Genomic DNA, 72,089 nt, shown 5'->3' on the forward strand with positions numbered 1-72,089 from the left:
GTGGTCACTCCTTGGCCACAAGGGAGATTCTTCAGACTTCAGCTCAGGTGAATGTCGAAGGGTCCAGAGTTTCGTTTCAAGTCGATATCAGGATAAATCTAAAGTCTCCTAGGTCAGCTCCTACCTTTATACAACTAAAGGGGGCTGGTTTACTCACTAGGTCCCTCCTATGGGTGGGACCAGTAAGGGGGGTGGTTACACCCCCTTTCCTTTGTCCAGTTTCGCACCAGAGCTGAGGCTGGAGTGCCCCAGCAACCGGTGTGAACTGGGGTATGCATGAAGCACCTAGTGTGCCTCAGGCAGTGCCTCAATCTATTCAGCCCTCCCTGTCCCAATACACAAAGTCCTGTCTAGGGTGGTGCTCGCACCTCTCCAGGCAGGAAACCTAGGGCCTCATTTATGAAAAGTGACGCATCGCTGCGTGAAAACAGCGATGCGTCACTTTTCATTGCGCCCTCCTTGCGACACCAATGATGCGTCATATTTACAGTATGACGCATCATGTCGCAAGGAGTTACAGATACGACAGTATTTCTGACGTATCTGTAAGCTCAAAAGTCACGCATTGCTGGAATGTGTCACAAAAGTGACGCAACTCCAGCAATGTGTCCTTTCACATGGGGAAAGCCCCATGTGAAAGGGCTTGCGTCAGTCTTACGCCTGCTGTGAGGCAGGCGCAAGATTTTGACGCAACAGGGTCCTAAAAGTGATGTAGTGAAATCTCATAGATTTTACTGCGTCACTATTACGAGGCTTTTTGCGGGGGAACGCCCCCTCTGCATACATTATACCTGACGCAGGTATAATGTAGCGCAGGGGTTTACAAAGTGACGCATCTGCTTAGATGTGTCATTTTGTAAATGTGGTGCAACAAGGCACATTTTTTACTCCACTGGTGCGTCACTAAAAGTGACGCACCAGCGGCGTAAAAGTGACGCAAGGGCTCATAAATGAGGCCCCTATTGTCCAAACCTCCGTGACTGGAAGGACTCCCAGCAGCAGGAGGTCAGACTTGTGTCTGTGGCAGCAGCGCCCATTTTGTGACGCTGGGGCTCTGGTTAACTTTAACCGGGATAGTCAGAACTAACATGTCTTCTCCCTCTAAAAGGGTGGAATGCTACCCCGTCGCCTGAATTGGCGAGGGAGTAGTATTCCAAAGAAAATGACACCTTACACGATATGTTTAGATAAAGCCAAACCAAAGTTAGCATTCAACCGCGAGGATTATAATGCACGTAAGAGTATATGGTATGGCGATATCATAGAACAGCTATGAGGACATGGTTCCGCAAGCTGCAGACAGGCTCAGCTCATGCTAGAGCACCATCTCACACATAACCAAGCACTCTGCCTCCAGGATTGTTAAGGCCTGCCATAGGAGTGACTTATAGGTTACTGTGTGTCTATATTTAAGGGTAGATATAGGAATACTATACCTAAACAAGGGGTGATTACACGACCTTGCCCCAGCTGAGTGATCAGCCAGTTGTGTCAGTTTGAGTGGCCAGCCAGGGGTGGCATAATACATGCTGCAGCCCCTGGTAGGCCTTGGTTACACCTATGCCCTGAGTACCTAGGGTACACTTCTACAGGGGCTGATAAGGTGAACCAATTCCCAATTTTGAATGTACCTAGAGTACATGGTGTGAATTTACAGAGAGTGCATCTGGGCTGTGGGTCTGATTAGCAGGCCCACAGCCACATCTAAGACGAAAACCAGTAAAGCAAAAGCAAAAAGTGGGGTTGACCATAGGAAGCAGACCCTACTCTCCTACACAACCCCCCCCCAAACTTAGGGACATTAAACTAACCTTGACCAGTTGAGTCTTCATGTTCTAAGTAGAAATATCGGGGGAGTCCATCTACATTGGCATGGTCAGTCCCAGGTCTATGTTCCACTGTAAAGTCCATCCCCTGTAGGGAAATGGACCACCTAAGAAGTTTGGGATTTTCACCCTTCATCTGATTTAACCATACGCGGGGCTTGTGGTCTGTCTGAATCTTGAAGTGAGTGCTAAACAAGTATGGCCTCAGCTTCTTCAGGGCCCAAACCACAGCAAAGGCCTCCCACTCTATAGCTGACCACCGTTTCTCTCTAGGGGTCTGCCTTCTGCATATGAAAGCAATGGGCTGGTCTTGACCATCTATATTCAGTTGTGAAAGTACAGCTCCCACACCCAACTCCGAAGCATCTGTTTGGGCTATGAACTCTTTGGAGTAATCTGGACTTTTCAGAATAGGTGCAGTACACATGGCCTGCTTCAGGTCATCAAATGCCTTTTGACAGCTAACTGTCCACTGAACTTTCTTTGGCATCTTTTTGGAAGTGAGGTCATAATGGACCCATAGTTTTTCACAAACTTCCTGTAGTATCCAGACAGGCCCAAGAAACTCTGACGGTGTCTGGGTGATTGGAGGAGTCCAGTCTCTGATGGTCTGGACCTTACTCTCCAGTGGTTGAACCTGACCCCCACCTAGCAGGTGGCCCAGGTACACAACCTTGCTCTGCCCTATCTGGCACTTTGTAGCCTTGATAGTGAGGCCTGCCTTTTGCAGAACCTCTAAAACATTCCTCAGGTGTGCCAGGTGATCCTCCCAGGTGGAGCTAAAGACAGCAATATCATCTAGATAAGCTGCACAACAGTCATCCAGTCCTGAGAGAACTTGATTCACCAACCTTTGGAAAGTGGCAGGTGCATTTTTCAAACCAAAGTGCATTACCACAAATTGATAATATCCTCCTGGGGTCGAAAATGCGGTCTTGGCTTTTGCATCCTCAGCTAGTCTGATTTGCCAGTAGCCTGCTGTCAGGTCAAATGTGCTCAAGAACGTGGCAGAAGCCAATCTATCAATGAGCTCATCTGCCCTGGGGATGGGGTGGGCATCTGTCCTAGTGACAGCATTGAGACCTCTGTAGTCCACACAAAACCTCATCTCTCTCTTACCATCTTGGGTGTGAGGTTTTGGCACCAGGACTACTGGACTGGCCCAAGGGCTCTCTGAGGGCTCAATAACTCCCAGCTCCAACATATTTTGGACCACTGTCCTAATGCAGTCCCTGACATGGTCAGGTTGCCTGTAGATTTTACTCTTGACAGGCAGACTGTCACCAGTGTCCACCTCATGGGTGCACCAGCTTGTCTGACTTGGGGTCAGGGAAAACAGATGTCTGAAGGACTGAAGAACTTGTCTGCAGTCCTGTTGCTGTTGTTCAGAGAGGCTGTCTGCAAAGACCACACCATCCACTGACCCATCATCAGGGTTCTGAGTAAGCAGGTCTGGGAGAGGGTCACTCTCTTCCTCCTGCCCCTCATCTGTAGCCATGAGCAAGCCCATGTCTGCCCTGTCGACAAATGCTTTTAGTCTGTTGACATGAAGCACCCTGTGGGGGCTTCTGGGAGTCCCAAGGTCCACCAAGTAGGTGACATCTCCCTTCTGTTCAACTATTGTATGGGGTCCAGACCATTTGTCCTGGAGGGCTGCTGGGGCCACTGGCTACACTTTCTGTCCTGTCTGGTACACAGTCAGCACAGCCTTTTGGTCATGCCAAGCTTTCTGAAGTTCTTGGCTGGCCTCAAGGTTTTTGGATGTCTTCTCCATATACTTAGCCATCCTGGAGCGGAGACCAAGTACATAGTCCACTATGTCAAGCTTAGGCTTTTTGAGAGGTAACTCCCATCCTTCCTTCACAAGACATAGGGGTCCCCTTACAGGATGCCCAAACAAAAGCTCAAAAGGGCTGTAGCCAACCCCCTTTTGTGGGACCTCACTGTAAGCAAACAGAAGGCAGGGTAAAAGGATGTCCCATCTTCGCCTCAGCTTTTCAGGTAACCCTTTTATCATCCCTTTGAGGGTCTTGCTGAATGTTTCCACATGCCCATTGCACTGTGGGTGATAGGGGGTGGTGAACTTATAGTTGACACCACACTCCTTCCACATTGCAGTCAAATATCCTGACATGAAGTTTGCACCTCTGTCAGAGACAACCTCCTTTGTAAACCCAACTCTGGAGAAAACTCCAAGTAGGGCCCTAGCCACAACAGGAGATGTTGTGGTCCTCAGGGGAATAGCTTCTGGATACCTGGTGGCATGATCCACTACCACCAGTATAAATCTGTGCCCAGATGCTGCTTGGGGGTCCATTGGTCCTACAATGTCTATCCCCACTCTTTCAAAGGGTACCCCCACCACAGGTAGTGGTATGAGGGGGCCTTTGTTGTGCCACCTGATTTGCCACTGTCTTGGCAGGTAATACAGGAGCAACACAACTACTTGGTATCTTCTGACATATGGGGCCAGTGAAAGTGAGGGACAAGCCTGTCCCAAGTCTTGTTCTGGCCCAGGTGTCCTGCTAAGGGAATATCATGGGCCAAGGTAAGAAGGAAGCCCCTAAATTGCAGAGGTATAACCAACCTCCTGGAAGCACCAAGCTTGGGGTCTCTAGCCTTTGAATAAAGGAGCCCATCACCCCAATACACTTTATGGGTACCTTGAGCATTCCCAGCAGCCTCAGCAGCAGCCTGCTGTCTGAGCAGTTCAAGAGAGGAACAATCTAATTGAGCCTGCCTCAGATCTGCCCTTGAGGGTCCCCCTGTCCCAAGAAACTCAACCTGATCAGGCTCAAGCTCTTCTAGGACAGTTCCCTCTTGGATCTCAGAATCATCCTCCTGGGAGGGCTGATCCTCAACCTGAGGCAGGGGGGAAGGCACTGCCTTAACCCTCTTGCTCTTTCTCTTGGTTGTCTGGTCTATTGTTTCAAGATCCAGCACCTGTTCAGCTAAGCACTTTTTGGCCTGTGACCTGGTCACAGCAAGTACATGTGCTGAAATTCCCAGAATTTCTGCATGGGTCCTATACTCCACCTCAGATCAAACTGAGCTTTCAAGATCATTACCTAACAGACACTCTACTGCAGAGCTTTCCAAAGTTTGTGTCGCGACACGGTACTGTGTCGCCTGACATGTGCGGGTGTGTTGCGCGATGACGCGCAGTCTATTGATTGTTAGTGATGCAGTACAGCCGTGGAGAAAGGAGAGGGAAGAGTAGAGGAGAGGGAGACTGTTAGCCGAGCGTGTGTGCGCGCGGCCTCGTTCACTTTGCATGCACAGTCCGGTCTGCAGAGTAAAGTATGTTAGCGGCGGATTGTTCCAAAAGGCAGAGGTAACGTCAGCCAAATTAATGCTCCTTTGCTGAGCGATAACGTCTACACAATGCAATACACATCGACCACTAGATGGCAGCCTAACGGCGATGAGTGCATTGATTGAAGACTGCCTTCTCTGATCGCTGCAGGTTGGAAAATTGCAGCACGTTTAGGAAGAACGGTGATGAGCAGCCAGGAGGCTAGCAGTAAGAATGGAGTAGTAGTTGTTAGTATCCCCTCGGATTATCAGTACGGCGAGAATCACTTGTAAACCAAGCTCACATCCGTTCCGGGTCTGATTCCTCCGGCCCTCGCAGCTTCCTTCGAGACCGCCGCACTGCTATAGGCTCTCTCTTTCTATAGCCCGGACTATAAATTCGAGCGCCGCCTCAGTTTCTTCATCCCCCCAGGGCCCAGGTTGCCTTGAATCACCTCTCAGTCCTCTGCGAGGCCCACTACTTTCAAGAGCCAGCAGCACCCGTAATTCCAGGCAGCAGCACACATGAGATCCATCCCCCAGCCCCAGATAATAATTTTGCAAAGAAAGGTAGAACTTCTTTATTGCCTCTAGTTTAGTCCAAAATTGAGTTGTAGCCAAAAAGGTCAAAAAGGTTACAACTGTGGATGCACATGTTACATACAAGTAAGAAATGTGGCTAGGAATTATTTTTTACATGCAAAGAACCCAAGTAAAGTCTTTCCAACTCGCAGCAAAGGAATGAGCACTTGCTGTAGAGGCATTGTCTAATTTTGGTTTGGATTTTTTAAAATGCCAATGAACCAATAAAGGTCTCCTCACCTCAAAAACGAACCAACGTTAGAGGGTAAGTAGCAATGATAAGATGTGCCCCACCCGGTCCACAAGTAAACCAGCTGGTGACTGGACTGTCCAAGAGCCATAGGCTGCTACCGCTATTGAAAAAAAGCCTGTAAGAGCCCTGCTGCCTCTGTGGTGTTGCGGGGGAGTCCTGCCCCCCACAGCTCTCTCTCACTAAAACAGATCATGAGGTAATCCACCCCTCGCGATGTCATAATGTGGGTGGGGGCAGATTCCATCAATTACGTGGGCGAGCTCCATTGGCCACTGTGTGCTCATGGATCCATACACTGACATACATGCCTTTGGTTTCGAAATGGACATGTTGCCTCCAAGTAACACACAATATATTGTTTGTGTTCTGGGAATGAAGAGGGGCACGCTTTGAGGGCTCTGTGCGCCATGAATGGCGTGTTGTGTGTGTAATGTACTGACTGGGCGGTACTGGATGGAAGGTGTGCCTGAGCACTTAAATCACTGGCACTGCCAAGGTCATGGGTCAGTTGACGTCAACCCATTTGGAAGACTTGCTCATCACTTCCCATGGACATATTTATCTGGTACAATATTGATAGAACAAGATTTAGTTTTCCCTCAGTGTGGTATTACCTCCAAGTTCCAAAGGACAGAATGGGGGGAAACGCTGTAACACTGCATGTTTTCCCTTTTCAATGCTTACAATCTTAGAATATTTTGGTTTTTTGCAACACTAATTTTGCCCAGTTTTAATTTACGTGGTCGACTTTGTGCAGGAAAACAAAACATGCCTGTCATTACTTCTACAAGACTGCCCCTCGTCCACTCCTAGCAGAGATACCCCTTCTGTCATAATCAACCTCTCCTGCCCATCTTTCTGCCCCACCCCTGTCTATAATGAGGCCTGGATCTCTGACCCATCCCTCCAGTTACTGCCCTGGTCAGCCAGCCTCCTCCTGTTAGTCACATTCATGACCCCCTCGTGTCAGTCAAACTCCTCCTGTCAGTCCCTCCTACTTTAAAAATCCCTCACCCCCTCCTGTCATTCCTTCCTGCCACATCCCTGATTGCACCCCTTCTGTCAGTGCTCCTGGCTAGCAGCCTCCTCCTGTCAGTCCCTCATGTCTGCCGAATTCCTGACCCCCTCTCCTGTCAGTACTCATGCCTGACAGACTGACCCCATCCTTGCCTGACAGGATCTGCTTCCTCTCCTCCCTTTCATCAAGTCATGACAGGCATACTCTTCCTTCCGTTCCTTGCTCTCTTTCTTCCGTCCTTTCCTATCTGCTTGTTGCTACAGCTTGTCTTTCACACAGTGGCTCACTTGGTTCAGTTTCTCTTGCCCAACTATGCCTCCTGTCTGACGGCCTCTGCCACCTGTCAGACTGCCTTTCCTATTGCCCTGCAGAATCTGCGCCCTCTCCTGTCTTTCATTGAGCTGTAGTAGGCAGATTCTGCTTCCCTACTTTTCTCCTTCTTCCTGGCAGAGTCTGCTGCACTCCCACCTGGACAGTTTTGCCAGTCACTGTCTTTGTTAGAACAGATTCCCAATTGCTTTATTAACCTTCCTGCTTTCTCAAATTTGCTTGAAAATGCACCATTTGCCCACTCTTTTTATAAAAATTTCTTGGGGTGGTTCGAGCTCACTCGCTACACTCGCTCACTTGCTACACTGCATTACCGTGTCGCGAAATGATGCATGTTGAAAAAGTGTGTCACCAACATGAAAAACTTGGAAAGCTGTGCTCTACTGGAAGGTCTGAACTCACAACAACTCTTTTGAGGCCAGTTACCCCTCCCCAGGAGAAGTTAACAACTGCCATACTATGGGAGGTAGTGCCATTGCTAGCGTTGGTCACTAGGTAGGTTTCACCTAGTATGATCTGTTCAGGGTCCACAAAGTGAGGTGTCACCATGGTGACACTGACACAAGTGTCCCTGTAGGCCTGAGCCATCTTATTATTAATAAAAGTTGTCTGTCTGTACTTGCTCAGATTACTGGGACTTACAGTAGAGGACATTGCTATGTCCCCATCACAGACAAGAACAGCCTGACTTGGTACTCTGACTAGGCCCGAGTCCACCTCAGTTCCCAGGGTCAACCCTACTACACCCTTTTGCTGGGAACCACCACTAACAGCTGGACTAGGGGGAACAGTTGCCTTAGGGGCAATGGTGGTTGGTGCTGTGCCCTTCTTGGTGCACTCACTAATCCAATGAGAGACTGATTTACAGTATACACACCAGGGCTTCTTTGGACCTTCTTGTTTTTGTTTGTTCTTTTCGGAGCCACCCTCCCCCTGTGCCTTTTGGGGGCCTGGTGAAGACTTCTGGTCTTTTTGTTTCTGCTCATTACCCTTCTGGTCTGCCTTTTTCTGATCAACCCCTTGATTCTGTTTTTTCTGCTTAATCCTGGTTCTGACCCATTTGTCTGCCTTCTTTCCCAATTCTTGGGCAGAGGTCAGATCAGAGGCAATCAGGTACTGATGCACTAGTTGGTTTTGACAGTTGCTAAGGATTTGCTCTCTCATGATCAAATTATACAATCCTGTATAGTCCCTAACTTGACTTCCCAAAAACCAGCCTTCCAGAGCCTTAGTGGCACAATCAACAAAATCAGTCCAGTCCTGAGTCTGTGTCTTCTGGATATCTCTGAACATCAACCTATACTGTTCAGTGGTTAGGCCAAACCCATCAATCAGAGCACTCAGTTCAGTTCAAAATCTTTTATTCGATTGATCGTTTTGATAATCATAAAAAGTACATCATAAAAGTTATATACATCAGCATAAAATCACATTATTACATTACAAGTTAAAAATATTAAAAAGATTTATCTTTTAAATCCATGTTCAAATTAATACAGTTAAATCCATATACAAGATTAATACAGTTATTCGAGGATTCAGTTAGGCGTTGTTCCTATAGCTTTACGGATTGTTAGACAGGATTTCAGAAACATCGCTACATTCTTTGCCACATATTGTGTTTCTAGTTGTTGAAGTGCTAGGAATGCCGGGCGACAGGTCCTCAACCCCATCTGGCGCAACAGTGGAATAATCCAACGTTTGCGCGTTTGATCATAATAACGACAAAACAACACAGCATGAATAGTCGTTTGGGGGGAGACCTGATCACAAGGACATTTTACTAGGTCGTGAGACCAATTTAACACTGATGGAAATGTGACCAAACGGAAAAACAAATTAAAACGAAACCTAGTTAGTAGGTATTTTTCATGATTTGATATATAAAATGTGAGGTAGGGCTGAATACCTCGGGACACTTGGATCATCATTACTTGAACATTTGATTGTTTAGCTACTTAGCCAGAGAGACGCAGTTCTCTTAAATGATTGAGACATTGATGTTTCAAAGCTTTTCTGCTTATCTCTGTTATTGAGGTTGGCTCAGTAAAGTAAAGAGCAAGATCCAGGTCCTTCAAGAAATTGGCAACATACTTTAACCATGGGATTCTTTCCCAAGATGTCAATTCTAAACATTCTGAAATCAGGGCACGTGTTAAATGGCATTGTGGCTTGGTCCAAATACGGTGCCATAGGAGAATTGGTTGACATTTAATATTATCTACAAGATAGTCAATACCAAGCTCAATATGGCATCCGTATGTAGGGGCGCTCTGTGGGAGTGCCAATAGATATTTTACGAAGCTATTTTGGATTTTTTGCAGGTCATTGGTGTTTGCGTAGCCCCATACACCTGCTCCATATGTTGCAATGCTGTGACATTTTGCTAGATAAATTTTAAGTAACACGGTTGGAGATGGTTTGCCCAATTTCCTGGAGAAAGAAACGAGGCCAGAAGTTGCTCTCTGATAAAGCAGTTTTCTGGACACCATCGCCCTCTTCCAGGTTAGCTGGTCATCAATTAAAATACCTAAATAAGGATATTCCCTAACTCGTTCAAGCTTGATTTGCTCAATAACTAGATGTTTGGAATTTTTTATCTTTGGCCCTGTATACATGACGAAGGTCTTACTCTTATTCACTTTTAGCCCCAGCGAGAGCATAAAGTTACAATATTTATCCAACTGTTTTTGTAGCTGAACTAGGGTTCTGGCAAGAATGACGGAGTCGTCAGCATAAAGTAGTGCTGGAATAGGGCGGTGGTTGATGGTAGGTAAGTCCTGGCTCCCTTCTAACATAGCTACTTCCAAGCCATTGGTATATAGGTTAAACAGGAAGGGAGCCAGGACACAGCCCTGTCTGACTCCTCGAGTTATGGGGAAAGAGGGTGTTAATTCACCGCCCATCCCGTATCTAACGCAAGCCGAGGCATCAGAATAAAGCTCACGCAGAAACTTGATGAGCGGAGGATCAACACCCAACTCCTCCAAAATGGACCACAGCTTGGCGTGGATCACACAATCGAACGCCGCACTGAGGTCAACATAAACCAGGAATAGATTACCCCGTTTGGCTCCCACGTACTTTCCTATTAAAAGGGTTAAGTTTAAGGCCTGTTCCACTGTACCCAGTCCCTCCCGGAAACCGTACTGGAGGTCGGTAAGGATGTTCTTCTCTGTCGCCCAATCCTGAAGGCGTTCCAGGATTAGGCGACCCGCGACCTTTCCCAGTGAATCCAGGAGGGAAATGGGCCTGTAGCAGGCGGGGTTGTTTCTTTCACCCTTTTTGAAAACGGGGAGGAGTACAGAGGAGGACCATGAGTCCAAAAGGCCAATACTTAAAACTGCCGCCATCACCTGGGTGACAATTGGGGACCATAGGTCGATATTAGTGAGGAATATATCAAGTGGAACTCCATCTGGACCAGGAGCCTTTCCGGTTTTAGAGGCGGATAAAGCACTTATGACCTCGCCAAGAGAAAAATGGAGATCTATTGGATATACCTCTTTTTTAGGGGAGACAGTTGTTATGTTGGCCTGTGAAACACAGATCGGGCGGGAGTCACTAAAGATTTTTGAAAAGTGGGTCACCCACTCGTCTGCGGTCACAGCCACATCCAAGTGCTGGTGAGAATTTGCCTCAACCAGGAATGGGGATTTAACTACCTGCCAAAACTGGGCGCTGTCCTTGCTATGGCAGCTCTCATGTAATTGAGCCCACAGTTTATTTTTATGGTCCTTTTTGCAGTTAATTTTGGCCTGTTTATACTCAGATCTTAGTTTAGCTACTCTGTTCTTATCTCTAGTTGGATTATGTAATGCTTTCTTTAGGGCAGTTAGCACTTTTCGACATGCCGTGTCAAACCATCTTGGCTCAGGCTGGTTACCTACTTGCTACACTGCATTACCGTGTCGCGAAATGATGCATGTTGAAAAAGTGTGTCACCAACATGAAAAACTTGGAAAGCTGTGCTCTACTGGAAGGTCTGAACTCACAACAACTCTTTTGAGGCCAGTTACCCCTCCCCAGGAGAAGTTAACAACTGCCATACTATGGGAGGTAGTGCCATTGCTAGCGTTGGTCACTAGGTAGGTTTCACCTAGTATGATCTGTTCAGGATCCACAAAGTTAGGTGTCACCATGGTGACACTGACACAAGTGTCCCTGTAGGCCTGAGCCATCTTATTATTAATAAAAGTTGCCTGTCTGTACTTGCTCAGATTACTGGGACTTACAGTAGAGGACATTGCTATGTCCCCATCACAGACAAGAACAGCCTGACTTGGTACTCTGACTAGGCCCGAGTCCACCTCAGTTCCCAGGGTCAACCCTACTACACCCTTTTGCTGGGAACCACCACTAACAGCTGGACTAGGGGGAACAGTTGCCTTAGGGGCAATGGTGGTTGGTGCTATGCCCTTCTTGGTGCACTCACTAATCCAATGAGAGACTGATTTACAGTATACACACCAGGGCTTCTTTGGACCTTCTTGTTTTTGTTTGTTCTTTTCGGAGCCACCCTCCCCCTGTGCCTTTTGGGGGCCTGGTGAAGACTTCTGGTCTTTTTGTTTCTGCTCATTACCCTTCTGGTCTGCCTTTTTCTGATCAACCCCTTGATTCTGTTTTTTTCTGCTTAATCCTGGTTCTGACCCATTTGTCTGCCTTCTTTCCCAATTCTTGGGCAGAGGTCAGATCAGAGGCAATCAGGTACTGATGCAGTAGTTGGTTTTGACAGTTGCTAAGGATTTGCTCTCTCATGATCAAATTATACAATCCTGTATAGTCCCTAACTTGACTTCCCAAAAACCAGCCTTCCAGAGCCTTAGTGGCACAATCAACAAAATCAGTCCAGTCCTGAGTCTGTGTCTTCTGGATATCTCTGAACATCAACCTATACTGTTCAGTGGTTAGGCAAACCCATCAATCAGAGCACTCTTCAGGACAGAGTAGTTGTTAGCATCCCCATCACTAACTGTGAGGAGCTTATCTCTACCTTTTTCAGAAAAGGAGAGCCATAAGATTGCTGCCCACTGACATTGGGGTACCTGCTGCACTTTGCAGGCCCTCTCCAAAGCAGTAATCCATTTGTGGATGTCATCCCCTTCTTTATAGGGGGGCACAATCTTGCTTAGGTGCCTATTTTCATAGGACCTATCTTTATCCTTAGGGATATTGTTGCCACCAGTGGGTTCTAACCCACTCTCTCTATGCTCTCTCACACGAGCAAGCTTCTCTTTGGCCAGGGCAACCTCAAGTTCCTGTCTTTCAATCCTAAGAGCAGCTTCTCTCATCTTTGCCTCATGTTCCTTTCTCTGAGGGGAAACCATCCCTCTTTGAGCATGGACATGAGAGCTATTTGAAGCATGAGAGTGGAGAGATTACCTGGAGTGGGATCTTCCTCTTCTCTGTCTCTGGTTAAGCCCACTTGGGGGTCTGTATGAGGGCTGCCCATACTGACTCCCATGTATGCTTAAGTTAGCCTGACTAAGTCTTCTGACTAGGACCTGGCTATTTGTCTCAAGATCAGAATCATCTCCTTCTACCCCCTCATCTTCTTCCTCTTCTGGTACTGGAGTATCAGCATTGTCATCTGTGGAGGGGAGGTCTTCATCTGCACTACCTGTGCCACCTGTCTTAGGTGGCTGTCGAGCATCATACTCTTCTAAGAGCTCGACCAGGAATTTGAGGGTAGGGGTTGAACCCTGTTTTAGCCTTCTAGAAGTACACAACTGTCTCAATTCTTGGAAGGCTAAGGTGTCATATCTCGAAGCAGTCCCTAAGGGATCCAATTCTGCAGGCAGAGAACTACTGAGGTTCACTGGATGAGACATGGGGCCCGATTCACAGAACTAACTTAAGACAAAATCCTAAACTTACTACCATTTTCGTATTCACAGAAGGCACTTACTCATTTTGGTATTCACAGAAGACACTTACTCATTTCGGTATTCACAGAAGTTAGGAGTCCTAACTTTAAGACTCCTAAATGCCTTCTGTGAATACCGAAACTCTTAAAATTAGGATTTTCCTCAATTTAGTAGTAGTAAAGTTAGGACTCCTAACTTTAGGACTTCTAAATCCCTTCTGTGAATACCGAAAGTCTTAAAATTAGGATTTGTCTCAATTTAGTAGTAGTAAAGTTAGGACTCCTAACTTTAGGACTTCTAAATACCTTCTGTGAATACCAAAAGTCTTAAAATTAGGATTTTTCTCAATTTAGTAGTAGTAAAGTTAAGAGTCCTAACTTTAGGACTCCTAAACTGAGAAAATCCTAATTTTAAGACTTTAGGTATTCACAGAAGGCATTTAGGAGTCCTAAAGTTAGGAGTCCTAACTTTACTACTACTAAATTGAGAAAAATCCTAATTTTAAGACTTTAGGTATTCACAGAAGGCATTTAGGAGTCCTAAAGTTAGGAGTCCTAACTTTACTACTACTAAACTGAGAAAAATCCTAATTTTAAGACTTGCGGTATTCACAGAAGGCATTTAGGTGTCCTAAAGTTAGGACTCTTAACTTCTGTGAATACCAAAATGAGTAAGTGCCTTCTGTGAATACCAAAATGGTAGTAAGTTTAGGATTTTGTCTTAAGTTAGTTCTGTGAATCGGGCCCAACGTTTCTAGTGAGGTGGGGTGTTGCACCTACCTACACTATGTGTTTTCCTACAGAATCTGTCTAGGAGTTGTAGTCAGGGTGTGCTAGGCCCAGGCTCTACAACAGCTAAGTTCAGTAGAACTTAAGTATACTAAGACTTGTTTTTATATGTACCTACAGGTACCTATGTGATCTTTCAAATGATATCTCAAGATTACAAGTGGTAAAACAACAGCAAGCTCTAATGCCAACCGCTGCACACCAATGTGAGAAGTTGGCCTGGTATATGATGTTCACTCTTCTAGTGAACACCTTGCACCAGTCCAAACAACCCTTATGGTGATGGTTGTAAGTCAACCTTATAGACCAGCTATCCTAGTGGTTGCGTGGACAGAACACTCTTAGGCTGAAAGACTCTTGAGGGCGTGTAAAGCTAGCTGTTTTACCATATGCAACCCCTTGAATATCAAATGAAAGGACACCACACAGGATATATATAAAATATATAGGTATTTATTTACTAAAACACTCCTCTGAACTCTTTATGAGGTCAGAGGCCAAAGCACATAACAAGTTACTCTTAGAAATACTTTAAATAACACAATTTACAGTTAGGCCCTAGGGGCGTGTAAAAGCATATACTAAGTAAGTGGTATAAGAACCACGACTCTGGAAAAGGATAGGCCTAGGGCCTAGAGAATCGCTGGGGCTACACTATCTGACCCTTAGGTTAGGAGTAGGAGGCCCACAGGCGGCACGTGCAGTGTCAGTACACTCACATGAGAGTCAATGTTAAGTCAATGGGACCTTAGAAGGGAAGTAATTGAAGATTCAGGACACTTCCGGTCTAACTAGGAATACACAACTAAGAAAACTAGACACTAGGATAGTCAATCCCTACAGGAGCACCGAAGTACTCGCGTTACCTCACCTACGGGCTGCGGGTGCATAGGTGTCAAAGGGTGTCGGGTTTTCTCGTTGTTTCCAATGGAGCCTTGGAAGAAGATGCTGCAGGCGACCAGGAGGAAGATGTCCGGATGGATCCAAGGGTGGATCGAAGATGAAGGAGACCTGAAAGTAGAGTAGACAGAGTCTTGGTCACTAGCCAGTGACCGGGTGGAACCAGGAAGGACCCAGACGTTGCCGAGGACCAATCAGGTGCTGTCGTGAAGCTTGTCGTTGCAGCCACACGGACCAGGAGGCGTCGAGGATGACCAGGTGCTGGAGAGGAGCTGTCCCACGAAGGTTCTCGCAGATGGAGGGGTCAACTTCCGGATTGGAGCCAACAAGCCTAAGCAAAGGCAACCCATGCAGGATACACAAAAGGCTTCTGGTGCAGACCAGGAGGGTCTGAGGTACTTCACCTTTTCAGGGAAGCAAGTGCCTGTCTGGAGCAACCAGATCAGCGATGGATTTTCAAAGGATCATCGTCACAGGGCTACTTAGCCAACTGGCCAGCAACCGGGACAATGCGTCGAGCAGAACACAAGCAGAAGGGCCCCACGCAGATCTCGTGGAGTGTGGAGGGCTGGTCTTCGGTGCAGGTGGAGCTCGGTGTCGGGGTGTCTCAGTCCCCAGTGCACAGCTTCGAGGATGCCTCAGTAGGCTACGCTGTTTAGCTAGTTGAAGACTTTCCAAGTTGCCGTGTTCCACGGGTTCCGACGCTTTCCACAGGGCTCAGATGTGCTAGAGTCATGCAGTGGGGTTAGAAAGGTCCGGGAGTTGAGGTCTTGTCAGGCTCTGTGCTCGGGTTCTGGTGGGAACGGGGACAAAGCAAGCCGTCGAGTTGCTGGATGGTGCCTGGTTGCCCAGGGTGGTCACTCCTTGGCCACAAGGGAGATTCTTCAGTCTTCGTCTCAGGTAATTGTCGAAGGGTCCAGAGTTTCGTTTCAAGTCGATATCAGGAAAAATCTAAAGTCTCCTGGGTCAGCTCCTACCTTTATACAACTGAAGGGGGCTGGTTTACTCACTAGGTCCCTCCTATGGATGGGACCAGGAAGGGGAGTTGTTACACCCCCTTTCCTTTGTCCAGTTTCATGCCAGAGCTGGGGCTGGAGTGCCCCAGCAACTGGTTTGAACTGGGGTATGTATGAATCACCTAGTGTGCCTCAGGCAGTGTCTCAATCTATTCAGCCCTCCCTATCCCAATACACAAAGTCCTGTCTGGGGTGGTGCTCGCACCACTCCAGGCAGGAAACCTATTGTCCAAACCTCCATGACTGGAAGGACTCCCAGCAGCAGGAGGTCAGACTTGTGTCTGTGGCAGCAGCGCCCATTTTGTGACACTGGGGCTCTGGTTAACTCTAACCAAGATAGTCAGAACTAACATGTCTTCTCCCTCTAAAAGGGTGGAATGCTACCCCGTCGCCAGAGTTGGCGAGGGGGTAGTATTCCAAAGCATATGACACCTTACACGACATGTTTAGATAAAGCCAAACCAAAGTTAGCATTCAACCGCGAGGATTATAATGCACTTAAGAGTATATGGTATGGCGATATCATAGAACAGCTATAAGGACATGGTTCCGCAAGCTGCAGACAGGCTCAGCTCATGCTAGAGCACCATCTCACACATAACCAAGCACTCTGCCTCCAGGATTGTTAAGGCCTGCCTTAGGAGTGACTTATAGGTTACTGTGTGTCTATATTTAAGGGTAGATATAGGAATATTATACCTAAGCAAGGGGTGATTACACGACCTTGCCCCAGCTGAGTGATCATCCAGTTGTGTCAGTTTGAGTGGCTAGCCAGGGGTGGCATAATACATGCTGCAGCCGCTGGTAGGCCTTGGTTACACCTATGCCCTGAGTACCTAGGGTACACTTCTACAGGGGCTGATAAGGTGAACCAATTCCCAATTTTGAATGTACCTAGAGTACATGGTGTGAATTTAGAGAGAGTGCATCTAGGCTGTGGGTCAGATTAGCAGGCCCACAGCCACATCTAAGTCAAAAACCAGTAAAGCAAAAGCAAAAAGTGGGGGTGAGCATAGGAAGCAGACCGTACTCTCCTACATGCTGTATATACGTTTTAGATCTTTTTCATGTTACCTTTGTTATTCACATGCTTTCACTTTCCAACATATATTTTAAATACATGCATATGCTAACATATTTACCATGGCATGCCATAGCCCTTAACCAAACACGAAATGAGCCTAAACTTCATCACATAATAAAAATGTTGTAGAAAATATTATGACCATTTGAAATTAGTGAATAACATGTCATTCAGAAAGGAAGAGTAATTGAAAAGGGCATCAAAAAAGTAAATCCGCCCCTGACTCATTGAATTGAACCTGTAATACAATGACCATCCACCCTTGGGTAGTATGTCCAGGTCAGAAGATGAAAGATCCCACACTTGTATTGAATTTCTTGCTGAACAATCGAATTGCACTCAAATACATTGTAAATTCACCAAAGTTCCTAGAAGTCGTTTTAATGTTGTGTCAATCTGAAATATATCAATAATGAAAATATCATCTTCCTTATTGGTCCCTGTTTGTGTACTTTTTCATGCACTTTGGACTTCCCCATTTGGAAATAAAAGACAGATCTCCTATGTTCAGGAATAAAAGCTAGATGACAGCAGGTGTCACATAATGAAACGCCTGAGAATAAAGATCATCATTGCATTACATTGCTTTGGCCATCTACAACATCAATTTTTTTGTTTTTTAATAAATTGTGTACCAGTAAATTTCACATTGTAATTTTCTTTCCCAGGTGACGTACATATCTTAATATGTATCATGATTTCTAATTAATTAATTTTAATTTTCCAATCACCTTCCAATCATAAAATCTTTAGGAGTTGCTTTCCCATTTCCAGCATTACTATAGTTTTGGTGCTTGATATCTGTGAAGTTTTCCCATATCAGTGACCAATTGATGGATTGTCTCCCATGCAGAACTGCGCCTATTTTTAAACCTGTTCTGTAGTTTTATTTATCTCAAATCAGTTTTCACAACTAAGTAACACCAGATAGATGTTACCCATATACTCTTTGACGCATGTGAATTCTCTCTCATCCTGACCTAATTTATTCCATCTATACATTCCGTACTCTTACATGGTTCTTTCACCATGTCCTTTCATTTCTAATAGTTGTCATGCACAGACTCATCTTCGATGCTGTCTCTTTAAATTTGGATGATTCAGAAAAGGGGGTGGTGATGAACAGAGTGCCTGAATTAAGCAGACCACTCTTACCCAGTCCAAAGATCAGGGCTTGATCCATCACCGTTTTTTAGCTCACTGCACCATCCCAGCTCAGAACTTGGCTATATGCAAATTAGTCTGTTCCTGTCCCAGTGCATGATGGGAACAGGGCAAACCAAACTACCAAGCCAATTCCTATACTGGGAAGGAAACAAGCTTCCGGGGACCGGTTTCTGCCATTTCAGGCGTCGTCGGCCCGGCTTGCTTGAATCCTGATGGTGCAATGAGCAAGGGACTCACATCTGAGTATACCCTTCCACGCTTATGGTGGACAAAATGATTCAGAAAGGGGGTGGTGATGAACAGAGTGCCTGAATTAAGCAGACCACTCTTACCCAGTCCAAAGATCAGGGCTTGATCCATCACCGTTTTTTAGCTCACTGCAGCATCCCAGCTCAGAACTTGGCTATATGCAAATTAGTCTGTTCCTGTCCCAGTGCATGATGGGAACAGGGCAAACCAAACTACCAAGCCAATTCTTATACTGGGAAGGAAACAAGCTTCCGGGGACCGGTTTCTGCCATTTCAGGCGTCGTCGGCCCGGCTTGCTTGAATCTTGATGGTGCAATGAGCAAGGGACTCACATCTGAGTATACCCTTCCACGCTTATGGTGGACAAAATGATTCAGAAAAGGGGGTGGTGATGAACAGAGTGCCTGAATTAAGCAGACCACTCTTACCCAGTCCAAAGATCAGGGCTTGATCCATCACTGTTTTTTAGCTCACTGCACCATCCCAGCTCAGAACTTGGCTATATGCAAATTAGTCTGTTCCTGTCCCAGTGCATGATGGGAACAGGGCAAACCAAACTACCAAGCCAATTCTTATACTGGGAAGGAAACAAGCTTCCGGGGACCGGTTTCTGCCATTTCAGGCGTCGTCGGCCCGGCTTGCTTGAATCCTGATGGTGCAATGAGCAAGGGACTCACATCTGAGTATACCCTTCCACGCTTATGGTGGACAAAATGATTCAGAAAAGGGGGTGGTGATGAACAGAGTGCCTGAATTAAGCAGACCACTCTTACCCAGTCCAAAGATCAGGGCTTGATCCATCACCGTTTTTTAGCTCACTGCACCATCCCAGCTCAGAACTTGGCTATATGCAAATTAGGCTGTTCCTGTCCCAGTGCATGATGGGAACAGGGCAAACCAAACTACCAAGCCAATTCTTATACTGGGAAGGAAACAAGCTTCCGGGGACCGGTTTCTGCCATTTCAGGCGTCGTCGGCCCGGCTTGCTTGAATCCTGATGGTGCAATGAGCAAGGGACTCACATCTGAGTATACCCTTCCACGCTTATGGTGGACAAAATGATTCAGAAAAGGGGGTGGTGATGAACAGGGTGCCTGAATTAAGCAGACCACTCTTACCCAGTCCAAAGATCAGGGCTTGATCCATCACCGTTTTTTAGCTCACTGCACCATCCCAGCTCAGAACTTGGCTATATGCAAATTAGTCTGTTCCTGTCCCAGTGCATGATGGGAACAGGGCAAACCAAACTACCAAGCCAATTCTTATACTGGGAAGGAAACAAGCTTCCGGGGACCGGTTTCTGCCATTTCAGGCGTCGTCGGCCCGGCTTGCTTGAATCCTGATGGTGCAATGAGCAAGGGACTCACATCTGAGTATACCCTTCCACGCTTATGGTGGACAAAATGATTCAGAAAAGTGGGTGGTGATGAACAGAGTGCCTGAATTAAGCAGACCACTCTTACCCAGTCCAAAGATCAGGGCTTCATCACCACCCCCTTTTCTGAATCGTTTTTGGCCACTATAGGTGTGGCAGGGTATACTCAGACATGAGTCCCTTGCTCACTGCTCCATCAGGATTCAAGCAAGCCGGGCCGACGAGGCTGAAATGCCAGAAACCGGTCCCCAGTAGCTTGTCTCCTTTCTGGTGAAGAATTGGCTTGGTAGTTTGGTCTGCCCTGTTCCCATGATGCACTGGGCCAGGGACAGACTAATTTGCATATAGCCAGGTTCTGAGCTGGGATGGGGCAGTGAGCTAAATAACGGTGATGGATCAAGCCCTGATCTTTGGACTGGGTAAGAGTGGTCTGCTTAATTCAGACACTCTCTTCATCACCACCCCCTTTTCTGAATCGTTTTTGGCCACTATAGGTGTGGCAGGGCATACTCAGACATGAGTCCCTTGCTCACTGCTCCATCAGGATTCAAGCAAGCCGGGCCGACGAGTCTGAAATGCCAGAAACCGGTCCCCGGTAGCTTGTCTCCTTTCTGGTGAAGAATTGGCTTGGTAGTTTGGTCTGCCCTGTTCCCATGATGCACTGGGCCAGGGACAGACTAATTTGCATATAGCCAGGTTCTGAGCTGGGATGGGGCAGTGAGCTAAATAACGGTGATGGATCAAGCCCTGATCTTTGGACTGGGTAAGAGTGGTCTGCTTAATACAGACACTCTGTTCATCACCACCCCCTTTTCTGAATCGTTTTTGGCCACTATAGGTGTGGCAGGGTATACTCAGACATGAGTCCCTTGCTCACTGCTCCATCAGGATTCAAGCAAGCCGGGCCGACGAGGCTGAAATGCCAGAAACCGTTCCCCGGTAGCTTGTCTCCTTTCTGGTGAAGAATTGGCTTAGTAGTTTGGTCTGCCCTGTTCCCATGATGCACTGGGCCAGGGACAGACTAATTTGCATATAGCCAGGTTCTGAGCTGGGATGGGGCAGTGAGCTAAATAACGGTGATGGATCAAGCCCTGATCTTTGGACTGGGTAAGAGTGGTCTGCTTAATTCAGACACTCTGTTCATCACCACCCCCTTTTCTGAATCGTTTTTGGCCACTATAGGTGTGGCAGGGTATACTCAGACATGAGTCCCTTGCTCACTGCTCCATCAGGATTCAAGCAAGCCGGGCCGATGAGGCTGAAATGCCAGAAACCGGTCCCCGGTAGCTTGTCTCCTTTCTGGTGAAGAATTGGCTTGGTAGTTTGGTCTGCCCTGTTCCCATGATGCACTGGGCCAGGGACAGACTAATTTGCATATAGCCAGGTTCTGAGCTGGGATGGGGCAGTGAGCTAAATAACGGTGATGGATCAAGCCCTGATCTTTGGACTGGGTAAGAGTGGTCTGCTTAATTCAGACACTCTGTTCATCACCACCCCCTTTTCTGAATCGTTTTTGGCCACTATAGGTGTGGCAGGGTATACTCAGACATGAGTCCCTTGCTCACTGCTCCATCAGGATTCAAGCAAGCCGGGCCGACGAGGCTGAAATGCCAGAAACCGGTCCCCGGTAGCTTGTCTCCTTTCTGGTGAAGAATTGGCTTGGTAGTTTGGTCTGCCCTGTTCCCATGATGCACTGGGCCAGGGACAGACTAATTTGCATATAGCCAGGTTCTGAGCTGGGATGGGGCAGTGAGCTAAATAACGGTGATGGATCAAGCCCTGATCTTTGGACTGGGTAAGAGTGGTCTGCTTAATTCAGACACTCTGTTCATCACCACCCCCTTTTCTGAATCGTTTTTGGCCACTATAGGTGTGGCAGGGTATACTCAGACATGAGTCCCTTGCTCACTGCTCCATCAGGATTCAAGCAAGCCGGGCCGACGAGGCTGAAATGCCAGAAACCGGTCCCTGGTAGCTTGTCTCCTTTCTGGTGAAGAATTGGCTTGGTAGTTTGGTCTGCCCTGTTCCCATGATGCACTGGGCCAGGGACAGACTAATTTGCATATAGCCAGGTTCTGAGCTGGGATGGGGCAGTGAGCTAAATAACAGTGATGGATCAAGCCCTGATCTTTGGACTGGGTAAGAGTGGTCTGCTTAGTTCAGACACTCTGTTCATCACCACCCCCTTTTCTGAATCGTTTTTGGCCACCATGGGTGTGGCAGGGTATACTCAGACATGAGTCCCTTGCTCACTGCTCCATCAGGATTCAAGCAAGCCGGGCCGACGAGGCTGAAATGCCAGAAACCGGTCCCCGGTAGCTTGTCTCCTTTCTGGTGAAGAATTGGCTTGGTAGTTTGGTCTGCCCTGTTCCCATGATGCACTGGGCCAGGGACAGACTAATTTGCATATAGCCAGGTTCTGAGCTGGGATGGGGCAGTGAGCTAAATAACGGTGATGGATCAAGCCCTGATCTTTGGACCGGGTAAGAGTGGTCTGCTTAATTCAGACACTCTGTTCATCACCACCCCCTTTTCTGAATCGTCTCTTTAAATTTGAACAGTGCATATTTCCCTGGAAGTAGGTTTTTTGCTTGAGAAGCTTTTAGCAAAAAATCTTACAAATGTTAAAATATTATTGAATATTAGAATGTTATCAGTTTTCGAATAAATATTGTGCCTGCACAGTGGAGAAATTTGTGTACTTGTCTGTCCAATCTATTATCATCAGTCATTTGCGACTAATCTGCTTCAAAGTTTTGTTATCATAATAAGAAATTAAGGAGGAATATTAGATTCAAACAGAACAAGAGGAAATGTATAGGGCAATCCTTAGTAACTAATTTACATATGAGGATTGTGGGATAATTTCTTCAACAAATTCATCCAATTGCAAAGTAATACCGATACTTATTATTTTCATGAGTCACTGTTAAAAACACAAATACTTCGGAACTCTTTCATCTTCCACTTATAAAACTTTGTATTTCTCACCCTATTAAACACAATACTTTAATTTTGATACTATAAATATGGGGTAACTTTCCCAATGTTTTTGGATGTGAGGGAATCTTTTTGTGACATCTATAATTGCCCCATTGATCACTAGATTAAACTCAGCTGATCTGGTTAAGTATTTGGGTGTCCCCTTCCTTTCTCTCTGTGGCAATCTTTTGTGATGCACTGCGCTCAGTAGTGAGGATTACTGCCATAGTACTGCTCATTAGCAATGGGCTGTAACTAACTGCTTCCCCTGCTAGTTCTTCCAAAGATTACTGTAAGGGCCATTTTTAGTAGAGTGTTGAAGCTCCACAACATCAGACACATCCAAATTAGGCACTGCATGTGGCAGTCTGCCTTACTTTTGTCATTTCAATATTCGTGACCACTCTGAACCTGTATCGAGGAAACAGTGATGCCTTTAAGGCCAGACAAGGACTACTAGGAAGGAGAGGAAATGAGCCATTGTCAGAAATCCACAAACATTTCCAGTGTTTCTTCTCGATTGCTGCACTTGTTGCAGCTTTCTTGGTGTAATACTGGGATTGCAATCTTACGTGTGCTACTTCATCAGTGCAATTCTGAACACACTATACAACTCCATATTAGCAAAATCTAGGCAGGTTTAAAAATAACTTTCCTTCTCTTTTGTTCTCCACTCAAATAGCGTGTTTCCTGGGAAGAAGCTCTGCTCCTTCCATACCAATAAATTGTGGACCAATCAGATCCTAATCCCACCATGGGAACAGAGTGGTGTGATTCTGTTGCTTTTTGTAAATCTGTGGCCATTTCTATAGAAGGAAAGGTCAGAATAAGGTTTAGAATGGCAACAAACTCACTCGTTTATATGCTTTCATGTACTCTCAAGTCCTTTTTGCCTTGCTTTTCAAATTCTCAGCATCTTCGATGTGGTATACTACTCATTACTGAGCACTGATGTAACATACAATCATATATTAATAAAACATTTCAGTTTGACTAATATTTTTTGAATACCTGACAGGCTGAAAAGGAGTTGTTTTTAGCAAAAGATGTATTCATCAATGCAAATAATTTTCTAATATGGAATCACCAACTCTTTGCATTTTGAAAAGAAAGAATCCATTTGTGTGAAGTTTATTTCTTACCCCGTTGATAAAGTATGCTGTATGTACGTTTTAGATCTTTTTCATGTTTCCTTTCTTGTTCACATGCTTTCACTTTCCAAAATATATTTTAAATACATGCATATGCTAACATATTTACCATGGCATGCCATAGCCCTTAACCAAACACTTTGTTGGCAGGAAACGGAATGAGCCTAAACTTCATCACATAATAACAACGTTGGAGAAAATATTATGATCATTTGAAATTAGTGAATAACATGTAATTCAGAAAGGAAGAGTAATTGAAAAGAGCATCAAAAAAGTAAATGCGCCACTGACTCATTGAATTGAACCTTAATACCATGACCATCCACCCTTGGGTAGTATTTCCAGGTCAGAAGATGAAAGATCCCACACTTGTTTTGAAACTCTTGTTGAACAATCGAATTGCACTCAAATAACTTGTAAATTCACCAAAGTTCTTCGAAGTCGTTTTAATGTTGTGTCAATTTGAAATATATCAATAATGAAAATATCATCTTCCTAATTGGTCCCTGTTTGTGTACTTTTTCATGCTCTTTGGAATTCCCCATTTGGAAATAAAAGACAGATCTCCTATGTTCGAGAATAAAAGCTGGATGACAGCAGGTGTCACATAATGAAACGCACTGAGAATAAAGATCATCATTGCATTACATTGCTTTGGCCATCTACAACATCAATTTTATTTGTTTTTTAATAAATTGTGTACCAGTAAATTTCACATCGTAATTTTCTTTCCCAGGTGACGTACATATCTTAATATGTATCATGATTTCTAATTAATTAATTTTTATTTTCCAATCACCTTCCCATCATACAATCTTTAGGAGTTGCTTTCCCATTTAGAGCATTACTTCAGTTTTGGTGCTTGATATCTGTGAAGTTTTCCCATCTCAGTGACCAATTGATGGATTGTCTCCCATGCAGAACAGCGCATATTTTTAAACCTGTTCTGTAGTTTTATTTTGTTTTCTATTACTGACAATCGCCAATCTCAAATCAGTTTTCACAAATAAGTAACACCAGATAGATGTTACCCATATACTCTTTGATGCATGTGAATTCTCTCTCATCCTGAACTAATTTACTCCATCTATACATTCCGTACTCTTACATGGTTCTTTCACCATGTCCCCTCATTTCTAATAGTTGTCATGCATGGACTCATCTTCGATGCTGTCTCTTTAAATTTGAAGAGTGCATATTTCCATGGAAGTAGGTTTTTTGCTTGAGAAGCTTTTAGCAAAAAATCTTACAAATGTTAAAATATTATTGAATATTAGAATGTTATCAGTTTTCGAATAAATATTGTGCCTGCACAATGAAGCAATTTGTGTACTTGTCTGTCCAATCTATTATCATCAGTCATTTGCGACTAATCTGCTTCAAAGTTTTGTTATCATAATAAGAAATTAAGGAGGAATATTAGATTCAAACAGAGCAAGAGGAAATGAATAGGGCAATCCTTAGTAACTAATTTACATATGAGGATTGTGGGATCATTTCTTCAACAAATTCATCCAATTGCAAAGTAATAACTATACTTATTATTTTCATGAGTCACTGTTAAAAAACACAAATACTTCAGAACTCTTTAATCTTCCACTTATCAAACTTTATATTTCTCACCCTATTAAAAACAATACTTTAATTTTGATGCTATAAATAAGGGGTAACTTTTCCAATGTTTTTGGATGTGAGGAAATCTGGTTGTGACATCTATAATTGCCCCATTGATCACTAGATTAAACTCAGCTGATCTGGTTAAGTATTTGGGTGTCCCCTTCCTTTCTCTCTGTGGCAATCTTTTGTGATGCACTGCGCTCAGTAGAGAGGATTACTGCCATAGTACTGCTCATTAGCAATGGGCTGTAACTAACTGCTTCCCCTTCTAGTTCTTCCAAAGATTACTCTAAGGCCCATTTCTAGTAGAGTGTTGAAGCTCCACAACATCAGACACATCCAAATTAGGCACTGCATGTGGCAGTCTGCCTTACTTTTGTCATTTCAATATTCGTGACCACTCTGAACCTGTATCGAAGAAACAGTGATGCCTTTAAGGCCAGACAGGGACTACTAGGAAGGAGAGGAAATGAGCCATTGTCAGAAATCCACAAACATTTCCAGTGTTTCTTCTCGATTGTTGCACTTGTTGCAGCTTTCTTGGTGTAATACTGGGATTGCAATCTTACGTGTGCTATTTCATCAGTGCAATTCTGGACACAATATACAACTCCATATTAGCAAAATGTAGGCAGGTTTGCAAAATAACTTTCCTTCTCTTTTGTTCTCCACTCAAAAAGCGTGTTTCCTGTGAAGAAGCCCTGCTCCTTCTATACCAATAAATTGTGGACCAATCAGATCCTATTCCCACCATGGGAACAGAGTGGTGTGATTCTGTTGCTTTTTGTAAATCTGTGGCCATTTCTATGGAAGGAAAGGTCAGAAGAAGGTTTAGAATGGCAACAAACTCACTCGTTTATATGCTTTCTTGTACTCTCAAGTCCTTTTTGCCTAGCTTATCACATTCTCAGCATCTTGGATGTGGTATACTACTCATTACTGAGCACTGATGTAACATACAATCATATAATAATAAAACATTTCAGTTTGACTAATCTTTTTTGAATGCCTGACAGGCTGAAAAGGAGCTGTTTTTAGCAAAAGATGTATTCATCACTGCAAATGACTTTCTAATTTGGAATCACCAACTCTTTGCATTTTGAAAAGAAAGAATCCATTTGTGTGAAGATTATTTCCTACCCCGTTTATAAAGGATGCTGTATGTACGTTTTAGATCTTTTTCATGTTTACTTTGTTGTTCACATACTTTCGCTTTCCGACATATATTTTAAATACATGCATATGCTAACATATTTACCATAATTTCAAAAAGGGGGTGGTGATGGACAGAGTATCTGAGTTAATCAGAACACTCCTACCCAGTCAACAGATCAGGGCTTGATCCATCACCGTTTTTTAGCTCACTGCACCATCCCAGTTCAGAACCTGGCTATATGCAAATTAGTCTGTCCCTGGCCCAGTGCATCATGGGAACAGGGCAGACCAAACTACCAATCCAATTCTTCACTGGAAAGGAAACAAGCTTCCGGGGACCGGTTTCTGGCATTACAGCCGTCTTCGGCCCGGCTTGCTTGAGTCCTGATGGTGCAGTGAGCAAGGGACTCATGTCTGAGCATACCCTTCCACACTCATGGTGGCCAAAATTATTTCAAAAAGGGGGTGGTGATGGACAGAGTATCTGAGTTAATCAGAACACTCCTACCCAGTCAACAGATCAGGGCTTGATCCATCACCGTTTTCTAGCTCACTGCACCATCCCAGTTCAGAACCTGGCTATATGCAAATTAGTCTGTCCCTGGCCCAGTGCATCATGGGAACAGGGCAGACCAAACTACCAAGCCAATTCTTCACTGGAAAGGAAACAAGCTTCCGGGGACCGGTTTCTGGCATTACAGCCGTCTTCGGCCCGGCTTGCTTGAATCTTGATGGTGCAGTGAGCAAGGGACTCATGTCTGAGCATACCCTTCCACACTCATGGTGGCCAAAATAATTTCAAAAAGGGGGTGGTGATGGACAGAGTATCTGAGTTAATCAGAACACTCCTACCCAGTCAACAGATCAGGGCTTGATCCATCACCGTTTTTTAGCTCACTGCACCATCCCAGTTCAGAACCTGGCTATATGCAAATTAGTCTGTCCCTGGCCCAGTGCATCATGGGAACAGGGCAGACCAAACTACCAAGCCAATTCTTCACTGGAAAGGAAACAAGCTTCCGGGGACCGGTTTCTGGCATTACAGCCGTCTTCGGCCCGGCTTGCTTGAATCCTGATGGTGCAGTGAGCAAGGGACTCATGTCTGAGCATACCCTTCCACACTCATGGTGGCCAAAATAATTTCAAAAAGGGGGTGGTGATGGACAGAGTATCTAAGTTAATCAGAACACTCCTACCCAGTCAACAGATCAGGACTTGATCCATCACCGTTTTTTAGCTCACTGCACCATCCCAGTTCAGAACCTGGCTATATGCAAATTAGTCTGTGCCTGGCCCAGTGCATCATGGGAACAGGGCAGACCAAACTACCAAGCCAATTCTTCACTGGAAAGGAAACAAGCTTCCGGGGACCGGTTTCTGGCATTACAGCCCTCTTCGGCCCGGCTTGCTTGAATCCTGATGGTGCAGTGAGCAAGGGACTCATGTCTGAGCATACCCTTCCACACTCATGGTGGCCAAAATAATTTCAAAAAGGGGGTGGTGATGGACAGAGTATCTGAGTTAATCAGAACACTCCTACCCAGTCAACAGATCAGGGCTTGATACATCACCGTTTTTTAGCTCACTGCACCATCCCAGTTCAGAACCTGGCTATATGCAAATTAGTCTGTCCCTGGCCCAGTGCATCATGGGAACAGGGCAGACCAAACTACCAAGCCAATTCTTCACTGGAAAGGAAACAAGCTTCCGGGGACCGGTTTCTGGCATTACAGCCGTCTTCGGCCCGGCTTGCTTGAATCCTGATGGTGCAGTGAGCAAGGGACTCATGTCTGAGCATACCCTTCCACACTCATGGTGGCCAAAATAATTTCAAAAAGGGGGTGGTGATGGACAGAGTATCTGAGTTAATCAGAACACTCCTACCCAGTCAACAAATCAGGGCTTGATCCATCACCGTTTTTTAGCTCACTGCACCATCCCAGTTCAGAACCTGGCTATATGCAAATTAGTCTGTCCCTGGCCCACTGCATCATGGGAACAGGGCAGACCAAACTACCAAGCCAATTCTTCACTGGAAAGGAAACAAGCTTCCGGGGACCGGTTTCTGGCATCACAGCCGTCTTCAGCCCGGCTTGCTTGAATCCTGATGGTGCAGTGAGCAAGGGACTCATGTCTGAGCATACCCTTACACACTCATGGTGGCCAAAATAATTTCAAAAAGGGGGTGGTGATGGACAGAGTATCTGTATTTTTTGAATGCCTGACAGGCTGAAAAGGAGCTGTTTTTAGCAAAAGATGTATTCATCACTACAAATGACTTTCTAATTTGGAATCACCAACTCTTTGCATTTTGAAAAGAAAGAATCCATTTGTGTGAAGATTATTTCTTACCCCGTTTATAAAGGATGCTGTATGTACGTTTTAGATCTTTTTCATGTTTACTTTGTTGTTCACATACTTTCGCTTTCCGACATATATTTTAAATACATGCATATGCTAACATATTTACCATAATTTCAAAAAGGGGGTGGTGATGGACAGAGTATCTGAGTTAATCAGAACACTCCTACCCAGTCAACAGATCAGGGCTTGATCCATCACCGTTTTTTAGCTCACTGCACCATCCCAGTTCAGAACCTGGCTATATGCAAATTAGTCTGTCCCTGGCCCAGTGCATCATGGGAACAGGGCAGACCAAACTACCAAGCCAATTCTTCATTGGAAAGGAAACAAGCTTCCGGGGACCGGTTTCTGGCATTACAGCCGTCTTCGGCCCGGCTTGCTTGAATCCTGATGGTGCAGTGAGCAAGGGACTCATGTCTGAGCATACCCTTCCACACTCATGGTGGCCAAAATTATTTCAAAAAGGGGGTGGTGATGGACAGAGTATCTGAGTTAATCAGAACACTCCTACCCAGTCAACAGATCAGGGCTTGATCCATCACCGTTTTCTAGCTCACTGCACCATCCCAGTTCAGAACCTGGCTATATGCAAATTAGTCTGTCCCTGGCCCAGTGCATCATGGGAACAGGGCAGACCAAACTACCAAGCCAATTCTTCACTGGAAAGGAAACAAGCTTCCGGGGACCGGTTTCTGGCATTACAGCCGTCTTCGGCCCGGCTTGCTTGAATCCTGATGGTGCAGTGAGCAAGGGACTCATGTCTGAGCATACCCTTCCACACTCATGATGGCCAAAATAATTTCAAAAAGGGGGTGGTGATGGACAGAGTATCTGAGTTAATCAGAACACTCCTACCCAGTCAACAGATCAGGGCTTGATCCATCACCGTTTTTTAGCTCACTGCACCATCCCAGTTCAGAACCTGGCTATATGCAAATTAGTCTGTCCCTGGCCCAGTGCATCATGGGAACAGGGCAGACCAAACTACCAAGCCAATTCTTCACTGGAAAGGAAACAAGCTTCCGGGGACCGGTTTCTGGCATTACAGCCCTCTTTGGCCCGGCTTGCTTGAATCCTGATGGTGCAGTGAGCAAGGGACTCATGTCTGAGCATACCCTTCCACACTCATGGTGGCCAAAATAATTTCAAAAAGGGGGTGGTGATGGACAGAGTATCTGAGTTAATCAGAACACTCCTACCCAGTCAACAGATCAGGGCTTGATACATCACCATTTTTTAGCTCACTGCACCATCCCAGTTCAGAACCTGGCTATATGCAAATTAGTCTGTCCCTGGCCCAGTGCATCATGGGAACAGGGCAGACCAAACTACCAAGCCAATTCTTCACTGGAAAGGAAACAAGCTTCCGGGGACCGGTTTCTGGCATTACAGCCGTCTTCGGCCCGGCTTGCTTGAATCCTGATGGTGCAGTGAGCAAGGGACTCATGTCTGAGCATACCCTTCCACACTCATGGTGGCCAAAATAATTTCAAAAAGGGGGTGGTGATGGACAGAGTATCTGAGTTAATCAGAACACTCCTACCCAGTCAACAAATCAGGGCTTGATCCATCACCGTTTTTTAGCTCACTGCACCATCCCAGTTCAGAACCTGGCTATATGCAAATTAGTCTGTCCCTGGCCCACTGCATCATGGGAACAGGGCAGACCAAACTACCAAGCCAATTCTTCACTGGAAAGGAAACAAGCTTCCGGGGACCGGTTTCTGGCATTACAGCCGTCTTCGGCCCGGCTTGCTTGAATCCTGATGGTGCAGTGAGCAAGGGACTCATGTCTGAGCATACCCTTACACACTCATGGTGGCCAAAATAATTTCAAAAAGGGGGTGGTGATGGACAGAGTATCTGTATTTTTTGAATGCCTGACAGGCTGAAAAGGAGCTGTTTTTAGCAAAAGATGTATTCATCACTACAAATGACTTTCTAATTTGGAATCACCAACTCTTTGCATTTTGAAAAGAAAGAATCCATTTGTGTGAAGATTATTTCTTACCCCGTTTATAAAGGATGCTATATGTACGTTTTAGATCTTTTTCATGTTTCCTTTGTTGTTCACATACTTTCACTTTCCAAAATATATTTTAAATACATGCATATGCTAACATATTTACCATGGCATGCCATAGCCCTTAACCAAACACTTTGTTGGCAGGAAACGGAATGAGCCTAAACTTCATCACATGTGAAAAATGTTGGAGAAAATATTATGATCATTTGAAATTAGTGAGTAACATGTAATTCAGAAAGGAAGAGTAATTGAAAAGAGCATCAAAAAAGTAAATCCACCACTGACTCATTGAACTGAACCTGTAATACCATGACCATCCACCCTTGGGTAGTATTTCCAGGTCAGAAGATGAAAGATCCCACACTTGAATTAAAATTCTTGTTGAACTTTCGAATTGCACTCAAATAAATTGTAAATTCACCAAAGTTCTTTGAAGTAATTTTAATGTTGTGTCAATCTGAAATATATCAATAATGAAAATATCATCTTCCTTACTGGTCCCTGTTTGTGTACTTTTTCATGCACTTTGGACTTCCTCTTTTGGAAATAAAAGACAAATCTCCTATGTTCGAGAATAAAGTTAAATGACAGCAGGTGTCACATAATGAAGCGCACTATGAATAAAGATCATCATTGCATTACATTGCTTTGGCCATCTACAACATCAATTTTTTTTGTTTTTTAATAAATTGTGTACCAGTAAATTTCACATCGTAATTTTCTTTCCCAGGTCACGTACATATCTTAATATGTATCATGATTTCTAATTAATTAATTTTTATTTTCCAATCATACAATCTTTAGGAGTTGCTTTCCCATTTCCAGCATTACTTCGGTTTTGGTGCTTGATATCTGTGAAGTTTTCCTATCTCAGTGACCAATTGACGGATTGTCTCCCATGCAGAACAGCGCCTATTTTTAAACCTGTTCTGTAGTTTTATTTTGTTTTCTATTACTGACAATTGCCAATCTCAAATCAGTTTTCACAACTAAGTAACACCACATAGATGTTACCCATATACTCTTTGACGCATGTGAATTCTCTCTCATCCTGAACTAATTTACTCCATCTATACATTCCGTACTCTTACATTGTTCTTTTACCATGTCCTCTCATTTCTAATAGTTGTCATGCACGGACTCATCTTCGATGCTATCTCTTTAAATTTGAAGAGTGCATATTTCCCTGGAAGTAGGTTTTTTGCTTGAGAAGCTTTTAGCAAAAAATCTTACAAATGTTAAAATATTATTGAATATTAGAATGTTATCAGATTTCGAATAAATATTGTGCCTGCACATTGGAGCAATTTGTGTACTTGTCTGTCCAATCTCTTATCATCAGTAATTTGCGACTAATCTGCTTCAAAGATTTATCATAATAAGAAATTAAGGAGAAATATTAGATTCAAACAGAACAAGAGGAAATGAATAGGGCAATCCTTAGTAACTAATTTGCTTATGATTTTTGTGGGATAATTTCTTCAACAAATTCATCCAATTGCAAAGTAATAACGATACTTATTATTTTCATGAGTCACTGTTAAAAAACACAAATACTTCGGAACTCTTTCATCTTCCACTTATAAAACTTTGTATTTCTCACCCTATTAAACACACTACTTTAATTGTGATGCTATAAATATGGGGTAACTTTTCCAATGTTCTTGGATGTGAGGGAATCTGGTTGTGACATCTATAATTGCCCCATTGATCGCTATATTAAATTCAGCTGATCTGGTTAAGTATTTGGGTGTCCCCTTCCTTCCTCTCTGTGGCAACCTTTCATGATACCCTGTGATCAGTAGAGAGGATTACTGCCATAGAACTGGAGACTAAGGATTGCCCTATTCATTTCCTCTTGTTCTGTTTGAATCTAATATTTCTCCTTAATTTCTTATTATGATAAATCTTTGAAGCAGATTAGTCGCAAATTACTGATGATAAGAGATTGGACAGACAAGTACACAAATTGCTCCAATGTGCAGGCACAATATTTATTCGAAATCTGCAATTAGCAATGGGCTGTAACTAACTGCTTCCCCTGCTAGTTCTTCCAAAGATTACTGTAAGGCCCATTTCCAGTAGAGTGTTGAAGCTCCACAACATCAGACACATCCAATTTAGGCACTGCATGTGGCAGTCTGCCTTACTTTTGTCATTTCAATATTCGTGACCACTCTGAGCCTGTATCGAAGAAACAGTGATGCCTTTAAGGCCAGACAAGGACTACTAGGAAGGAGAGGAAATGAGCCATTGTCAGAAATCCACAAACATTTCCAGTGTTTCTTCTCGATTGCTGCACTTGTTGCAGCTTTCTTGGTGTAATACTGGGATTGCAATCTTACGTGTGCTACTTCATCAGTGCAATTCTGGACACACTATACAACTCCATATTAGCAAAATGTAGGCAGGTTTGCAAAATAACTTTCCTTCTCTTTTGTTCTCCACTCAAAATGCATGTTTCCTGTGAAGAAGCCCTGTTCCTTCCATACCAATACATTTTGGACCAATCAGATCCTATTCCCACCATGGGAACAGAGTGGTGTGATTCTGTTGCTTTTTATAAATCTGTGGCCATTTCTATAGAAGGAAAGGTCAGAAGAAGGTTTAGAATGGCATCAAACTCACTCGTTTATATGCTTTCATGTACTCTCAAGTCCTTTTTGCCTAGCTTATCAAATTCTCAGCATCTTGGATGTGGTATACTACTCATTACTGAGCACTGATGTAACATACAATCATATATTAAAACATTTCAGTTTGACTAATATTTTTTGAAAGCCTGACAGGCTGAAAAGGAGCTGTTTTTAGCAAAAGATGTATTCATCACTGCAAATGACTTTCTAATTTGGAATCACCAACTCTTTGCATTTTGAAAAGAAAGAATCCATTTGTGTGAAGATTATTTCTTACCCCGTTTATAAAGGATGCTGTATGTACGTTTTAGATATTTTTCATGTTTCCTTTGTTGTTCACATACTTTCACTTTCCAACATATATTTTAAATACATGCATATGCTAACATATTTACCATGGCATGCCATAGCCCTTTACCAAACACTTTGTTGGCAGGAAACGAATGAGCCTAAACTTCATCACATTATAAAAATGTTGGAGAAAATATTATGATCATTTGAAATTAGTGAGTAACATGTAATTCAGAAAGGAAGAGTAATTGAAAAGAGCATCAAAAAAGTAAATCCGCCACTGACTCATTGAACTGAACCTGTAATACCATGACCATCCACCCTTGGGTAGTATTTCCAGGTCAGAAGATGAAAGATCCCACACTTGAATTAAAATTCTTGTTGAACTTTCGAATTGCACTCAAATAAATTGTAAATTCACCAAAGTTCTTTGAAGTAATTTTAATGTTGTGTCAATCTGAAATATATCAATAATGAAAATATCATCTTCCTTACTGGTCCCTGTTTGTGTACTTTTTCATGCACTTTGGACTTCCTCTTTTGGAAATAAAAGACAGATCTCCTATGTTCGAGAATAAAAGCTAGATGACAGCAGGTGTCACATAATGAAACGCACTGAGAATAAAGATCATCATTGCATTACATTGCTTTGGCCATCTACAACATCAAGTTTTTTTTGTTTTTTAATAAATTGTGTACCAGCAAATTTCACATCGTAATTTTCTTTCCCAGGTGACGTACATATCTTAATATGTATCATGATTTCTAATTAATTAATTTTTATTTTCCAATCACCTTCCAATCATACAATCTTTAGGAGTTGCTTTCCCATTTCCAGCATTACTTCAGTTTTGGTGCTTGATATCTGTGAAGTTTTTCTATCTCAGTGACCAATTGATTGATTGTCTCCCATGCAGAACAGCGCCTATTTTAAACCTGTTCTGTAGTTTTATTTTGTTTTCTATTACTGACAATTGACAATCTCAAATCAGTTTTCACAACTAAGTAACACCAGATAGATGTTACCCATATACTCTTTGACGCATGTGAATTCTCTCTCATCCTGAACTAATTTTCTCCATCTATACATTCCTTACTCTTACATGGTTCTTTCACCATGTCCTCTCATTTCTAATAGTTGTCATGCACGGACTCATCTTCGATGCTGTCTCTTTAAATTTGAAGAGTGCATATGTCCCTGGAACTAGATTTTTTGCTTGAGAAGCTTTTAGCAAAAAATCTTACAAATGTTAAAATATTATTGAATATTAGAATGTTATCAGTTTTCGAATAAATATTGTGCCTGCACAATGGAGAAATTTGTGTACTTGACTGTCCAATCTATTATCATCAGTCATTTGCGACTAATCTGCTTCAAAGTTTTATCATAATAAGAAATTAAGGAGGAATATTAGATTCAAACAGAACAAGATGAAATGAATAGGGCAATCCTTAGTAACTCATTTGCATATTAGGATTGTGGGATAATTTCTTCAACAAATTTATCCAATTGCAAAGTAATAACGATACTTATTATTTTCATGAAACACTGTTAAAAAACACAAATACTTCGGAACTCTTTAATCTTCCACTTATAAAACTTTGTATTTCTCACCTTATTAAACACAATACTTTAATTTTGATGCTATAAATATGGAGTAACTTTTCCAATGTTCTTGGATGTGAGGAGATCTGGTTGTGACATCTATAATTGCCCCATTGATCGCTAGAATAAATTCAGCTGATCTGGTTAAGTATTTGGGTGTCCCCTTCCTTTCTCTCTGTGGCAACCTCTCATGATGCTCTGCGCTCAGTAGAGAGGATCACTGCCATAGTACTGGAGTGCTGCTCATTAGCAATGGGCTGTAACTAACTGCTTCCCCTGCTAGTTTTTCCAAATATTACTGTAAGGCCCATTTCTAGTAGAGTGTTGAAGCTCCACAACATCAGACACATCCAAATTAGGCACTGCATGTGGCAGTCTGCCTTACTTTTGTAATTTCAATATTCGTGACCACTCTGAACCTGTATCGAAGAAACAGTGATGCCTTTAAGGCCAGACAAGGACTACTAGGAAGGAGAGGAAATGAGCCATTGTCAGAAATCCACAAACATTTCCAGTGTTTCTTCTCGATTGCTGCACTTGTTGCAGCTTTCTTGGTGTAATACTGGGATTGCAATCTTACGTGTGCTACTTCATCAGTGCAATTCTGGACACACTATACAACTCCATATTAGCAAAATGTAGGCAGGTTTGCAAAATAACTTTCCTTCTCTTTTGTTCTCCACTCAAAAAGCGTGTTTCCTGTGAAGAAGCCCTGCTCCTTCCATACCAATAACTTTTGGACCAATCAGATCCTATTCCCACCATGGGAACAGAGTGGTGTGATTCTGTTGCTTTTTGTAAATCTGTGGCCATTTCTATAGAAGGAAAGGTCAGGAGAAGGATTAGAATGGCAAAAAACTCACTCGTTTATATGCTTTCATGTACTCTCAAGTCCTTTTTGCCTAGCTTATCAAATTCTCAGGATCTTGGATGTGGTATACTACTCATTACTGAGCACTGATGTAACATACAATCATGTATTAATAAAACATTTCAGTTTGACTAATATTTTTTGAATGCCTGACAGACTGAAAAGGAGCAGTTTTTAGCAAAAGATGTATTCATCACTGTAAATGACTTTCTAATTTGGAATCACCAACTCTTTGCATTTTGAAAAGAAAGAATCCATTTGTGTGAAGATTATTTCTTACCCCGTTTATAAAGGATGCTGTATGTACGTTTTAGATATTTTTCCTGTTTCCTTTGTTGTTCACATACTTTCACTTTCCAACATATATTTTAAATACATGCATATGCTAACATATTTACCATGGCATGCCATAGCCCTTAACCAAACACTTTGTTGGCAGGAAACGGAATGAGCCTAAACTTCATCACATAATAAAAATGTTGGAGAAAATATTATGATCATTTGAAATTAGTGAGTAACATGTTATTCAGAAAGGAAGAGTAATTGAAAAGAGCATCAAAAAAGTAAATTCGCCACTGACTTATTGAATTGAACCTGTAATACTATGACCATCCACCCTTGGGTAGTATTTCCAGGTCAGGAGATGAAAGATCCCACACTTGAATTAAAACTCTTGTTGAACATTCGAATTGCACTCAAATAAGTTGTAAATTCACCAAAGTTCTTAGAAGTAATTTTAATGTTGTGTCAATCTGAAATATATCAATAATGAAAATATCATCTACCTTATTGGTCCCTGTTTGTGTAATTTTTCATGCACTTTGGACTTCTCCAATGTGGAAATAAAGGACAGATCTCCTATGTTCGAGAATAAAATCTAGATGACAGCAGGTGTCACATAATGAAACGCACTGAGAATAAAGATCATCATTGCATTACATTGCTTTGGCCATCTACAACATCAATTTCTTTTGTTTTTTAATAAATTGTGTACCAGTACATTTCACATCGTAATTTTCTTTCCCAGGTGAAGTACATATCTTAATATGTATCATGATTTCTAATTAATTAATTTTTGTTTTCCAATCACCTTCCAATCATACAATCTTTAGGAGTTGCTTTCCCATTTCCAGCATTACTTCAGTTTTGGCACTACCGCGGCGATGGCGGGGTGGAAAAACAGCTTTTTCCACCCGCGAGCAGCAGAGCTCACGTCCGCCACATTAGGATAGGTAAACACAGGTCATTTCCCATCCGCCTCGGAGCGCCGCGCTCCGCCATCAAGGTGCGCCCGCCACCGCGGCGGCTGGAGCCAATCGAGACCCTCCGCTGCGGCCGATGACGTCCGCCCCGCTCGACAAATTAGGATGGCCCAAACAAGCAGACGCACGGCAGCGGAGACACCGCACAGCTGAAGCAGGCGGAAAGTCGACAGCGGAGCACGAACGCCGAGATCCGACATGAACCCCATGGACCCAGCCCTCCACATGCATCCGGTCATGTACCTGGTGCAACACTATCGCCAGATGGGCCGCCGCGGGCGCCGTCGCAGGTACGCCACTACACATATGCACCACACATCTCACATGCCGACACAGTGCCCAAACAAAACACTGGCATCCTGCTGGGGGGCACAACACATTCACATGGGCACCCACACATCACCCACCTCACAACAAGGCACCCCACGGCATCCGGAACACACAACGTCCGCCAACCTGCAGCAACGTCACGGTCACGGACACGTCACCGCCGCGGTCAACACATGCCCACTATGCAGAAGGCAGGGCAACACCAAGGCATGGCCAGGTCCCAAACATCACAGTGACACACCACCCCGACCAACACTGCACCCCACCCGAGCTAGTCACAGGCCAGGTGCCTATCCCGTGCTACCCCATGCACACCAACAAGCACTGTAACAACAAGCACAATACACACACACTGTGACACACAACCAGGGACACAGGCACTGCAGGATTGGCTGACAACGAACACACAACACCAGTGCACTCCCCACAGCCCAAACAATTGCATACAATCATCCACACAGGGCAAGACAAAACAAACAACAGGCATACAACTCCTGGCTGACACATATGTGTCTCACACCATACAGGGGCACACATACATACACTACAAACTAACGCCCTTCACACTGCACACCTCTGCCACACCCAACACCACACATGCCATGTAAGCCATGCCACCAGGACTAAGGGCCAACACAAGACGACCATACACATACACGCCTGGGCACACAGAAAGGAAAACACACACACCTCATCACATCATACACATCGACTAAACCACAGCACAGCTGCACACCCTGTGCTGCCAGTGTCCCCCAAGGTGACCTGTGAACAGTGTATGCAGCAATAGCAATTCACCAACACGAAAACTGCATGGCCTGTAAAATAGCCATCACAGAGTACAACATCAGCAGGGCCAGAATGGACTGAAGACCCTGTCCCCCGTGTCTAATAATCATATGGCCACATAGAGCCTTGCTATGGTGATTTACAAAATAGAGCATGGTACTCAGTCAAGCATATGCAAACAAGAAAAGTACTTTAATCAGTAAGGAGACAGAGAAAACACACCATAAGTAACTGTATTTATTCACATATTGCACAGATGTAGCTACACAACATTAGTAGACACCAGCAAGTCACAAAATCATGTACAAATGGCACAGACTATGCACTGGTCAAACACAATCGGGAAGTGCAGAGTCCTTGGCAGAGCAGAGTACATCAGAGCAACAGGCCCAGAGTCCTTGGCAGAGCAGGGCAGAGTACATCAGAGCAACAGGCCCAGAGTCCTTGGCAGAGCAGAGTACATCAGAGCAACAGGCCCAGAGTCCTTGGCTGAGCAGGGCAGAGTACATCAGAGCAACAGGGCCAGAGTCCTTGGCTGAGCAGGGCAGAGTACATCAGAGCAACAGGCCCAGAGTCCTTGGCTGAGCAGAGTACATCAGAGCAACAGGCCCAGAGTCCTTGGCAGAGCAGGGAAGAGTACATCAGACCAACAGGCCCAGAGTCCTTGGCAGAGCAGAGTACATCAGAGCAACAGGCCCAGAGTCCTTGGCAGAGCAGGGCAGAGTACATCAGAGCAACAGACCCAGAGTCCTTGGCAGAGCAGAGTACATCAGAGCAACAGGCCCAGAGTCCTTGGCAGAGCAGAGTACATCAGAGCAACAGGCCCAGAGTCCTTGGCAGAGCAGGGCAGAGTACATCAGAGCAACAGGCCCAGAGTCCTTGTCAGAGCAGAGTACATCAGAGCAACAGGCCCAGAGTCCTTGGCAGAGCAGGGCAGAGTACATCAGAGCAACAGGCCCAGAGTCCTTGGCAGAGCAGAGTACATCAGAGCAACAGGCCCAGAGTCCTTGGCAGAGCAGAGTACATCAGAGCAACAGGCCCAGAGTCCTTGGCAGAGCAGGGCAGAGTACATCAGAGCAACAGGCCCAGAGTCCTTGGCAGAGCAGAGTACATCAGAGCAACAGGCCCAGGAACACACCCAGATCGCTAACAATGGTCTAGAGTAGCACACCTCTGTGTGGCACAGGCGTCTGAGGGTGTTGACAACTCACTCCTGGCTGTCATGTGGAGTGAGACCTGGCTGTGTGTCAGGGACTGCAGGTCCACTTGACTGGTGTGACAGAGGGACATGTGATGTGGCTATAACAGAGTGCCTGCAAGGTGGAGGGCTGAGCGGACCAGGTGGCACCGTGGCACGTGGAGGTGGAGTCATGCACGCCCTTGACAGAGTGTGGGTGGGAGAGGTTGGAGGGGTGCCCTTCCACTTCTTCGGAATATGAATTTGCTTCCCTGTCATGGGGTTGATGGGAAGTGGCGTTGACACCACCGGCACACCCCCCAACTGTCCCACATCAGGGGCAGACACTGGCACTCCCTCTGGAGAAGTGCTTGATCCTGCAGTACGCTTGGGCTGGCTATGCCTCCGGACCACCTTACCCTCTCTGGAAGGTGTACCCCCCACAGTGACCACCTTCCCACTTACCCCAGGGGTGGTGTCTACAGTGCCCTCCTGTCCCTTCTTGCCAGGGATGGCCACAACACTGCCCTCCTCTACCTAAGTCACTGGCCTGGACACAACACTGCCCTCCTTTGCCACAATGACTGGGCTGGTCACAACAGGGGTCTCCTCTGCCACAATGACTGGGCTGGTCACAACAGGGCTTCCCTCCACCTGCCTCGATGTACTTTGTTCTGGGGTTGATGTGGTAGGTGGTTGTGTCCCTGTGCTCTCCCCAGGTGTAGCCAAGACATCCCACACATCCTCTGTGGGCATAGCTGAGTCAATTTCTGGTGATGCCTCTGCAGCATGTGAGCCTGGTGTCTGACACAATGCTCTTCTGGCCTTGCTCTTCTGTGACTTCACCTTGTCTGTGCATATTGGGGGGGCCCTGCTCTTCTTTGGGGATGGAGTCTGTGGACGGGATTGTTTGCTTTGGGTCTGACCTGTGCTCCTAGTGTTGTATCGTTTAGTTGATGTATGTCCCAAGTGCTCACTGTCATCTGATGTGGCCACGGACTGGGTGGACGTCACAGGCACCTGAGCTGCAAAGGGGGCATGTGCCTGTTGGAGGGCTGATGTCACTGTACCTGACAATGACAGGAGTGTACGATGTAGGCCACCCACGTCAGAGTGTATGCCCTCCATGAATACCAGAACCTGGCCTAATTTGTTATCGTGTGCACGGAAGGCATTGAGCAGGGCGGTCTGGCCCACGCAAAGTTGCCGCAGGAGATCTACGCACTCTGCACTGAGGGCAGCAGGGGGGACAGGTGCAGGTGCAGCGGTGCCATGTGTGAATGTCACACGTCCCCTCTTAGTGACACGGATACGGGCAGCCCCAGAGGAAGTGGATGGGAGGGTGGGCAGTGGCCGCTGGTAGTCTGATGCAGCAGCAGACTCCCCATCTCCTGTGGCTGCTAACAGGGACGCATCCCCCCTGCCCTCAGATGAAGTGGTACTCTGTGTCTCAGCCACAGATTCCTCATGCATACTCCTGTCACCCTCAGTAGCGCTGGTGTGGTCAGTGTCACTTGGCTCCGTCTCACTTTGCTCTGCTGCCGCTGTCGTGCTGGTCTCACCACCACTTTCAGGATCATGTTCCGCCGTGGTGTCTTGCAAATCTGCATTAGTGACAGAAACATGGTTGTCTAAGTGTCATTGTCTGGTCACACGATATCAGATCAATGCAGCACATGAGAGGCCTAGAGCTACATGGTAACCACCACACCCTCCAATCACTGTGCAGCTACACACCATATAGACCACAACAGTGCCTGTCATGCGGACAAACAGGCAGGAGTGGACCAATGTCGATGACACACAGCACTACACCCTGCCCATGGATGGTGTTCCCCCAGCCCACATTGACCTGCCCCATGGACATGATGTAGCCACAACAAACATCACCACTTACAGACCAAAAGGGATCCAGAGGTGAATACACACACCTGTATTGTCTACACATGCCCTATTGTCAAATAGGCCATTACAATCACCATGTGCCAATCTGGGTTCACATTGTCGTCAGATGTGTGGGCCACTACCATGAAGGTGCATGCAAAGTAGACAGACATGGTGTCACACTCATTAAGTGGACACAGCTGTACGGCAGAATAGGGACTACACCCACCATCACAAAGAAGAGTGACCATGTGGACAACAAAATATCTGTCAAGGACTGAAAACTGCAGGCAGGAGCTGCACAGTAAGGCCATGGTGGGCCAATGCCTCATACAGACACAAATCACAGTTGCCACTCACATCACATATCACAGCATGGCAGCACACGCACATCACATGTGTCACCGCTGCCACAGGCACTCTACACATGCATCCACTCCCAGACAAACTCTCCCTCCCCGGATACTCACCATCTCTGTCTTGCTGCTGAAGCCCCTTCAGACATGCATCCAGGTCTGGATAGGTCACTGCCAGTATGCGTCCCATCAGCGGAGTCATGGTGGGCCGTGCCACACGCCCTGTGCGTGGTACCATCCCCAAGGTCATCTCTGCCACTTGCTTAGCCAGCCGGCTGATGTCGTCCCACCTCTTGTGACAGTGTGTGTGTCGTCTGTTTGATACCCCCAGGGCTCGCACCTTTGCTGCTATGGCCCTCCAGACAGCCTTACGTTGGTGTACCTTGAGCTGCAGGAATGAGAGTAAAGAAGGCCAAATGAACATTTACACAATGTCATATGTCAGCATCTATCAGTACAGCAGCCAGAGACTGAATCGGGACTCACAGTGACCTCCCTCCCTCCAGAACTGGGGGTACCCTCACAAGGCCACTCTGCATGGCATAAACATTAGTGAATGCATGCACACATTGAGGTTCGTAGTCTCCATGATAATCACACTAAAGAATGATGCTTCAACACAAATGCATCGACAGCACTGTGTAATTCAGAAATAGTACAGGGCATTGATGGGGCATATCCACTAATCAGTGTGAAGCAACTGTAGCATGTAAGTTGGCTGATGGACAACGTTTGGCTGTGCAGCCACTGAACCTACTCTGTGGGGCACACTGACTATGACTACAGGGGCACCCTGAAATTACATCACAAGCGGACACTGTCCAGGCAGCTACAAGGCAAACAACCGTAGGTTATGTCTGCCCGAAAAAGTAGCAAATCCCACTCACACATACAAGTATAGGCCTAGGACAGAGTCACAATGCAAAACACACACTCCCACCACCTGGAAATATCTTGTCTGTCAGTGTTTGTCTGCACCCCACATCAAAAAGCACATACTGCAGCATCATGAATACACGTCTGACACCACCCTGCCCTACTGCTCCCTTCATGTTCACTTACCACGACATTGGGGCCACCAAACAGGCGTGGGTACTGTGCCAGCACCTCGTTCACAAGGACATCCAGCTCCTCACTCGTGAATGGACTGGCACGGATCTTATCTGTTCTTGACATCGCTGTGGATATGGCAGACCTGTGGCGGAAGTGAGTTGTGAGGTGTCCTAGGCAGCAGGCTCTGTGAGCAGCAGGAGAGGGTCCCAGGCAGCAGTAGGGGAGGGTCCCAGGCAGCAGCAGGAGAGGGTCCCAGGCAGCAGCAGGAGAGGGTCCCAGGCAGCAGCAGAGGAGGGTCCCAGGCAGCAGCAGGAGAGAGTCCCAGGCAGCAGGCTCTGCGAGCAGTGGGAATGTGTGGCTCACTCCCACAGATTTATAGCCCCCTGGGGTAGTTAGGAAGCTAATAAGCTGCTACAATTGGTTGTCTGGGTCTGCCTTATTCAAAAGCATCCAATGACCGCCTCCGTGGCGGCGGAGCACAGCTTCCGCTATTTTCAAATATGCATCATGCCACAGCGACCACCCATGCCATTGGCTGTATGCAGTGCGCCATGGCGGTGACGCACCGCGGGTGTCCGGGGTGCGCTACCGTGATGGTGCATCATTCAAAAGCATCCAATGACCGGCTCCGCGGCGGCGGAGCACAGCTTTCGCTATTTTCAAATATGCATCATGCCACAGGGACCACCCATGCCATTGGCTGTATGCAATGCGCCATGGCGGTGACGCACCGCGGGTGTCCGGGGTGCGCTACCGCGATGGTGCATCATTCAAAAGCATCCAATGACCGGCTCCGCGGTGGCGGAGCACAGCTTCCGCTATTTTCAAATATGCATCATGCCACAGCGACCACTCATGCCATTGGCTGTATGCAATGCGCCATGGCGGTGACGCGCCGCGGGTGTCCGGGGTGCGCTACCGCGATGGTGCATCATTCAAAAGCATCCAATGACCGGCTCCGCGGCGGCGGAGCACAGCTTCCGCTATTTTCAAATATGCATCATGCCAACGCACCACCCATGCCATTGGCTGTATGCAATGCGCCATGGCGGTGATGCACCGCGGCTGCCCGGCGGTAGGTACCGCGACTCATGCGGAGGAGCATAGCCACCGGCATGTACACAAGTCCATGTGCCAAAGGCTACCTTGGCTGGGTAGATGGTGGTGCTGGGGGCACACCGCTGGGGACCGGCGGTAGGTACCGCGACTCATGCGGAGGAGCATAGCCACCGGCATGTACACAAGTCCATGTGCCAATGGCTACCTTGGCTGGGTAGATGGTGGTGCTGGGGTCACACCGCTGGGGACCGGCGGTAGGTACCGCGACTCATGGGGAGGAGCATAGCCACCGGCATGTACACAAGTCCATGTGCTAATGGCTACCTTGGCTGGGTAGATGGTGGTGCGGGGGTCACACCGCCGGGGACCGGCGGTAGGTTCTGGCATTTTCGTACACATTGCTGTGTATGTCAATCCTGGACAATGTATAAGTACCCTGCAGCTACATGGTGTAGGGCACATCATTGTACACACGATGCCACACAGCCATTGCATCCACAGGAGGACGCACGTTCAGTGTGAGCCACTTTAGCATGTGTTTGTGCCATTTTAGTAAGGGTTTTGATGTGTGATGATGATTGACAGACATCAGGTGCTCTACATAGATGTCGTGAGGTTTAATGTGTTGTTGGTCAGTGCAGACCTTGACCGGGCTGGTGGCACTGCATTGTATCGTACCTGACTTGGACCAGAAGTGTCCCTGCTACTGTGATCATTGTGTTAATGAATGGTTGCAGAATGTACATGATGCATTGAGGTGTGGCAGGTACGGCAGATGGGTATGACAGACATGTTAAGTCACATTACATTTGTGGCTCTAGTAGCTCCATGTCTGCGCATGTCAAAAGTTCAATCATTATATCCACTTTCACATTACCCGATGTGTTACTGTCACTTGGGTATTGTCACTGGAGAGGCCTGCCCTCTGTGTGTAGCTATTGGCCAGCCATGTAACCAGATGTGCCATGCATCTCTCTGGCCCTTGTTGTTTTCCCATTACATCATTGATGCTTTGTGCTATGGCCATCTCATGATGCTTGTCATTGACCTATTCTTTATAATCCTAAACTAGGAGGAGGCCAAATCTCCTACATCAGTTGATTGTGCTTGAGGACATGGAGAATGAGGCAATCATCAGGAAATTCAGGCTGGACAGACCGACATTGAAGATCGTGTGTGATCTATTGGAGCCCCACCTGCAGCCTCGCCGTCACTATCCTACGGCATTCACACCCACCTACAAGGTAATGGCAGCACTACACTTCTTTGCGACTGGTTCCTTCCAAGAGACCGTGGCTAACGCTGGGGGGATGTCGCAGCCCATGTTCAGCATGGTGCTGAGGGATGTACTTGAGGCCATGATGATATATCGCAATCGCTACATACATTTCCCCAGGGGACGTGAATTGGCTGCCGTTAAGGGGGACTTCTATCCACTTGGGCGCATCCCACATGTACAACACAAAAGAGAACGGGTGAGTGGGGAAAGTTTGCGCTGGAAAGAAAAAAATTATTAATGCAAAACACTATTTGGTAAGCTCAAAAAGGATCAGATACTGGTCACCCAACCAGGATCAGACAAAGTGTGACTCCAAAGGGGCCACTTTTGTACAATTTAAACCATGAACATTAGATCCTGAGCTAAGGAAAAGTAGTTCAATCAAGATATCAAGTCCCAATTTTTGTGAGTTTTTCCGTTTTATTCTTCTTTGATCTTTTAGTAGAGTTAATCCAATCTTCACACGTACAAAAACAACCACTGCCAACACGTGTTTCGTCAAGGTCATCCAAACCAAATGACTTCGTCAGGGCCTGGAAATTTCATGAAGCTGTAATGTAGAAATCCAGAGATAATAACTCCCAATTCACAATCTGCAACAAAATTAGACATGCAACATATGGCGTATTAGTCAATTTCAAAGGTGTCCTGTCCGTCCAAACACAAACAAAAAGGGGCAGTTCTTGTCCCATATATCCAGGGACTAAGTAGTTCAATATTTTCCCGATAGGAAGGTTACCTCCGAGTACAGAGATCCACAGAGACAAGTTCCCCAATGTAAACCGGCGTGCAGCCCACATGTAGTCGGTGCCCTAGATTGCACCCATGTGGCTCTGGTGGCACCGCAGGCGACGGAGCACATTTATCGGAACCGCAAACACTACCACTCCATGAATGTGCAGGTGGTGTGCCTTGCGGACATGACAATATCACATGTGTGTGCAAAGTATCCCGGTTCGGCCCATGACTCTTTCATTATGAGGAACAGCATGGTGCCACGGATGATGGAGAATCTGCATCCCGAACGTGCCTGGATTGTGGGTGAGTTACACTACTGCTTTCACGTGCTATGTGTCACTGGCTTTACTGTGGCCGTACAACATTGCTATGGGTGTTTTTCATTCACAGGGAACTCTGCATATCCCAGTAGGCCATGGCTGTTGAGCCCACTACAGAATCCCCAGACACCAGCAGACATCCGCTACAATGAGGCCCATGGCAGGACACGACGGGTAATTGAACTGACTTTTAGCCTGCTGAAGGCAAGGTTCCGGTGCCTTGACAGGACTGGAGTCGCACTCGCATACTCACCTGGGAAGGTGTGCAAGATCGTTGTGGCATGCTGTATGCTACACAACCTGGCCATCCACAAGGGGGTCCCCCTGCTCCTGGACGATGGTGAGAAACCAAGGCCACAACCTGCTCAGGGACCTGAATCCAGTAATGAGGACAGTGGAGAGGAGGAAGGAGTTGACCTACGCCAGCAGCTAATCCAACGCTACTTCACTTGAAGGTGTGTGACAAGTTACAACATCTACATAGTCTAGTGTGGTAGCTTTTGTTGTGAATGGATATGCGCAGATGTTCCCAATAGCCACATGTTCTGTCACCTATGTATGGTATTGTTGGAATGGACGTTACGTACGGAGATGTATTCTGGACCGTATTTGTGCATATCAGCTAGACAATGTGTAGTGTACCTGTGATAATTTGGATATTTGTGGAGCAGTGATCTGTGTGTGTTGGCATGATGAGACCAGTGACTGTAGTTCTGTTGTGTCTCCCTAATTGCTCCAGAGTGTTCCTGCCCTGCATACTGTACATCATGTTTACACATCATGGACATTATCATCAATGTAAATACTGCACTAAAGAATTCAATACCCAAAATCTGGAGTGTCAGGTATTTTATTTACGGGGTGGACATGTGAATTGTGCGGGAATATTTACAGGAAGGTGGGGAATGAGCAGTGAGTTGACAGTCATGGTCGCAGAGATGCAAGAGTAGACACCACATGGATGTGGTGACCCAGTCCAACAGACAGGTGCCATTGCCACAGCAATGTGGGGAAAGACAGTCCAAACAGTGAATGCAGTTGGGGAGAGGGTTGTCTTCACGGCTGGTTCCGTGACTGGCGTGTGGCAGGTGCTTTGCTTCCAGAGACTCCCAGGCTCTTCTTCGGACGCCCCCTAGATCTTTTTGGCAGTGGGGGGCCTGCTGAATGGCCAGCGGCGTCAGAGGACCTGCCCCTCTCTGTTGGCGCAGGGGAGGATGGTGGACTGTCATCCTGCTGCACAACAGGAGGGGACGGCGGTGATGGTTGGGACACAGGCATGTCCCTCTGCAACGCCACTTGCTGGCCCATGAGGTCCACCATCTGTCCCAGGCGGTTATCGATGGACCTCATCAGCAGGATGAGCTCCCTTAATAGTTCATCCAACCGGCCACTTTGTCCCTGGACCTCTTGGTAGGCATCCACAACTCTGGTGAAGTGGTCCAGGGATGGTGTCCACTCCTCCCGAGGTCTGGTGTTGACCCTGGCCATCCCGCCTGCTCTGCTGCCACGGACCTCTTCCCTCGCCACTGGTGCGCCATGCACTGGCTCCCTGCCCTCCACAGTTGTTGGTGTGGGCTGGTCATCCCTAGGGACAGGGAGGGTGCTGCAGGTGGTACTGGTGGTAGTGGTGGTGTTGGTGGCAGTGGCTGCGGTGGTGGTTGCGGTGGAGGCAGAGGCCGTGACAGCAGGGGTCTGCTGCATTGTTGTTGTAGCAGAGGTGGTGGTGGGGAGGATGGGGGCCTGGGACCTCTGGCTCTGTGGAACACCAGATGGGCCGGCCTGGAGCTCATCATCCAAACTGTCCTGGGAGTCTGCATCTGTGAGTCCATGTGCAGGAGGTGGAGACTGGCTCTGCTGGTCGTTGGTGTTGTCCCCAGCAGTGAGTTCTTCATCACCTGTGGAGTAGATGGGGAGTGGTCAGTGTTTGTGTCATCTGCGTATCATCAGCTGTCTGTACACTAGTGCAATTTGCTGTCATCAGTTGTACAAATCATGGCAACACAGTGTTACATTACATAGTGCAGAGTTACATCATGGAGTCATAAAGGTTGCTTGTCTATGCATTGCATACAATAGTTATTTGATTTCTACACACACACACTTCATGAAGATATCCGGTCGTTACATACCTGTAAGGTGAGTGTGCAGGGTGCAATGGCTGACACTTGCTCCTGGCTGGGGGAGGCCTCCATGCTGCTGGGCTGTGGGACAGGGGGGCATGCTGTGAGTAGTGAGACAGGCCTCCCTCCCTCCCTCACACTCACAAACAGCCTCCAAGTGAAGATGGCTACCAACCTGTACGTTTGTTTGTTCAACAGTGCAATGGCTGACACTTGCTGCTGGCTGGGGAGGCCTCCATGCTGCTGGGCTGTGGGACAGGGGGGCATGCTGGGAGTAGTGAGACAGGCCTCCCTCCCTCCCTCACACCCACAAACAGCCTCCAAGTGAAGATGGCTACCAACCTGTAAGTTTGTTTGTTAAACAGTGCAATGGCTGACACTTGCTCCTGGCTGGGGAGGCCTCCATGCTGCTGGGCTGTGGGACAGGGGGGCATGCTGGGAGTAGTGAGACAGGCCTCCCTCCCTCCCTCACACCCACAAACAGCCTCCAAGTGAAGATGGCTACCAACCTGTAAGTTTGTTTGTTAAACAGTGCAATGGCTGACACTTGCTCATGGCTGGGGAGGCCTCCATGCTGCTGGGCTGTGGGACAGGGGGGCATGCTGGGAGAAGTGAGACAGGCCTCCCTCCCTCCCTCACACCCACAAACAGCCTCCAAGTGAAGATGGCTACCTACCTCTACGTTTGTTTGTTAAACAGTACAATGGCTGACACTTGCTCCTGGCTGGGGAGGCCACCATGCTGCTGGGCTGTGGGACAGGGGGGCATGCTGGGAGTAGTGAGACAGGCCTCCCTCCCTCCCTCACACCCACAAACAGCCTCCAAGTGAAGATGGCTACCAACCTGTAAGTTTGTTTGTTAAACAGTGCAATGGCTGACACTTGCTCATGGCTGGGGAGGCCTCCATGCTGCTGGGCTGTGGGACAGGGGGGCATGCTGGGAGAAGTGAGACAGGCCTCCCTCCCTCCCTCACACCCACAAACAGCCTCCAAGTGAAGATGGCTACCAACCTGTAAGTTTGTTTGTTAAACAGTGCAATGGCTGACACTTGCTCCTGGCTGGGGAGGCCTCCATGCTGCTGGGCTGTGGGACAGGGGGGCATGCTGGGAGTAGTGAGACAGGCCTCCCTCCCTCCCTCACACCCACAAACAGCCTCCAAGTGAAGATGGCTACCAACCTGTAAGTTTGTTTGTTAAACAGTGCAATGGCTGACACTTGCTCCTGGCTGGGGAGGCCTCCATGCTGCTGGGCTGTGGGACAGGGGGGCATGCTGGGAGTAGTGAGACAGGCCTCCCTCCCTCCCTCACACCCACAAACAGCCTCCAAGTGAAGATGGCTACCAACCTGTACGTTTGTTTGTTCAACAGTGCAATGGCTGACACTTGCTGCTGGCTGGGGAGGCCTCCATGCTGCTGGGCTGTGGGACAGGGGGGCATGCTGGGAGTAGTGAGACAGGCCTCCCTCCCTCCCTCACACCCACAAACAGCCTCCAAGTGAAGATGGCTACCAACCTGTAAGTTTGTTTGTTAAACAGTGCAATGGCTGACACTTGCTCCTGGCTGGGGAGGCCTCCATGCTGCTGGGCTGTGGGACAGGGGGGCATGCTGGGAGTAGTGAGACAGGCCTCCCTCCCTCCCTCACACCCACAAACAGCCTCCAAGTGAAGATGGCTACCAACCTGTAAGTTTGTTTGTTAAACAGTGCAATGGCTGACACTTGCTCATGGCTGGGGAGGCCTCCATGCTGCTGGGCTGTGGGACAGGGGGGCATGCTGGGAGAAGTGAGACAGGCCTCCCTCCCTCCCTCACACCCACAAACAGCCTCCAAGTGAAGATGGCTACCAACCTGTAAGTTTGTTTGTTAAACAGTGCAATGGCTGACACTTGCTCCTGGCTGGGGAGGCCTCCATGCTGCTGGGCTGTGGGACAGGGGGGCATGCTGGGAGTAGTGAGACAGGCCTCCCTCCCTCCCTCACACCCACAAACAGCCTCCAAGTGAAGATGGCTACCAACCTGTAAGTTTGTTTGTTAAACAGTGCAATGGCTGACACTTGCTCATGGCTGGGGAGGCCTCCATGCTGCTGGGCTGTGGGACAGGGGGGCATGCTGGGAGTAGTGAGACAGGCCTCCCTCCCTCCCTCACACCCACAAACAGCCTCCAAGTGAAGATGGCTACCTACCTGCAAGTTTGTTTGTTAAACAGTGCAATGGCTGACACTTGCTCCTGGCTGGGGAGGCCTCCATGCTGCTGGGCTGTGGGACAGGGGGCATGCTGGGAGTAGTGAGACAGGCCTCCCTCCCTCCCTCACACCCACAAACAGCCTCCAAGTGAAGATGGCTACCAACCTGTAAGTTTGTTTGTTAAACAGTGCAATGGCTGACACTTGCTCCTGGCTGGGGAGGCCTCCATGCTGCTGGGCTGTGGGACAGGGGGGCATGCTGGGAGTAGTGAGACAGGCCTCCCTCCCTCACACCCACAAACAGCCTCCAAGTGAAGATGGCTACCTACCTGTAAGTTTGTTTGTTAAACAGTGCAATGGCTGACACTTGCTCCTGGCTGAGGAGGCCTCCATGCTGCTGGGCTGTGGGACAGGGGGGCATGCTGGGAGTAGTGAGACAGGCCTCCCTCCCTCCCTCACACCCACAAACAGCCTCCAAGTGAAGATGGCTACCAACCTGTAAGTTTGTTTGTTAAACAGTGCAATGGCTGACACTTGCTCCTGGCTGGGGAGGCCTCCATGCTGCTGGGCTGTGGGACAGGGGGGCATGCTGGGAGTAGTGAGACAGGCCTCCCTCCCTCCCTCACACCCACAAACAGCCTCCAAGTGAAGATGGCTACCTACCTGTAAGTTTGTTTGTTAAACAGTGCAATGGCTGACACTTGCTCCTGGCTGGGGAGGCCTCCATGCTGCTGGGCTGTGGGACAGGGGGGCATGTTGTACTGACATTCCGGCCCCATACAGGCCTCCTCAGCAGAATGAATGGCTGGCTACATGTTGGTTAGGGATGGACAGTGTATTAGTGGTTGGGTATTGCAAGGAGGTAAATCTCAATGTGGTGTTACACATTTGTCGGTACTTACCAGCCTCCGCTCCCCCGGCTACTCCTGTGAAACTCTCAGGTAGCAGGATAGCAAGCACCTTCTCCTCCCATGGTGTGAATGTCTTCGGTGGGATGGGAGGGCCGAATGTCTTTGGTGGGATGGGTGGGCCACTGCCAGTCGCGTTTGCCAGCGTCCAGTTCTTGCTCCTTCTCTCCTTGACAACCCTCTTGAGATCATGCCACCGCTTCATGATCTCCTTCTTGGATCTTGGGGTGGCCCCAACTGCATTCACCCTTTGGACTATCCTTTCCCACATTTGTGTCCTGGTGGCTAATGGTGTCTGTTGGACTAGGTTACCAAATAGTTGTGGTTCTACTCTCACAATCTCGTTGACCATGACTGTCAACTCGCTCTCTGTGAATTTTGGCATTTTTTGTGATGTCATGGTGTGAGGGGTTGAGGTGTTTCTGGGTGCAGGGGTGTGGTGATGAGGTGTGTTATGTGCTGGGGGTTTGATTGTGATGGTGTGATGGTGGTGTTGATGGTGGTGGTGGGTGGGTGGGTGTGGTGTGCAATTTTGCCTCTCCTCTCAGATGTGGTGTGTGGCCTTCTGTTCAGGAAAGATGCAAAGGATTGTGGTGAGTGGAGGGGGTGGCTTTGTACTCAGCTGTGTGGGTGTGTCCAATTGGATTGTGGTTGTCAGGTGTGTTGTGGGTGTGGTTATGTTGTTTTGTATATTTGTTTGACATTTCTGTATCTGTGTGTGTGTGTGTTGTATCTATTGGGGGCAGGGCTACTTTGTTTATGCAGTATTTGGCATCACTGCGGTGCTTTGACATCGACTGCCATGTATTTCATGTTCGTCCGCTGCGGTGAGTTTGCTGGTGCTTGGCCGCCATTTCTCCCATGCAATCCTGCCTTCCACCGCGGCGGTCGGTGCCTGCGGTTCCGCCCGCGACACCCTCGGGGATATCGTAATTTCCCGTGCGGTGTCTCCGCTTTCCCTGTGGCCGGTTTTGTATTTTCCGCTGCTTTTCCGACCGCCGCGGTCGGAGTTTTGTCATCACCGCACACGCCGGGCGGTTTCATTTTCACCGCTACCACCGCGGTCGGTCTGTACTGGCGGTCGATCCTAATTTGTCTGCCGGTTGAACCGCCTCCATGGCGGGCGGTTGTTTTCTGCCTCCATGGCGGGCGGGGTGGTTTTCCGCCCGCAATCCTAATGGGGCCCAAAGTAACACCAGATAGATGTTACCCATATACTCTTTGACACATGTGAATTCTCTCTCATCCTGAACTAATTTACTCCATCTATACATTCCGTACTCTGACATGGTTCTTTCACCATGTCCTCTCATTTCTAATAGTTGTCATGCATGGACTCATCTTCGATGCTGTCTCTTTAAATTTGAAGAGGGCATATTTCCCTGGAACTAGGTTTTTTGCTTGAGAAGCTTTTAGCAAAAAATCTTACAATTGTTAAAATATGATTGAATATTAGAATGTTATCAGTTTTCGAATAAATATGGTGCCTGCACAATGGAGCAATTTGTGTACTTGACTGTCCAATCTATTATCATCAGTCATTTGCGACTAATCTGCTTCAAAGTTTTATCATAATAAGAAATTAAGGAGGAATATTAGATTCAAACAGAACAAGAGGAAATGAATAGGGCAATCCTTAGTAACTAATTTGCATATGAGGATTGTGGGATAATTTCTTCAACAAATTCATCCAATTGCAAAGTAATAACGATACTTATTATTTTCATGAGTCGCTGTTAAAAAACACAAATACTTCGGAACTCTTTAATCTTCCACTTATAAAACTTTGTATTTCTCACCCTATTAAACACAATACTTTAATTTTGATGCTATAAATATGGGGTAACTCTTCCAATGTTCTTGGATGTGAGGGATGCTGGTTGTGACATCTATAATTGCCCCATTGATCGCTAAATTAAATTCAGCTGATCTGTTTAAGTGTTTGGTGTCCCCTTCCTTCCTCTCTGTGGCAACCTCTCATGATGCTCTGCGCTCAGTAGAGAGGATTACTGCCATAGTACTGGAGTGCTGCTCATTAGCAATGGGCTGTAACTAACTGCTTCACTTGCTAGTTCTTCAAAAGATTACTGTAAGGCCCATTTCTAGTAGAGTGTTGAAGCTCCACAACATCAGACACATCCAAATTAGGCACTGCATGTGGCAGTCTGCCTTACTTTTGTTATTTCAATATTCGTGACCACTCTGAACCTGTATCGAAGAAACAGTGATGCCTTTAAGGCCAGACAAGGACTACTAGGAAGGAGAGGAAATGAGCCATTGTCAGAAATCCACAAACATTTCCAGTGTTTCTTCTCGATTGCTGCACTTGTTGCAGCTTTATTGGTGTAATACTGGGATTGCAATCTTACGTGTGCTACCTCATCAGTGCAATTCTGGACACACTATACAACTCCATATTAGCAAAATGTAGGCAGGTTTGCAAAATAACTTTCCTTCTCTTTTGTTCTCCACTCAAAAAGCGTGTTTCCTGTGAAGAAGCCCTGCTCCTTCCATACCAATACATTTTGGACCAATCAGATCCTATTTCCACCATGGGAACAGAGTGGTGTGATTTTGTTGCTTTTTGTAAATCTGTGGCCATTTCTATAGAAGGAAAGGTCAGAAGAAGGTTTAGAATGGCAACAAACTCACTCGTTTATATGCTTTCATGTACTCTCAAGTCCTTTTTGCCTAGCTTATCAAATTCTCAGCATCTTGGATGTGGTATACTACTCATTACTGAGCACTGATGTAACATACAATCATATAATAAAACATTTCAGTTTGACTAATATTTTTTGAATGCCTGTCAGGCTGAAAAGGAGCAGTTTTTAGCAAAATATGTATTAATCACTGCAAATGACTTTCTAATTTGGAATCACCAACTCTTTGCATTTTGAAAAGAAAGAATCCATTTGTGTGATGATTATTTCTTACCCCGTTTATAAAGGATGCTGTATGTACGTTTTAGATATTTTTCATGTTTCCTTTGTTGTTCATATACTTTCACTTTCCAACATATATTTTAAATACATGCATATGCTAACATATTTACCATGGCATGCCATAGCCCTTAACCAAACACTTTGTTGGCAGGAAACGGAATGAGCCTAAACTTCATCACATAATAAAAATGTTGGAGAAAATATTATGATCATTTGAAATTAGTGAGTAACATGTAATTCAGAAAGGAAGAGTAATTGAAAAGAGCATCAAAAAAGTAAATCCGCCACTGACTCATTGAGCTGAACCTGTAATACCATGACCATCCACCCTTGGGTAGTATTTCCAGGTCAGGAGATGAAAGATCCCACACTTGAATTAAAACTCTTGTTCAACATTCGAATTGCACTCAAATAAATTGTAAATTCACGAAAGTTCTTAGAAGTAATTTTAATGTTGTGTCAATCTGAAATATATCAATAATGAAAATATCATCTTCCTTATTGGTCCCTGTTTGTGTACTTTTTCATGCACTTTGGACTTCCCCATTTGGAAATAAAAGACAGATCTCCTATGTTCGAGAATAAAAGCTAGATGACAGCAGGTGTCACATAATGAAACGGATCACTGACATAATATCGACCTCACAAAAATTGAGATACAAAAACATCGAGTCAAAAATATCGAGAGACAAAATATCGACTCCCTATCTTCAAACAGGTAAGTACCAAAATATCGACTCCAAAATATCGACTTACAAAAATATAGACAGTCAAAATATCGATTTTTTTAAATGTTTTAAAATTAAGTTAAAACTAATATAGTAATAAATATATTTAATATAAACTTAGAAATAATTATTAAATAAATGTAGTATTAATAAATAATTAATATAATTAAAAAAATTATATCACCAAAAAGAATACATATATATATATATATATATATAAAAACATATTATTAAATAAACATATATAACATTTTTAGCGTAGCATAGAAAATGGTTAAAATGTATTGTTACAACTATAGTGAGTTCAACATTAGCAAAAGTGTTGGATAGCGTAGAGGTAAAATTTACTATTCCCACTCCAGTGGGTGCAACAGTAGGGAAAGCGCTGGATAGCATACGGGTAAAAATTACTATTCCAACTCCAGTGGGTGCAACAGTAGGGAAAGCGCTGGATAGCGTAGGGGTTAAAATTACTATACCCACTCCAGTGGGTGCAACAGTAGGGAAAGCGCTGGAAAGCGTAGGGGTTAAAATTACTATTCCCACTCCAGGGATGTATGACGTTACAACGCATACTTTTACAACGCCTACCATTACAACGAAACGTTTACAACGCAAACACTTTTACAACGCATACATTTACAACGCAAGATTTTACAACGCATATACCTTTACAACGCATACCATTACAACGTAAGTATTGGTAAGTATATAATACATTTTTTAATATAAATGAATGAAAATTATTATAATATAATTTTATTTTATTTAATTAATTTAATTTAAATGTAATTTTACTTTATTTTACTTTATTTTTAGAAAGTACCCCTGTACCCCAAAAACACAAAACTGACCCTGAACCCAAAAAATACCCCTTTACCCAAAAACTGAAAACTGACCCTGAACCCTAAAAATACCCCTTTACCCAAAAACTGAAAACTGACCCTGAACCCTAAAAATACCCCTTTACCCAAAAACTGAAAACTGACCCTGAACCCTAAAAATACCCCTCTACCCCAAAAACTGAAAACTGACCCTGAACCCTAAAAATACCCCTTTACCCAAAAACTGAAAACTGACCCTGAACCCTAAAAATACCCCTTTACCCAAAAACTGAAAACTGACCCTGAACCCTAAAAATACCCCTTTACCCAAAAACTGAAAACTGACCCTGAACCCTAAAAATACCCCTTTACCCAAAAACTGAAAACTGACCCTGAACCCTAAAAATACCCCTTTACCCCAAAAACTGAAAACTGACCCTGAACCCTAAAAATACCCCTTTACCCAAAAACTGAAAACTGACCCTGAACCCTAAAAATACCCCTTTACTCAAAAACTGAAAACTGACCCTGAACCCTAAAAATATCCCTTTACCCCAAAAACTGAAAACTGACCCTGAACCCTAAAAATACCCCTTTACCCAAAAACTGAAAACTGACCCTGAACCCTAAAAATACCCATTTACCCAAAAACCCAAAACTGACCCTGAACGCCGAGACACGCCGAGACACCCCAGGGTATTCGTATGCGCAATAAAAATCTCGAAAAAATAAATAAACCCTAAAAATACCCCTTTACCCAAAAACCCAAAACTTAAATTTAATTTCCAAAACCAATTACTTTTATTTACAAAGTAAATTTTATTTAATGGTCAATTATTAATCAATTAACAAATTTAATTAATTAACACATTTATTAGTTATTATTAAATTACTCCCCACCCTATCCCCCTATAAACTCACATCCCACTACAGAAATTAATTTACTAATTATTATTTATTTATTCTTTAAATATTTATAATTACCAATTATATTTTAATTATTTACCAATTAATAATTAATTAACAATTATTATTAATTTACATATTTAATTAGTTAAATTTACATTACTTCCCACCCTATTCCCCTATAAACCCACAACCCGCTACATAAAATATTTTACGAAAATGTAATTATTGATCAATTAATCAATTATTATTAATTACCAATTATATTTTAATTAATTAACAATTAATAATTAATTAACAATTACTATTATATTACAGATTTAATTAATTATATTTAAATTACTTCCCACCCTATTCCCCTATAAACCCACAACCCTCTACAGATTTATATTACACAATTATTACAAATTATAAAACACTTACCTTATTTTCGAAATTTTTGTTGTCTATATTCTATCTAGTCGATATTATGTCTAGTCTATATTTTTGATTCGATATTTTGGCTATTAATATCGATAGTAATCGATATTTTTGTAGTATATATTATGTCTAGTCGATATTTTGTCTAGTCTATATTTTTACCTCGATATTATGTCCAGTCGATATTTTTGAGGTCGATATTATGTCTATTCACCAATGAAACGCACTGAGAATAAAGAACATCATTGCATTACATTGCTTTGGCCATCTACAACATCAATTTTTTTTGTTTTATAATAAAATGTGTACCAGTAAATTTCACATCGTAATTTTCTTTCCCAGGTGACGTACATATCTTAATATGTATCATGATTTCTAATTAATTAATTTTTATTTTCCAATCACCTTCCAATCATACAATCTTTAGGAGTTGCTTTCCCATTTCCAGCATTACTTCAGTTTTGGTGCTTGATATCTGTGAAGTTTTCCTATCTCAGTGACCAATTGATGGATTGTCTCCCATGCAGAACAGCGCCTATTTTAAACCTGTTCTGTAGTTTTATTTTGTTTTCTATTACTGACAATTGCCAATCTCAAATCAGTTTTCACAACTAAGTAACACCAGATAGATGTTACCCATATACTCTTTGACGCATGTGAATTCTCTCTCATCCTGAACTAATTTACTCCATCTATACATTCCGTACTCTGACATGGTTCTTTCACCATGTCCTCTCATTTCTAATAGTTGTCATGCACGGACTCATCTTCGATGCTGTCTCTTTAAATTTGAAGAGTGCATATTTCCCTGGAACTAGGTTTTTTGCTTGAGAAGCTTTTAGCAAAAAATCTTACAAATGTTAAAATATTATTGAATATTAGAATGTTATCAGTTTTCGAATAAATATTGTGCCTGCACAATGGAGCAATTTGTGTACTTGTCTGTCCAATCTGTTATCATCAGTCATTTGCGACTAATCTGCTTCAAAGTTTTATCATATTAAGAAATTAAGGAGGAATATTAGATTCAAACAGAACATGAGGAAATGAATAGGGCAATCCTTAGTAACTAATTTGCATATGAGGATTGTGGAATAATTTCTACAACAAATTCATCCAATTGCAAAGAAATAACGATACTTATTATTTTCATGAGTCACTGTTAAAAAACACAAATACTTCGGAACTCTTTAATCTTCCACTTATAAAACTTTGTATTTCTCACCCTATTAAACACAATACTTTAATTTTGATGCTATAAATATGGGGTAACTTTTCCAATGTTCTTGGATGTGAGGGAATCTGGTTGTGACATCTGTAATTGCCCCATTGATCGCTAGATTGAATTCAGCTGATCTGGTTAAGTATTTGGGTGTCCCCTTCCTTCCTCTCTGTGGCAACCTCTCATGATGCTCTGCGCTCAGTAGAGAGGATTACTGCCATAGTACTGGAGTGCTGCTCATTAGCAATGGGCTGTAACTAACTGCTTCCCCTGCTAGTTCTTCCAAAGATTACTGTAAGGCCCATTTCTACTAGAGTGTTGAAGCTCCACAACATCAGACACATCCAAATTAGGCACTGCATGTGGCAGTCTGCCTTACTTTTGTCATTTCAATATTCGTGACCACTCTGAACCTGTATCGAAGAAACAGTGATGCCTTTAAGGCCAGACAAGGACTACTAGGAAGGAGAGGAAATGAGCCATTGTCAGAAATCCACAAACATTTCCAGTGTTTCTTCTCGATTGCTGCCCTTGTTGCAGCTTTCTTGGTGTAATACTGGGATTGCAATCTTACGTGTGCTACTTCATCAGTGCAATTCTGGACACACTATACAACTCCATATTAGCAAAATGTAGGCAGGTTTGCAAAATTACTTTCCTTCTCTTTTGTTCTCCACTCAAAAAGCGTGTTTCCTGTGAAGAAGCCCTGCTCCTTCCATACCAATAAATTTTGGACCAATCAGATCCTATTCCCACCATGGGAACAGAGTGGTGTGATTCTGTTGCTTTTTGTAAATCTGTGGCCATTTCTATAGAAGGAAAGGTCAGAAGAAGGTTTAGAATGGCAACAAACTCACTCGTTTATATGCTTTCATGTACTCTCAAGTCCTTTTTGCCTAGCTTATCAAATTCTCAGCATCTTGGATGTGGTATACTACTCATTACTGAGCACTGATGTAACATACAATCATATATTAAAACATTTCAGTTTGACTAATATTTTTTGAATGCCTGACAGGCTGAAAAGGAGCAGTTTTTAGCAAAAGATGTATTCATCACTGCAAATGACTTTCTAATTTGGAATCACCAACTCTGCATTTTGAAAAGAAAGAATCTATTTGTGTGAAGATTATTTCTTACCCCGTTTATAAAGGATGCTGTATGTACGTTTTAGATATTTTTCATGTTTCCTTTGTTGTTCACATACTTTCACTTTCCGAAATATATTTTAAATACATGCATATGCTAACATATTTACCATGGCATGCTATAGCCCTTAACCAAACACTTTGTTGGCAGGAAACAGAATGAGCCTAAACTTCATGACATAATAAAAATGTTCGAGAAAATGTTATGATCATTTGAAATTAGTGAGTAACATGTAATTCAGAAAGGAAGAGTAATTGAATAGAGCATCAAAAAAGTAAATCCGCCACTGACTTATTGAATTGAACCTGTAATACCATGACCATCCACCCTTGGGTAGTATTTCCAGGTCAGGAGATGAAAGATCACACACTTGAATTAAAACTCTTGTTGAACATTCGAATTGCACTCAAATAAATTGTAAATTCACCAAAGTTCTTAGAAGTAATTTTAATGTTGTGTCAATCTGAAATATATCAATAATGAAAATATCATCTTCCTTATTGGTCCCTGTTTGTGTACTTTTTCATGCACTTTGGACTTCCCCATTTGGAAATAAAAGACAGATCTCCTATGTTCGAGAATAAAAGCTAGATGACAGCAGGTGTCACATAATGAAACGCACTGAGAATAAAGATCATCATTGCATTACACTGCTTTGGCCATCTACAACATCAATTTTTTTTGTTTTTTAATAAATTGTGTACCAGTAAATTTCACATCGTAATTTTCTTTCCCAGGTGACGTACATATCTTAATATGAATCATGATTTCTAATTAATTAATTTTTATTTTCCAATCACCTTCCAATCCTACAATCTTTAGGAGTTGCTTTCCCATTTCCAGCATTACTTCAGTTTTGGTGCTTGATATCTGTGAAGTTTTCCTATCTCAGTGACCAATTGATGGATTGTCTCCCATGCAGCACAGCGCCTATTTTAAACCTGTTCTAAAGTTTTTTTTTGTTTTCTATTACTGACAATTGCCAATCTCAAATCAGTTTTCACAACTAAGTAACACCAGATAGATGTTACCCATGTACTCTTTGACGCATGTGAATTCTCTCTCATCCTGAACTAATTTACTCCATCTATGCATTCCGTACTCTGACATGGTTCTTTCACCATGTCCTCCCATTTCTAATAGTTGTCATGCACGGACTCATCTTCGATGCTGTCTCTTTAAATTTGAAGAGTGCATATTTCCCTGGAACTAGGGGGCATATTATCAAGGGGGTTTATCTCCGCTTTTTTGGCTTTAAAAGCCAAGAAAGCGGAGATAAAATTATCTCCCTATTACCAAGCTGTCGCTAACACCAGTTAGTGACAGCTAATAGGAGATAGCGACCATCTTGGGCCCCGCTTTGCATGTCAGTGATATTTATCACTAATGACATGCAAAGTGGGCGTGCCAAGATGTTAGCGACTGGAAACAGTCGCTAACATTGCTAGCTCCTATTACCAACTTTTGGAGATATTCGCGCTAGGCGCGAATATCTCCAAAAGCTAACACCTGCCCTGAGCAGTTCTTCACCATGTTATCCAATGGGAGGTGGATAACATGGCTAAGAGCATTTGCTCGATAATGCATGAATATCGCTGACTTTTCAGCGATATTCATGCATTGCGGCCGTTTTTTATCGCATTTGCGATAAACCTTGCTAATAGCAAGGTTTATCTGCGATAAAAATCGCCGATGTGCGGCGATAATTTTTGTCTCTAAACAAGTTAGAGACCAAAATTATCGCTAGTTGTTGGTAATATGCCCCTAGGTTTTTTGCTTGAGAAGCTTTTAGCAAAAAATCTTACAAATGTTAAAATATTATTGAATATTAGAATGTTATCAGTTTTCGGATAAATATTGTGCCTGCACAATGGAGCAATTTGTGTACTTGTCTGTCCAATCTATTATCATCAGTCATTTGCGATTAATCTGCTTCAAAGTTTTATCATAATAAGAAATAAAGGAGGAATATTAGATTCAAACAGAACAAGAGGAAATGAATAGGGCAATCCTTAGTAACTAATTTGCATATGAGGATTGTGGAATAATTTCTTCAACAAATTCATCCAATTGCAAAGTAATAACGATACTTATTATTTTCATGAGTCACTGTTAAAAAACACAAATACTTCGGAACTCTTTAATCTTCCACTTATAAAACTTTGTATTTGTCACCCTATTAAACACAATACTTTAATTTTGATGCTATAAATATGGGGTAACCTTTCCAATGTTCTTGGATGTGAGGGAATCTGGTTGTGACATCTATAATTGCCCCATTGATCGCCACATTAAATTCAGCTGATCTGGTTAAGTATTTGGGTGTCCCCTTCCTTCCTCTCTGTGGCAACCTCTCATGATGCTCTGCGCTCAGTAGAGAGGGTTACTGCCATAGTACTGGAGTGCTGCTCATTAGCAATGGGCTGTAACTAACTGCTTCCCCTGCTAGTTCGTCCAAAGATTACTGTTAGGCCCATTTCTAGTAGAGTGTTGAAGCTCCACAACATCAGACACATCCAAATTAGGCACTGCATGTGGCAGTCTGCCTTTCTTTTGTCATTTCAATATTCGTGACCACTCTGAACCTGTATCGAAGAAACAGTGATGCCTTTAAGGCCAGACAAGGACTACTAGGAAGGAGAGGAAATGAGCCATTGTCAGAAATCCACAAACATTTCCAGTGTTTCTACTCGATTGCTGCACTTGTTGCAGCTTTCTTGGTGTAATACTGGGATTGCAATCTTACGTGTTCTACTTCATCAGTGCAATTCTGGACACACTATACAACTCCATATTAGCAAAATGTAGGCAGGTTTGCGAAATAACTTTCCTTCTCTTTTGTTCTCCACTCAAAAAGCGTGTTTCCTGTGAAGAAGCCCTGCTCCTTCCACACCAATAAATGTTGGACCAATCAGATCCTATTCCCACCATGGGAACAGAGTGGTGTGATTCTGTTGCTTTTTGTAAATCTGTGGCCATTTCTATAGAAGGAAAGGTCAGAAGAAGGTTTAGAATGGCAACAAACTCACTCGTTTATATGCTTTCATGTACTCTCAAGTCCTTTTTGCCTAGCTTATCAAATTCTCAGCATCTTGGATGTGGTATACTACTCATTACTGAGCACTGATGTAACATACAATCATATATTAAAACATTTCAGTTTGACTAATATTTTTTGAATGCCTGACAGGCTGAAAAGGAGCAGTTTTTAGCAAAAGATGTATTCATCACTGCAAATGACTTTCTAATTTGGAATCACCAACTCTTTGCATTTTGAAAAGAAAGAATCCATTTGTGTGAAGATTATTTCTTACCCCGTTTATAAAGGATGCTGTATGTACGTTTTAGATATTTTTCATGTTTCCTTTGTTGTTCACATACTTTCACTTTCCAACATATATTTTAAATACATGCATATGCTAACATATTTACCATGGCATGCCATAGGCCTTAACCAAACACTTTGTTGGCAGGAAACGGAATGAGCCTAAACTTCATCACATAATAAAAATGTTGGAGAAAATATTATGATCATTTGAAATTAGTGAGTAACATGTAATTCAGAAAGGAATAGTAATTGAAAAGAGCATCAAAAAAGTAAATCCGCCACTGACTCATTGAATTGAACCTGTAATACCATGACCATCCACCCTTGGGTAGTATTTCCAGGTCAGGAGATGAAAGATCCCACACTTGAATTAAAACTCTTGTTGAACATTCGAATTGCACTCAAATAAATTGTAAATTCACCAAAGTTCTTAGAAGTAATTTTAATGTTGTGTCAATCTGAAATATATCAATAATGAAAATATCATCTTCCTTATTGGTCCCTGTTTGTGTACTTTTTCATGCACTTTGGACTTCCCCATTTGGAAATAAAAGACAGATCTCCTATGTTCGAGAATAAAAGCTAGATGACAGCAGGTGTCACATAATGAAACGCACTGAGAATAAAGATCATCATTGCATTACATTGCTTTGGCCATCTACAACATCAATTTTTTTTGTTTTTTAATAAATTGTGTACCAGTAAATTTCACATCGTAATTTTCTTTCCCAGGTGACGTACATATCTTAATATGTATCATGATTTCTAATTAATTAATTTTTATTTTCCAATCACCTTCCAATCATACAATCTTTAGGAGTTGCTTTCCCATTTCCAGCATTACTTTAGTTTTGGTGCTTGATATCTGTGAAGTTTTCCTATCTCAGTGACCAATTGATGGATTGTCTCCCATGCAGCACAGCGCCTATTTTAAACCTGTTCTAAAGTTTTTTTTTGTTTTCTATTACTGACAATTGCCAATCTCAAATCAGTTTTCACAACTAAGTAACACCAGATATATGTTACCCATATACTCTTTGACGCATGTGAATTCTCCCTCATCCTGAACTAATTTACTCCATCTATGCATTCCGTACTCTGACATGGTTCTTTCACCATGTCCTCTCATTTCTAATAGTTGTCATGCACGGACTCATCTTCGATGCTGTCTCTTTAAATTTGAAGAGTGCATATTTCCCTTGAACTAGGTTTTTTGCTTGAGAAGCTTTTAGCAAAAAATCTTACAAATGTTAAAATATTATTGAATATTAGAATGTTATCAGTTTTCGAATAAATATTGTGCCTGCACAATGGAGCAATTTGTGTACTTGTCTGTCCAATCTATTATCATCAGTCATTTGCGATTAATCTGCTTCAAAGTTTTATCATAATAAGAAATAAAGGAGGAATATTAGATTCAAACAGAACAAGAGGAAATGAATAGGGCAATCCTTAGTAACTAATTTGCATATGAGGATTGTGGAATAATTTCTTCAACAAATTCATCCAATTGCAAAGTAATAACGATACTTAATATTTTCATGAGTCACTGTTAAAAAACACAAATACTTCGGAACTCTTTAATCTTCCACTTATAAAACTTTGTATTTCTCACCCTATTAAACACAATACTTTAATTTTGATGCTATAAATATGGGGTAACTTTTCCAATGTTCTTGGATGTGAGGGAATCTGGTTGTGACATCTATAATTGCCCCATTGATCGCTAGATTAAATACAGCTTATCTGGTTAAGTATTTGGGTGTCCCCTTCCTTCCTCTCTGTGGCAACCTCTCTCTCATGTTGCTCTGCGCTCAGTAGAGAGGATTACTGCCATAGTACTGGAGTGCTGCTCATTAGCAATGGGCTGTAACTAACTGCTTCCCCTGCTAGTTCTTCCTAAGATTACTGTAAGGCCCATTTCTAGTAGAGTGTTGAAGCTCCACAACATCAGACACATCCAAGTTAGGCACTGCATGTGGCAGTCTGACTTACTTTTGTCATTTCAATATTCGTGACCACTCTGAACCTGTATCGAAGAAACAGTGATGACTTTAAGGCCAGACAAGGACTACTAGGAAGGAGAGGAAATGAGCCATTGTCAGAAATCCACAAACATTTCCAGTGTTTCTTCTCGATTGCTGCACTTGTTGCAGCTTTCTTGGTGTAATACTGGGATTGCAATCTTACGTGTTCTACTTCATCAGTGCAATTCTGGACACACTATACAACTCCATATTAGCAAAATGTAGGCAGGTTTGCAAAATAACTTTCCTTCTCTTTTGTTCTCCACTCAAAAAGCGTGTTTCCTGTGAAGAAGCCCTGCTCCTTCCATACCAATAAATTTTGGACCAATCAGATCCTTTTTCCACCATGGGAACAGAGTGGTGTGATTCTGTTGCTTTTTGTAAATCTGTGGCCATTTCTATAGAAGGAAAGGTCAGAAGAAGGTTTAGAAAGGCAACAAACTCACTCGTTTATATGCTTTCATGTACTCTCAAGTCCTTTTTGCCTAGCTTATCAAATTCTCAGCATCTTGGATGTGGTATACTACTCATTACTGAGCACTGATGTAACATGCAATCATATATTAAAACATTTCAGTTTGACTAATATTTTTTGAATGCCTGACAGGCTGAAAAGGAGCAGTTTTTAGCAAAAGATGTATTCATCACTGCAAATGACTTTCTAATTTGGAATCACCAACTCTTTGCATTTTGAAAAGAAAGAATCCATTTGTGTGAAGATTATTTCTAACCCCGTTTATAAAGGATGATGTATGTACGTTTTAGATATTTTTCATGTTTCCTTTGTTGTTCACATACTTTCACTTTCCAACATATATTTTAAATACATGCATATGCTAACATATTTACCATGGCATGCCATAGCCCTTAACCAAACACTTTGTTGTCAGGAAACGGAATGAGCTTAAACTTCATCACATAATAAAAATGTTGGAAAAAATATTATGATCATTTGAAATTAGTGAGTAACATGTAATTCAGAAAGGAAGAGTAATTGAAAAGAGCATCAAAAAAGTAAATCCGCCACTGACTCATTGAATTGAACCTGTAATACCATGACCATCCACCCTTGGGTAGTATTTCCAGGTCAGGAGATGAAAGATCCCACACTTGAATTAAAACTCTTGTTGAACATTCGAATTGCACTCAAATAAATTGTAAATTCACCAAAGTTCTTAGAAGTAATTTTAATGTTGTGTCAATCTGAAATATATCAATAATGAAAATATCATCTTCCTTATTCGTCCCTGTTTGTGTACTTTTTCATGCACTTTGGACTTCCCCATTTGGAAATAAAAGACAGATCTCCTATGTTCGAGAATAAAAGCTAGATGACAGCAGGTGTCACATAATGAAACGCACTGAGAATAAAGATCATCATTGCATTACATTGCTTTGGCCATCTACAACATCAATTTTTTTTGTTTTTTAATAAATTGTGTACCAGTAAATTTCACATCGTAATTTTCTTTCCCAGGTGACGTACATATCTTAATATGTATCATGATTTCTAATTAATTAATTTTTATTTTCCAATCACCTTCCAATCATACAATCTTTAGGAGCTGCTTTCCCATTTCCAGCATTACTTCACTTTTGGTGCTTGATATCTGTGAAGTTTTCCTATCTCAGTGACCAATTGATGGATTGTCTCCCATGCAGAACAGCGCCTATTTTAAACCTGTTCTGTAGTTTTATTTTGTTTTCTATTACTGACAATTGCCAATCTCAAATCAGTTTTCACAACTAAGTAACACCAGATAGATGTTACCCATATACTCTTTGACGCATGTGAATTCTCTCTCATCCTGAACTAATTTACTCCATCTATACATTCCGTACTCTGACATGGTTCTTTCACCATGTCCTCTCATTTCTAATAGTTGTCATGCACGGACTCATCTTCGATGCTGTCTCTTTAAATTTGAAGAGTGCATATTTCCCTGGAACTAGGTTTTTTGCTTGAGAAGCTTTTAGCAAAAAAATCTTACAAATGTTAAAATATGATTGAATATTAGAATGTTATCAGTTTTCGAATAAATATTGTGCCTGCACAATGGAGCAATTTGTGTACTTGTCTGTCCAATCTATTATCATCAGTCATTTGCGACTAATCTGCTTCAAAGTTGTATCATAATAAGTAATTAAGGAGGAATATTAGATTCAAACACAACAAGAGGAAATGAATAGGGCAATCCTTAGTAACTAATTTGCATATGAGGATTGTGGAATAATTTCTTCAACAAATTCATCCAATTGCAAAGTAATAACGATACTTATTATTTTCATGAGTCACTGTTAAAAAACACAAATACTTCGGAACTCTTTAATCTTCCACTTATAAAACTTTGTATTTCTCACCCTATTAAACACAATACTTTAATTTTGATGCTATAAATATGGGGTAACTTTTCCAATGTTCTTGGATGTGAGGGAATCTGGTTGTGACATCTATAATTGCCCCATTGATCGCTAGATTAAATTCAGCTGATCAGGTTAAGTATTTGGGTGTCCCCTTCCTTCCTCTCTGTGGCAACCTCTCATGATGCTCTGCGCTCAGTAGAGAGGATTACTGCCATAGTACTGGAGTGCTGCTCATTAGCAATGGGCTGTAACTAACTGCTTCCCCTGCTAGTTCTTCCAAAGATTACTGTAAGGCCCATTTCTAGTAGAGTGTTGAAGCGCCACAACATCAGACACATCCAAATTAGGCACTGCATGTGGCAGTCTGCCTTACTTTTGTCATTTCAATATTCGTGACCACTCTGAACCTGTATCGAAGAAACAGTGATGCCTTTAAGGCCAGACAAGGACTACTAGGAAGGAGAGGAAATGAGCCATTGTCAGAAATTCACAAACATTTCCAGTGTTTCTTCTCGATTGCTGCACTTGTTGCAGCTTTCTTGGTGTAATACTGGGATTGCAATCTTACGTGTGCTACTTCATCAGTGCAATTCTGGACACACTATACAACTCCATATTAGCAAAATGTAGGCAGGTTTGCAAAATAACTTTCCTTCTCTTTTGTTCTCCACTCAAAAAGCGTGTTTCCTGGGAAGAAGCCCTGCTCCTTCCATACCAATAAATTTTGGACCACTCAGATCCTATTCCCACCATGGGAACAGAGTGGTGTGATTCTGTTGCTTTTTGTAAATCTATGGCCATTTCTATAGAAGGAAACGTCAGAAGAAGGTTTAGAATGGCAACAAACTCACTCGTTTTTATGCTTTCATGTACTCTCAAGTCCTTTTTGCCTAGCTTATCAAATTCTCAGCATCTTGGATGTGGAATACTACTCATTACTGAGCACTGATGTAACATACAATCATATATTAAAACATTTCAGTTTGACTAATATTTTTTGAATGCCTGACAGGCTGAAAAGGAGCAGTTTTTAGCAAAAGATGTATTCATCACTGCAAATGACTTTCTAATTTGGAATCACCAACTCTTTGCATTTTGAAAAGAAAGAATCCATTTGTGTCAAGATTATTTCTTACCCCGTTTATAAAGGATGCTGTATGTACGTTTTAGATATTTTTCATGTTTCCTTTGTTGTTCACATACTTTCACTTTCCAACATATATTTTAAATACATGCATATGCTAACATATTTACCATGGCATGCTATAGCCCTTAACCAAACACTATGTTGGAAGGAAACGGAATGAGCCTAAACTTCATCACATAATAAAAATGTTGGAGAAAATATTATGATCATTGGAAATTAGTGAGTAACATGTAATTCAGAAAGGAAGAGTAATTGCAAAGAGCATCAAAAAAGTAAATCCGCCACTGACTCATTGAATTGAACCTGTAATACCATGACCATCCACCCTTGGGTAGTATTTCCAGGTCAGGAGATGAAAGATCCCACACTTGAATTAAAACTCTTGTTGAACATTCGAATTGCACTCAAATAAATTGTAAATTCACCAAAGTTCTTAGAAGTAATTTTAATGTTGTGTCAATCTGAAATATATCAATAATGAAAATATCATCTTCCTTATTGGTCTCTGTTTGTGTACTTTTTCATGCACTTTGGAATTCCCCATTTGGAAATAAAAGATAGATCTCCTATGTTCGAGAATAAAAGCTAGATGACAGCAGGTGTCACATAATGAAACGCACTGAGAATAAAGATCATCATTGCATTACATTGCTTTGGCCATCTACAACATCAATTTTTTTGTTTTTTAATAAATTGTGTACCAGTAAATTTCACATCGTAATTTGTATTTCTCACCCTATTAAACACAATACTTTAATTTTGATGCTATAAATATGGGGTAACTTTTCCAATGTTCTTGGATGTGAGGGAATCTGGTTGTGAGATCTATAATTGCCCCATTGATCGCAAGATTAAATTCAGCTGATCTGCTTAAGTATTTGGGTGTCCCCTTTCTTCCTGCAACCTCTCATGATGCTCTGCGCTCAGTAGAGAGGATTACTGCCGTTGTACTGGAGTGCTGCTCATTAGCAATGGGCTGTAACTAACTGCTTCCCCTGCTAGTTCTTCCAAAGATTACTGTAAGGCCCATTTCTAGTAGAGTGTTGAAGCTCCACAACATCAGACACATCCAAATTAGGCACTGCATGTGGCAGTCTGCCTTACTTTTGTCATTTCAATATTCGTGACCACTCTGAACCTGTATCGAAGAAACAGTGATGCCTTTAAGGCCAGACAAGGACTACTAGGAAGGGGAGGAAATGAGCCATTGTCAGAAATCCACAAACATTTCCAGTGTTTCTTCTCGATTGCTGCACTTGTTGCAGCTTTCTTGGTGTAATACTGGGATTGCAATCTTACGTGTGCTACTTCATCAGTGCAATTCTGGACACACTATACAACTCCATATTAGCAAAATGTAGGCAGGTTTTCAAAATAACTTTCCTTCTCTTTTGTTCTCCACTCAAAAAGCGTGTTTCCTGGGAAGAAGCCCTGCTCCTTCCATCCCAATAAATTTTGGACCAATCAGATCCTATTCCCACCATGGGAACAGAGTGGTGTGATTCTGTTGCTTTTTGTAAATCTGTGGCCATTTCTATAGAAGGAAAGGTCAGAAGAAGGTTTAGAACGGCAACAAACTCACTCGTTTATATGCTTTCATGTACTCTCAAGTCCTTTTTGCCTAGCTTATCAAATTCTCAGCATCTTGGATGTGGTATACTACTCATTACTGAGCACTGATGTAACATACAATCATATATTAAAACATTTCAGTTTGACTAATATTTTTTGAATGCCTGACAGGCTGAAAAGGAACAGTTTTTAGCGAAAGATGTATTAATCACTGCAAATGACTTTCTAATTTGGAATCACCAACTCTTTGCATTTTGAAAAGAAAGAATCCATTTGTGTAAAGATTATTTCTAACCCCGTTTATAAAGGATGCTGTATGTACGTTTTAGATATTTTTCATGTTTCCTTTGTTGTTCACATACTTTCACTTTCCAACATATATTTTAAATACATGCATATGCTAACATATTTACCATGGCATGCCATAGCCCTTAACCAAACACTTTGTTGGCAGGAAACGGAATGAGCCTAAACTTCATCACATAATAAAAATGTTGGAAAAAATATTATGATCATTTGAAATTAGTGAGTAACATGTAATTCAGAAAGGAAGAGTAATTGCAAGGAGCATCAAAAAAGTAAATCCTCCACTGACTTATTGAATTGAACCTGTAATACCATGACCATCCACGCTTGGGTAGTATTTCCAGGTCAGGAGATGAAAGATCCCACACTTGAATTAAAACTCTTGTTGAACATTCGAATTGCACTCAAATAAATTGTAAATTCACCAAAGTTCTTAGAAGTAATTTTAATGTTGTGTCAATCTGAAATATATCAATAATGAAAATATCATCTTCCTTATTGGTCCCTGTTTGTGTACTTTTTCATGCACTTTGGACTTCCCCATTTGGAAATAAAAGACAGATCTCCTATGTTCGAGAATAAAAGCTAGATGACAGCAGGTGTCACATAATGAAACGCACTGAGAATAAAGATCATCATTGCATTACATTGCTTTGGCCATCTACAACATCAATTTTTTTGTTTTTTAATAAATTGTGTACCAGTAAATTTCACATCGTAATTTTCTTTCCCATGTGACGTACATATCTTAATATGTATCATGATTTCTAATTAATTAATTTTTATTTTCCAATCACCTTCCAATCATACAATCTTTAGGAGTTGCTTTCCCATTTCCAGCATTACTTCAGTTTTGGTGCTTGATATCTGTGAAGTTTTCCTATCTCAGTGACCAATTGATGGATTGTCTCCCATGCAGCACAGCGCCTATTTTAAACCTGTTCTGTAGTTTTTTTTTGTTTTCTATTACTGACAATTGCCAATCTCAAATCAGTTTTCACAACTAAGTAACACCAGATAGATGTTACCCATATACTCTTTGACGCATGTGAATTCTCTCTCATCCTGAATTAATTTACTCCATCTATGCATTCCGTACTCTGACATGGTTCTTTCACCATGTCCTCTCATTTCTAATAGTTGTCATGCACGGACTCATCTTCGATGCTGTCTCTTTAAATTTGAAGAGTGCATATTTCCCTGGAACTAGGGGGCATATTATCAAGGGGCTTTATCTCCGCTTTTTTGG

The sequence above is a fragment of the Lissotriton helveticus genome, chromosome 6, assembly GCF_964261635.1.
Source record: "Lissotriton helveticus chromosome 6, aLisHel1.1, whole genome shotgun sequence".
Classification (NCBI taxonomy): domain Eukaryota; kingdom Metazoa; phylum Chordata; class Amphibia; order Caudata; family Salamandridae; genus Lissotriton; species Lissotriton helveticus.